Source organism: Oryzias latipes, chromosome 5 (assembly GCF_053564925.1).
Source record: "Oryzias latipes strain Hd-rR chromosome 5, Olatipes_Hd-rR_3.1".
Lineage (NCBI taxonomy): Eukaryota > Metazoa > Chordata > Actinopteri > Beloniformes > Adrianichthyidae > Oryzias > Oryzias latipes.
The window spans coordinates 2,438,377-2,510,465 of NC_136241.1; the positions used below are offsets into that span (position 1 = coordinate 2,438,377).

The following is a 72,089-nucleotide window of genomic DNA, read 5'->3' on the forward strand; positions in this document are numbered from 1 at the left end:
GTTTTTAGTTTAAAACTTTTGTTCCCGTTTTAGATCTCTTTTTTATTGTGAAGCCCTTTGGTACCTTCAAGGAGTTGTAAAGTGCTGTATGTATAAAGTTTCATTCATTCATAATCCTTTTACTTAAATAAATAACTTTATTTATGAAATAAAACAATGACCAAATAACACTATGATTTCCAAAGACAAAAATTCAGAAAAAATATACAGATGCATGAAAAAAAAGCACACAAAAAAAATTAAATAGTGGATCCTCTCCCGTCATAATCCTAATAAAGAATTTGAGGGCTGCAGCTCCTCACATCTCACAGTTTGCGCAGCTGCGCTGTGTCCTGCACGTCATCCAGTAATTATGAAAAAGCACATTTGTACCTCTTCTGCTGCAGATAAGCATATATCTGAATTAACTTTTCACCAGTACAGAGTTCCTCGTTTATTGCAGGAGTTACGTTCTAAAAATAACCGTGATCGGCGAAATCCACAGAGTCTGATTACTGACGTTCATGATATTGTAGTGACCTGGGGGTTAGCCCCGCCTTCAGCCCCTAAGACTCATGGGAAGTGGGGAATCTTGGTGTGAAAACCATGAGTGAAAGGGCTGGAAACACAAGTCACCTCCATGCTGTTTGGCTGTGTCCACAAAAATGGGCTTTGATGCTGAAAAGGAGCCTTTGCTTCTCTGCTTATTCCTTCCTCTCTGAGACTGTCCGGAGTCGTTTGATGTATGAGACACAGACAGCTCTCCAACGAAGCCAGTCAATTAACACCTTGGCTCTTGCTTCCCCGCTACAGTGACGAACCAACTGGGTCGTTACATTGGTGTCAGAATAGGGATACTTATCCGATGCTGCTACGCCATGGAGAGTTACGCCATGGAGCGAGAGATGGCTGAGATGGAGCAACAAATTTCACATCTTGGCGGCAACTCAGGACAAGGGAGGAGCAAGGGCGAAATCATCTTTCTAATGGTACGAGCACCCGCTGTCATCTGCAGCCTGTCCCTGCGAGTCGGGTTTCCACGCCAGTGATGAACCGTCCAGAGCAGTCTGTGATGATGGTGCACAGCCCTGTCAAACTTTCACAGTGCAATGGCTTAACACCACTGGAACCAAACCTAGTTCAGGTTAACTTGGCGATCAGCCATGAAGGCTGGAGTCCAGAGGGAGACTTGTTACACACCCAGGCCTGGCGCTGGAGGGCGCTGTACTGCTGGACCTCTCTTCTGCGGAGCTGCGAGACCTGTCGGCACTGACAGCAGCATTAGAGCGACGCTTTGGAGAGCAGGGTTCCACAGAACGGAACAAACAGCAGCTGAAGTCTTGTCACCGTGGGGACTTTCGCCGCTGATCAGCAGCTTTTCGCTCAGAGAGTCTACTCCCCCAAGGCGACGTGCACCCTGAGGGTGGTGCTGCCACCGCTGCGGGACAGTGCTTGATTCTGCTGGATGGGCACTTACTGGCACGGAACTGTTTCAGTAACAGATGTGGGAACCCAGCTAGCTGGGAGGAAGACTGTTACACGGTGGTGGTTGGAACCCAGGATTGTGAGCATAAGTCTTCAGCCATGTGCTCATGTGCTTTCCTGTGTGTTTTTTGTTCTCACCTATGTGAGGGTTGAGGGGACACTTAATCCTCTTAGGTGGGGGCAGTGTAGCGACCTGGGGGTTAGCCCCGCCTTCAGCTCCTAAGGCTCATGGGAAGTGGGAAAACCTTGTGTGAAAACCAAGAGTGAGAGGGCTGGGAACACAAGCGACATCCATGCTGTTTGTGGTGTGTTCAAATAAATGGGCTTTGATGCTGAAAAGGATACTTTGCTTCTTTGCTTATTTCTTCCTCTCTGAGACTGTCCGGGTCATGCGGTGTATGGGACATGGACAGCTCTCCACCGTAGTCAGTTAATTAGCAGCTTGGCTCTTGCTTCCCTGCTACAGTGACATACCAACTGGGTCGTTACATTATTATGGGAGTAAAACTCCTCACTGCCCACTTCTACACTTTTCTCACACAGACATGAACATTTTCACTTTTCTCTCTTGTTTAAATTCTCAAACCTTCCTAGAAATTAGGTCCAGGATCTTCGAATGAAAACAAAGATCTGATTGATCACAGATTTTTGATCTGCAGAGATCCGCGTTTCTGTACAGGAGACAGCTCGGAGGAGATTTATTGACAGGGTCTCCAGCCAATCAGGACACAGAACAGGGTGCGCTGTTTAAAAAAGTCAGAATGATCGCTCTAAAAGAATGAGCTAAACCAGGAAAGATGAACTACGACGTAAAAAGGGAAGACTGTCTTCTGTTCTGTTTGACAGAGATTTTAGAGGGTTTCAGGTTGGAGCACAGACTGCAGAAGGGGGGAAGAAAATGTCACGTCTTGATTGTGTGGCCAGATTAACCCTTGTGCTATCCTAGGCACTTTAACATTGGGAGTTGGGTCATCTAGACCCACTAGACAGTGCTCTGAACCTTTTTTCTTCAATGATTTGTGATCTTCACTGGTGTCCATGGATTACATGAAATCTTTCCACCTTTATCCACCTTTGTCATGGTAGGGAGAACACGTCAATGGAAGGGGGGGGGGGTCATCTAAGATAACACAAGGGATAAGTGGTTTTACTCTTACCTTACAGATCGACACTTTTATGTAAGTATGGATACGTGCTCTTCAAGAATCCATGAAATAAGTTGTGGGGTTCCCCAAGGGTCGATTTTAGGTCCTACACTGTTTAACTTGTATATGTTGCCTCTTGGAGATGCCATCAGGAGACAGGGTGTTGACTTTCCCAGCAATGCTGATGATGATACACAGCTTTAGATCCCCGTGTCTCCTGATGACCTTGAACCTATTAAGTCTTTTAAACTGTATTTTTGATATAAAGTCGTGGATGGCAGAAAACTTCTTACAGCTCAACCAGGACAAAGCTGAAATTTTTATTGCTTCTGAAGATGAGAGAGAGCTAATTTTACTGCATCTTCAGAATTTTAAACCATCTCACTGTGGGTGGGGTCATGGGTCTTATGTTTTAACAGAGGGAGTGGGCAGGCAGAAGAGTTGGTTGGGTCTTTAACTGTTATATTGTGTTTTTTGTTCTTAATGTTAAAGCGCTTCAAGTGGCGCAATGTATGATAAATGCTTTCTTTTATAAAGTTTAATTTCATTTAAATGTACTGTTAGTTGGTGTCGTTTGTGACCCCCCCCCCCCTCGTGTCAAGCTCTTTACTCATGCAGTTATCAGAAAGGGAGGATCAAGGGCGGGGCTACTCAGCTCAGCATCAATGGCCACGCCCATGTAGAGGAGACTTTGGAAAGAGACTTCAGATAATTATAAAATATGGCTTTTTGAGACATTTAGGTTGTGGGATTTTGGTTAAAAACATCAGTCATAATAAAAAAAACACTGGGAACTTTTTTAAAAAGACTTTCTGAAAAATGTGATGGGAGGAATTTAAAGTTATTTGACCCCACTTTGCGTGTTGATTGGAGAAGAGCAAACAACCAAATCCTAAGTTTCTCTAAATTTCAAAGACATCAAGGACAAAAATGTATCAATCACATCTTGGACCGTGAATAAAACCTTTCAGAATGCAATCTCTTGCTTATTTAATAAAGGAAAATTTGATTATTCCTGCACTTTGTAATTTCAATAAATAAGCACATATTTTAAATATGGAGACCCTTTTTCAGTATTTAGTGAAAGCGTTTTTCTTGCTCTTGTGAATATATAATTTAAAAAATGCAACAATTGAAAGAAATTTAAGAGTCTTTTTGTTTTTATTGAACAAAAACATTTACAAAGATCGCGTAGGAAATACATTATATTACAAAAAGTCTAACAGAAAAAAATGGAAGGAAAAAATGACAGGAGTGGCTGCATAAATGAAAATAATAGAGAGAAAGGGACAAAGATGTGAAATACATGGATGTGGTCGCCAAATGCCAACTTGGTCTTTGCTTGAGAAAGGCAACAGGTTCCTCGTCAAAAATACCTCCATTTATCATAGTTTTTTGTAGTATTTCTAAAACAGATCTAATTTAGGTACATTGCTAGTTCTTTTTAGAGTTTGATGTCATTTATTAAAGATTGAGACTTTAAATAAAAGTTTAAATAAAGGCTAATACATTACAATACATACAGATTTGTTTCCAAATATTAGCTCTGAAAACTAAAATGAAAAATGTTGTGGAATGTCACTTTGTAACACAAAATACACAGTTTTTACCAAAGATGATGAACTGAAGGATCTGGGTGGTTTCTCACAGTATTAACACTTCGAAAAGCACACAAGGCGGTTTGGTGTGCTAAATGGCATCAATACCCAACAGGGAGTGGACTTCTCTGAAATGCATCAGTCTGAACAAGTGAAAGAGACAGCAGAAGACACGATCTGTGCCAGCACCAGCATGAAAATGTTAGCACCTGTAGTGCTAATACACCTCTCCCAAAAGGAAGCCATTAGCCGTTTGTAGACCCACCAAATCTCAGTGTGTCGTTTTTGCAGAATTTATCAACACTGAATTACAAAGTGCATTTCGTTCGATTTTCAAGTGGGCTGTAACAGTAAAACCACATTTGAGGAGCTTCAAAAACTACAGGTCTGTTTTTCTTTAGTGTTGGACAGTTCAGTTCAACAAAGCACAAGGTAATGCTGGGACGTGAACCATACACTAGTTCTATAGTTTCTAATGAAACGGCTCAAGAAACAGATTAGCAGCCACAGATTGAACAGAAACATCTTAAAACATCAATCCTGCCAACAGACTGTAATAACAGCTGTGCTGTGTATCTCTTTGATCAGAAAAAAACCTGATGCGAAGCAACTTCAACTTCAGAACATGAACAGAGGCCAAGTACTCGCCTAATTTTTTTTATGACAATCAGAATATTTGAAATCCTACAAAACAGATTCAATTCAGATTTTTTTCATTTAAACAAGGCTTGGATACAACTTCAGAATAGCTTTTCCAATAATTGCTGTGCCAGAAAGATATTAAATATTGCAAAAATGACAAATTTGCTATTATAAGGGTTTTATTTCCAAGTTATAATGTTGCAGGTTTTTTGCCTACAGTGAGCCCCATGTGTGTTTCTGGACTGAGCCTCCCAGGTGGTAATGACAAAAAGGAAGACCAGGAAAACAAAGTTTCCCCTTCTAAAATCACTAGGAACTGAAGTACAATTTGGTCTTTTTTCAGGTGTTAAGTGTGGTGCCGTACTACAATAGTGTCGTTATGAGACACAACAACTGTTAAAGAAAAAAACTATTCAATTTTAAAAATCTGGCTTTTATTTGTTTTCACTTATTACTCTGAGCCCATAGCCAAACCTTTCTTAAAAGGACAGAAATTCTTTCTTCCAACCAACAGAGAATGATGGGTCTGGTTCTGAAGGCTGATTCATGTTCAGCTGAAGTTTTGCACAGAATGAACTAAGGCTGACAGTTTAAATGTACCAGCATTTGTCTCAGTCAATTCCCAGCCTGCTGGGAAGACTACCACCGTACTTCAAATGCCTAACATTACCAGAAGCTTTTGCAAACATCTCCAAACATCCAGCAGCAATCACAAAAATCAATGTCATGGATCTGCTACAAACACAAGAAACCTGGCGGATGGGGCTAATGAAAGTCAAATAATAACATCTGTAGAAGGGGTTCTGGAGGTGAAAAGAATCAGGGGGGGTATAATCACTTTCTCTGGAGTCTGAAGTCTCTTAGCGCACGGTTAAGAGGTTGGATCTGTATCACAGGAGAAAGGTTGACCTGCAATATCTTCTGGGCTTTTTGACGGGCCTCAGCCACGGAGCGAGAGTCATCCACTTTTATTACTCTTCGAATAAAATGTTTTTTGTCCTTCCAGCTATTTCTCCTTCCAGCAGGATTCCCTAGATCCTTAGAGCCCTGAACATCTCTGTGAACGCCGTTTCCCCTCCAACCATTGCTGGTCAGCTCTGTGTGAGTTTGCGGGAACACCCGACCGTTGGGATTAAAAACTGGAGCAGAATCTCCAATTAGGGCACCATCCAAACGAATAGGACAGGACAGGCTTTTATGACTAAACAAGGCCACAGCTTTGGTGGAGGCCCCACCTCCGTTCTGGGAAGGCTGAGAGGGTATTCCTGAAAGAGTTGGACAGTGCTGCTGTGATGGAAAGGTAACAGTTTGCATCTCGGAGGACGGGTCTCTGATTGTGTGGATTTGAAGTCTGGCGGTGGGAAAACCAGACAAACCTTCTATGTTTGTCAGTCTGAGGCACGGCTGCAAGTCCACCAGCGACATCTCCACCATTTGACTGGCTGTCCTGCTACCGACAACTGTGTGATGGTCCACAAATACTTCTGCAGGTCGGATCCCTTGAATCCTAGGGTTGTTCCTATCAGATGAGATCCAAGATGGGTGAACCTCCCGCTTTTTGACCATGGGCTTTCTCTTCCTTTTCTTGGCTGCGGGCCTGTTGACATTCTTACTGGCTAGCTTTAGCATGTCTTCAGTCAGGGGCTGGCTTGTGTAGGAGCGGTATCCATAAACTTCCTTACTTCGCAGCACAATGGGCCTGTGGCCTTCCTCGCATAGCTCCTGTAGAAATGTCACAAGCTCCTCCGTGCTTGAGAGATCTCGGGACATTGGGCTAAGAACCTTCTGAGTGTCCAAGAGGACGCTGAGGCCTGCTGATGAAATCCGGGACCAGGAGTGAACAGCTCTGCGCTCTTCATTTGTGAAGGCCAGTGGGCGGCTGACCAGGGAACCTTGTGGCGTGTCAGACATTTCTCTAAACCTGCAGACAAAAATAAGAAAAACATCTTGAGTGAAAGAATTAGAAAAAAATTACTTTCTTTCTTTCTTTTTAGAGCAAGAAAAAAAAGAATCGCACTTATTTCTACTGTGTGATTAAATGAAGATGATCAAATATTGATATGTAAATAGAAGCATTTATTATAAATGTGAGATCTTTCATTGACAAGTGGTGCATCTACACCAGCCTACATGCAGTGCACCATCGTTTTTATAAAATACCAAGAATAAAAAAACTTTTTAAAAGACATACAGTGCTTCAAAAAAGAATTTTGTCAAAGATTCTGCAACTTGTCCAACTTAAACTATTAGAGGTTGGTACTGTTTATCATAGACACTTATACTGTAAGAGACGGAATGTAAAAAAAGAATCTAGGAAATCACGTTGTGTTTTTAAGAATTTATTTGTATAACGGTAAAGAAAATAACGGTGCCCTAACGAGTATTTGACTACTCTCACACATTTAATCTGTTCCAGAAAAAAAAAAAGTAGGAATATTTGTGACATCTGGGGCCTCATTTATAAAACTTTGCGTAGGATTTGCGTCAGAAGTGGCGTCCGGATGAAACATAGGACGTGCGTACGCACAGAAATATTCGGATTTATAAAACCGTGCGCACGCACATCCTACGCATCTTTCCCTTTATAAATCACAACCGATTCTAAATGCAGCGCAGCTTTTGCGGCTACATGACACGCCCATAGTTGCCCATAAATAGTCCGTGAAACGCCCACAAATTAATATTCATGGCTTGCTAAATCATGGCAAACACAGAGAGGAAATCAAAAAAACGTAACTTCACTCAATGTGAAGTAGAAGTTATCGTTGGCGAGGTGGAAAAGAGGAGAAAAATGTTGTTTGGAGGGCCCAGTGTGGGCATTACTAATGCCAAAAAGGTACGTGAGCGGCAAACGGTGGCAGACGCCGTAAATGCTGTAGCCTCACAACCTCGGACCGTGGCCGAAATGAAAAAGAAATAAAAGAAATGATCGGACATCAAAGTCGAGGCAAAAAAACGTCTAGTGCTGCATCGGCAGAGTGTGTCCGCCACGTGGGGGGGGGGGACCGGAGCTGACCCCTCTTGAGGAGAAACTGACCGCTATTATTGGGGAATCCCTATTAAGCCCCCCTTATCGGCGTCCTCCTCCGCCTCAGTCACCTGACTGAGACGGAGGGGATGCCGACGCGCCAGGGTCAGGGTGACACAGGTAAGAGAAATAATTCAAATGAATGCAGTCAAGTCACATGTATGCAGGCTACACAATTACAGATTATTAATATAGAACAATTTTATTTTAGTTGCTGGGTGTTCCAGCGGGGCCAGTGGTTACGATGCTGCAGCTGAGCAGCCGTCTGGACCCAGCGTCTCCACGGCACGCGGCTCTCAACCCTCCAGCAGTGGACGTTTCCTCACCGATGCAGTCCTTGAAATGCAGAGGGAAGTCAGTAGTTCAATCAGAGAGGTGGCCAAGGAGTTGGACGAAATCAAGATCGCCCTGACTGAAATAAACTGCACGATGAGGGAATTCTTAAATAAATAATATTTTCCACACCTCTTTTTCTTTACAAGCGACGCATCACTTCCAAACGCTGGCGCACAGCAGCAGCGTTTGGCTCAAATGCGTGGGGATGGGGTTCAGGGTCGGGGCCAACACAGCAATCAGCGCCAGGGGGTAGAGGCACGTTTTTAAGCTGTGCCACATTGTGTAGCACAGCACATGCCAGCACAATTTGGCACACACTGTCACTTTCACGTGTTTCTTCCATCTGCCGACGGTGTCGCCGTTTCTCATTTCACCCGTTTTTGTGCGTACGCCTGGGTCAGAGCTTGCGTGAAGGACCGCACATTTTCCCGTCAAGTTTGCTTTTTATAAATCTCAACTATTGCGTAGAGAGTGGCGTACGCCTTCTTTTGTGCGTACGCAACGTTTATAAATGAGGCCCCAGATTGCTGGTTCATGATCTTTACATATATAGTAGAGAATAGTAAAAAAAACAACACTTGAGGCAATGTAATTATTGCTCTAAAATACAGAATGATGTTGGATTTTAAGTGTATAAACTAAACAAATTGAGTGTCACCAGAATTAAAAGTAAAAGAATATTTAAATAAATAAGAACATTACAAAAATGTGATCAATTATGTGATGTCATATGACTGCCTACTAGCACGGTGGAGAAGCTGTAGGTATAATGGAACTAGGGGTCGACTGATTATTGACCACGTCAAGTATCGGTGCCTATAAGTGTTATTTTGATGTAAATCAGCTCCAGCCTTTTTCTTTAATCAGACAGGCTGATATTAAACTGCTTCTTTTGGCTCTGTTGCAGCCAGGCCACTCTTTCTCCAGCATTGTCCCACTCAGTGTGATCTGAATGGCTAGGCCAGGGGTCGGCAACCCAAAATGTTGAAAGAGCCAAATTGGACGAAAAAAACAAAAATGTCTGGAGCAGCAAAATATTAAAAGTCCTATTTAAGCCTTATAATGAAGGCAACACATTCAATATGTATCTATATTAGCTATATTAGCCTACTATCAAAATGATTAAGTTGCTACAAATACATATTGAGCATTATTAATGATTAAATGTTTATTTGCCCTGCAGTGCATTCTGCGGATAACGACGCGTCACGTGACTGCTCTGTTCAAGTTTGACTTCATTACAATATTGTAACGACCCAGCCGGGACGTCACTTTAGCGGGGAAGATAAAGCCAAACTGCTAGCATAGTGGCGTCATTGGTGAGCTGTCTGTGCCTCATACACCGCACGACACCGGATGATTTCAAGATGACATAAACAGGAAGCTCACCGACATTCCTTCTCAGGATCAAGCCCCTTTATTCTATCACATGTAAACACCCAAAACAGCATCTAAGTCACTTCAATTCACAAGACTCTCACTCAAGGTTTTACCCCAAAACTCCCCACTTCCCATGAGCCTTAGGGGCTGAAGGTGGGGCTAACCCCCAGGTTGCTACAATATCAATAAATTATGTTTCATTGCTTTGATAAAATTAAAGAAATGTAATAAAGAAATCCGATTTTTGATGTCCTTTTTATTTTGAGGATTCGAACAAAATGCTCCCCTGGCATATCTGAAGTTTAATTTGTAAATTTGTGTTTTGTATTGTACTTTTGTTTTGTACAATAAAGTTTAAAAAAAAGTAATATTGTAGTGGCGGTCATGTGCATTTTAGGTCTGTTAGCAGCAGGGGATTGTGGGATGCGGTCTCTTGATCTAATTAGGGCTCAGCATGAGCGTTTCTGTTTGCCCACGTTTCTTTTCACATGGCAGTTTTGTTGTTCCACCTTAGTTTATTCTTCCTGTTATGTTTGTTTCTTTATGTTGCACCGTGAGTGTGGGAGGGGGAGTGGTTGATGACTCCTGTGTAATGTTCAATGTGGTGCGTGTCTTAAGGAAAGGGGCTTTGTAATGCCAGAAAGGAGACTATGCTCGCAGCTAAGCTTTCTGCCTGCTCCTCTCTGAAACTGCTCTGAGACGTGCCTTGTATGAGACACTGACATTTCTCCAGCACAGCCAATTGATTGACAGCTCAACTTCCAGACAGCTTGGCTTCCGTTTTGTACTCTGCAAGTGACGTACCTGCTTGACGTTACAAAGTTTTATTCTACGCATTCTTACAGCATTGGAAACCGTTAAGAATGTTTGTGTCTTGTTTTTCCTCCTACAGAAACCATATTAAAACCAAAAATATATTTCTCTCCCCCATTTTTTTACATTTTCAAACATTTTTGAAAATGCTCCAGGGAGCCACTAGGGCAGCGCTAAAGAGCCACATGCAGCTCCTGAGCCGCGGGTTGCCGACCCCCGGGCTAGGCAAACCACACAGCCAGTCCCGCCAGTAGCAACTACAGTTGTGACGAACTATTGCAAATGTCTTCTTTTGTCTTCCCCGTACGGAAAAAAACAAATAAAACAGCACATGTACAACCACCCACCACGCTTTAAGCAACTTGCAAACATGCAAGAATGTTTCTTTGTACACTACCCCTCATCAGTCCTGAGTGATCGCATCTTTAGCGAGGTCTCTGCCATTTCCAACCCTAAGCCAATTTGTTGGAGAACACACAGGCTCCTCCGAGACATTATCTCATAAACACTTTAGAACACCTTCAACTCCTCTGTCACCCATACAGCACACACCTCACCACTGTCTTACAGCCCTCATACATGTCCTGCACTGCTCTAACATACTTCTCTGTCACTCCAGTTTTTCTCATATATACCACAGTTCCTCTCTGGGCCCCCTATCATAAGCTTTCTCCAGATCTACAATTCAAATTAATTCTATTCAATTCAATTTTATCTGTATAGCCCAAAATCACAACAACAGTAGTCTCAATGGGCTTTGTGGGGATAGATGTAGGGTAAAACATCAGATCAAAAGGATCATGAACACAATTCAATAGAAAGATTCTAAACTGAACTTACTGAACTCTGAGCAATAACTTTACAGATTTATGTTTAATGGTGCGGTGGGGAAGCTTGCATACTCCATGCTACCGTAAGCCCCTGCTCTGTGGCATTGGGGGGCCCCTGTGGCAGTTCTGTTGGCCCTGCTCCTGCGGTAGCTGACGTGGGTCGCCCGGTGGGCGCATTTCCTCCATTTGCTATCCCGTGTGGGTGTCTGGGGGACCCTGGCTACAAATGCACAGTGTAGCGGTCTCTGTACTATGTGTATGTATGCCTTCCATTGTAATAAAATGGTGACATTCATTATATTTGACGCTGCTGTCGCTAGTGAACACGTGCACAGCACCGTGTCCCAGCTGCAGACACAACACCCGCAGGCCATGATTCTGCTAACTGGGGACTTTAACCATCGATGCACCCCCCCTCTCCACCACCCTGTCCAACTTCACCCAACTGTCATACAAGGGACAGGAAAACTCTGGACCTTTTATATGCTAATGTAAAGAATGCATATACTTCTGCCCCCCTCCCCCCTTTAGAACGCTCTGATCACAACCTGGTCCATCTTTTCTGCGTACACTCCAGTGGTGAAACATCAGAAACCACAGGTTAAAACAGTGAAGATCTGGACTGAGGAGGTAACAGAGCGACTAAGGGACTGTTTTAGCACCACAGACCGGGACGTTCTCTGCAGTCCACACGGGGGGGGGGGGGGGGGGGGGGGGGGGGGGGGGGCATTGACAGTCTCACTGACTGCATCACGGACTATGTCAATTGTTGTATGGAAAACACAGTGCAAACAAAATCAATGCAGTGTTTTTCCAACAACAAGCCCTGGGTCACTCCTGAGCTGAAGACCCTCCTAAATGAAAAGAAGAGGGCTTTTCTCTCTGGGGACAAGGAGGAGCTACGCAGAGTACAGAAGGACCTGAAATACAACATCAGGAAGTGCAAAGACGCTACAGGAAGAAGCTGGAGCAGCGCCTGGAACAGAACAACATCCGTGATGTGTGGAGGGGTCTAAAACACATCTCAGGACATGCTGAGGCTGGAAATGGTCGCCAGGTCACAGGTGACCAACCCTGGGCAAATTAACTGAATCTGTTCTTTAACCGATTTGATTCTGCCCAGCCCACAGTCTCCACCCACACGGCCCCCTCTTCACACCTTTCCAGCTCAGGCGTCTCCTCCCAGCTGCAGCTGTTACCACCTCAGCACCAAGCAGTCCACTCTGCCCTTCCTCCAACTGGAACAAAGGGACCCCCTAACGACTCACAGCACCAGACCAGCCACCGCCCACCCATCCTCCAACCCCCCTCTGCCTCACCCTGAATCAGGTTAGGATGGAGTTAAGGAGAACAAAGGCCAGGAAGGCAACAGGCCCTGACAGCATCACCTCCAGGCTCCTCAGGGAGTGTGCAGACCAGCTCTGTGTGGTGATGCTGTTCATATTTAATATGAGCCTCAGACTGGAGAAGGTACCAGTCCTCTGGAGGACTTCCTGCCTGGTTCCGGTTCCAAAGGTACCTCGTCCTACGGAACCAAACCACTTCAGACCTGTCGCCTTAATCCCCCACCTGATGAAGACTATGGAGAGGATCATCCTCAGCCATCTCTGCACCCAGGTGAGCTCAGCACTGGACCTGCTGCAGTTTGCATATCGACCAGGCATCGGGGTGGATGACGCCATCATCTACCTGCAGCATCGGGCCCTGTCTCACCCGGAGGCCCCTGGAAGCACTGTGAGAGTCATGCTTTTTGATTTCTCCAGTGCTTTCAACAGCATCCAGCAATCACTGCTGAGGAGGAAGCTGGAGGTTGCAGGTGTGAACCATCAACTACCTCACAGACGGGCCACAGTTTGTGAGGCTGTGTGTCTGATGTGGTGGTCTGCAGCACGGGGGCACCTCAAGGGACTGTGCTCTCCCCCTTCTTGTTCACCCTGTACAAGACTTTATATACAACTCCCAGCACCTGCAGAACTTCTCAGATGACAGTGCCACTGTGGGCTGTGTATCAGGGGGGGACGAGCAGAAGTCCAGGGGGGTCATCTCTGACTTTGTGGGCTGGTGTGAAAATAACCACCAGCTGCTAAACACCAGCAAGACAAAAGAGCTGGTCCTGGATTTCAGGAGGTTCTAACCATCACACTCTCCGGTGAACATCCAGGCTTCAGACATTGAGATTGTGGACACATTTAAATACCTGGGTGTTCACCTGAACAACAAACTGGACTGGACCAATAACACGGATGCTCTGAACTAGGGCTGGGAATCACTGGGTACCTCACGATACGATTCGATTTGCGACACATTGCTCACGATAACGATACTATCACGATATGGCGATATTGTGGTAGTCGATAGATCTCATCTCTTACAACTCACAATATATCAAACTTTAAGAAAGAAGAACTTGAAAAACTGTTTTTGGGAAAATATTTCCCCATTTATTTTGATAATAAACAACTTGTGTCCTATTTGGTGTAGTGAATAACAGACTTTTATGTAACATTGCTTAAATCAGTAATACTCTGTCTTTGACAAACAATGACAATTTTCATTTGGAAATATCTGTAAAACTTGGTTTAAACAATAGTGAACATGAACAGCAGCCATTATTTAGTCCAAGATTGCTGTAAACAGGATAAAAATCAATGTCAAGTAGCTGCCAGGCACATTGGTATTAACTTTTGAAAAACAAAACCATAGCCATCACATTTTTTAGAAAAATGGCTGTAAATCAGATATTAATTCTGTGAACAAATGATAGTGTGCTTGTTAAAAAATAAATGACACCATTTAGTGCAAATGTGGTGTAAACAAAAATATAATTCTCCCAGAAAAAAAAAAGTAGCTAGAAACGTTATTTTAAGATTTGTAAGACATAAACTGCTTTCAAAATAAATGACCAGGGATAAAATACATGAAGAACTTAAAGTGCATGTGATGTATGTTTATATGTTCATGTTCAGGCTTTTTAGCGTCAAGCTGCTCGTCTTCCGCTGCTTAGAGGAGAAGGGGGGTCTAGAGCAGGGATGCCTCTCTATCTTCCGTTTCCATCTCAACCATAGCTCTGGTCTGGCCGTACAGTGCAGGGATCTTTTTTTCAGTATTTCTGAGAGGGAACGTCAAAGCGTGCCTCTAATGCATTCAATAAAAACCCAAACCCCTCGTTCTCCACCTCGCTGCACGGAGACCGTTCTCCGTTTGTTATTGCCGCTGCTCTGTCTTGCAGAAGACGGCGGTAGCTTCGTCTGGAAAAAGGTATCCGCGCCGGGCTGTGTCGATAATGCAACTTCAATGCTGCCAGCGCGTCTTTTAACTTGCTGCTCTCACTATTTTCCTTGTTTTTCCCCTCTGCCATTTTTGTTTGAATGTGTATTATTCTTCGTCCGCCCGCGACAGCCAATCTCGCAATGAGCGCCCCCTATCGACCCTCTGAAGAATTGTCTTCCCAAAGGATGGTTAATATAACGTTTTACAGGGTCTTTAAACGTAAATAAAGGGTCGAACTTGATGAAGACGTCTCGAGAATCAATCGCGGGACTAAATATCGGGATATATCACCATATCGATATTTTGGCACATCCTTACTCTGAACAGCAAGGGTCAGAGTTGCCTTCACCTGCTGAGGAGACTGTGTGGTGGGCGGGGGGCAGTACAGACAGAGACAGGAGGAGGCTTAACAAACTGGTTAAGAAGGCCGGCTCTGTCCTGGGCTGCATACTAGAGTCCATCGAGGAGGTGGGGGATAGGAGGATGTTGGCTAAGCTGACATCCATCATGGATAACTTCTTCCTACCCCCTGCACCAAACTATAGAGGCAACTGACCAGCTCCTTCAGCATCAGGCTGTTGCACCCACAGTGCAAGGACACAACCGCAGGTCATTCCTCCCCACAGCCATCAGACTGTACAACACCGTGTTACAGTGACACACTACGGACCCAGGGTGTTTTTTATCTTTTGTTTTGACTTTGCTGTTTTGCTTTTTCATTCACTCATTTTATTCATTTTTACAAACTGTTGTTGTTTTTCAGTTGTTGTTTTTTTCTTTAGCGGTTGCTTTTGCTGTGTATTTTACTTAGTTATTTTTGTTTAAATTGAATTTACTATTTCATAGAGTATCTATAATGTAGTTTTATAATGTTATTTATATATAATACTGTTCGGATCACTTTATCCTCTGGGTCTGCCCATTCTTTTTGCTGTTTGTATTTCTGAATGTCTTTTTTTGCCGCTGAAGATAAGAGAATTTCCCCATTGTGGGATGAATAAAGTTTATTTAATCTAATCTAATCACCACAATGTTAAGTACTGCAACTGTATCGCCTGTACAAGTTGCTTTTATCTAAGCAAATTCATAGTGCTTTTATTTTGGTAACTTAAAATACATTTGTTCTGAAAGCGAGGGAACAGACAGCATTGTCTGATTTTTACAATAAACATTTTTCAGTACAAGAAAAAAAAATGGAATGAATGTGCCTTAACCGATGAGGTTCTAAAAGTATGATTGAGGAAATAAAGTTGTTTGTTTCCAACATTGCTAAATGTAGCTTCTGCATTACATTTCAAACTGTTCAGGAGCCTGAACAGTGTTTTAAAAATGAAGGGGGGGGGGGGGGGGGGGTGATTCTTTCCAGAAACAAAGTGTGATGAGGCAGCAAGACGGGGAGAAGGAGAGCGCTTTAATGTGGCTAAAATGCTTATTTAAGTGACAGTCTGCAATGCAGCGTTGCAGCTCTGTTCCATTTTCTCACACACGGAAGTAATCACGTATTTCACCGCTCACTGCCACGACATTGGCAATGGCCGGTGGCGTTGTACACATCACTCTGATCCATCAGGTTGCTGAACTAGAATTTATTGCTGTGAGGTTCCGCAGGACTTTTGCCCGCTTTGCAGACAGCATTTTTGTTAGTGATCTTTGCATGAGCTGCTGTGCAGCTGCAGTGACTCAATTGCAGTCAGGGGTTTAAGTGAAAAACAAGAGTCAGATGCTGAAGGACGCTAATAAATGGTTAAATAAATATCCTGAACGCATTCCACATGCACAACCTCAGACAACTTCTTGGCATCATCTGGCAGGATCGCATCTCAATTGCTGACGTTTTGGCCCAGGCAGGCATGTCAAGCATTTTTTCTATCCTCTCCTAGAGGCACCTGCGCTGGACCAGCCAGGACCAGGCTCAACCCATGACCATCCCACCCCTACTAGGTGATGTGACTAAACAGCTGGGACCAGGGAGAGTCTGAAGCAGACAGATTATGTGTAGAGGAGACAGACATAATCTTTAAACTAATATGGTCAGACAGACATGAGATTTCTGTATTGATTAATTCTAAGATCATTTCTGGATTTCCAGTTTAGGTGGATAGTGCTCTTTGCGATCCATAAAGCGGTGACATGCCTTATTTTGAGGAAGCAGAGGATGAGGACTTAGGGGTGAGGCTGTCCATCACCCAGGCTAAAGTCACTGAGGTGGTTGATGAGCTCCTCGGTGGCAAGGCCACCCCGAGTACCTCAAGTCTCTGGATGCTGTAGGAGGGTCTTGGCTGATACATCTTTACAGCATCGCTGGCAATCATGAACTGTACCACTGGACTGGGTTGGTTCCCCTTTTTAAGAAGGGGAGGGTGTGTTCACACTTCCAGGGAATTACACTCCTCAGCCTCCTTAGAAAAGTCTATGCCAGGGTACTGGAGAGGAGCGTCCGTCCGATAGTTGAACCTCAGATCCAGGAACAACAGTGCGGTTTCCGTCCTGGTCATGGAACAGTGGACCAGCTCTACACCCTCTTTAGGGTGCTGGAGGGTTCGTGGGAGTACACTTATCCAGTCCATATGCATTTCGTGGATTTGGAGAAGGCGTGCGACCACGTTCCCTGTGGCATCCTGTTGAGCAGTGGTTCTCAAACTGTGGGGGGGGGCGCCTCCCTGGGGGGTGCAGGGGCATCTCAGGGGGGCCGCCAGCCACCCAGTGGGACAAGGTTTGGACGCTGGAATTTTTTTCACGGCCTATAATAAACAAAGGGCGCTTCAGGACCACAGGTCTTACGTGACTTACATTAACCTAATCCTAACCGTGATATTTGAAGATGTAATTATTGTTGCTAACAGTGGCTAATGCCGACAGGATGATGACCCATTTCGCACATGCTACCGGTACGGATTGGATACTTAAGGCCCGTACACACCGGGACGAATATTCGCCAGGCGTTACTCGCCAGCGTTTTTCGCCACGTTTTTTGTGTTCACACCCAGGCGATTTTCGCTGACGGTGAGCCGAGCGAACATGCAATTTCATTCCCTGACATTAGATGGCGCTTAATGTAAACAGAAATACTCCTGTACACAAGGTGGCGCTGCGCAACTTTACGATTCTTAAAGTCGCTTTTCACTCAGAAGAAGAGAGCAAGTATTTACGCGCTTGTCAGAATAATATAAAGAAAACATGAATATTTCAAGCATCAGTAGCTCCAACTGGTACTTGGTAAGGGGATATTTTAGAATGTCCGTCATTATTTCTTTACGGCAGTGTTGACGCTACTTGGCGTCTATCTTCTTCGCTGGTATGTGTGCTCAGCAAGGCAGTTTTGTGTTTGAGCGCCCCCAAGTTGTGTTTTACTGTAACTTCAGAAGCTCCAGACACGTGTGCAAAAGCGCCATTCTCATTGGTCGAATAGATTTCGACGCGACGCGTCGAAAAAAAAAACGAACCCGAGGCGTTTTTTTTTTTTACGCTTTGGCGCGTGGCGTTTTTTCGCGTCGGTGTGCACACTCTCATTGGTGCCCTTTGTTTAGTCACGAGGCGTTAAACGTCGGCGAAAATCGCCGGCGAAATTCGTCCCGGTGTGAACAGGCCCTTACACCTGCCTTTCTTTGCAACTGTGATCAGAATTGTTGAAGAATGGAGAAATGCATGTCTAATTAATGTAATGCCTCTCCGCCTTTTCATTAGGGGCGGTTCCAAATGGCTCTTTGAGTAAAAAAGGTTGCCGACCCCTGAACTAAACATTCTTTTCCCGCCTCGAGACTCCACTGTATCAACGCAACTACAGCATCTTCACCACGCATCCCACTATCTCCTCACAACTCTCAGCAAGGCAGTTTTGTGTTTGAGCGCCCCCAAGTTGTGTTTTACTGTAACTTCAGAAGCTCCAGACACGTGTGCAAAAGCGCCATTCTCATTGGTCGAATAGATTTCGACGCGACGCGTCGAAAAAAAAAACGAACCCGAGGCGTTTTTTTTTTTACGCTTTGGCGCGTGGCGTTTTTTCGCGTCGGTGTGCACACTCTCATTGGTGCCCTTTGTTTAGTCACGAGGCGTTAAACGTCGGCGAAAATCGCCGGCGAAATTCGTCCCGGTGTGAACAGGCTTTTAAGGCCCGTACACACCGGGACGAATATTCGCCAGGCGTTATTCGCCAGCGTTTTTCGCCACGTTTTTTGTGTTCACACCCAGGCGATTTCCGCTGACGGTGAGCCGAGCGAACATGCAATTTCATTCCCTGACATTAGATGGCGCTTAATGTAAACAGAAATACTCCTTTACACAAGGTGGCGCTGCGCAACTTTACGATTCTTAAAGTCGCTTTTCACTCAGAAGAAGAGAGCAAGTATTTACGCGCTTGTCAGAATAATATAAAGAAAACATGAATATTTCAAGCATCAGTAGCTCCAACTGGTACTTGGTAAGGGGATATTTTAGAATGTCCGTCATTATTTCTTTACGGCAGTGTTGACGCTACTTGGCGTCTATCTTCTTCGCTGGTATGTGTGCTCAGCAAGGCAGTTTTGTGTTTGAGCGCCCCCAAGTTGTGTTTTACTGTAACTTCAGAAGCTCCAGACACGTGTGCAAAAGCGCCATTCTCATTGGTCGAATAGATTTCGACGCGACGCGTCGAAAAAAAAAATGAACCCGAGGCGTTTTTTTTTTTTTACGCTTTGGCGCGTGGCGTTTTTTCGCGTCGGTGTGCACACTCTCATTGGTGCCCTTTGTTTAGTCACGAGGCGTTAAACGTCGGCGAAAATCGCCGGCGAAATTCGTCCCGGTGTGAACAGGCCCTTACACCTGCCTTTCTTTGCAACTGTGATCAGAATTGTTGAAGAATGGAGAAATGCATGTCTAATTAATGTAATGCCTCTCCGCCTTTTCATTAGGGGCGGTTCCAAATGGCTCTTTGAGTAAAAAAGGTTGCCGACCCCTGAACTAAACATTCTTTTCCCGCCTCGAGACTCCACTGTATCAACGCAACTACAGCATCTTCACCACGCATCCCACTATCTCCTCACAACTCTCAGCAAGGCAGTTTTGTGTTTGAGCGCCCCCAAGTTGTGTTTTACTGTAACTTCAGAAGCTCCAGACACGTGTGCAAAAGCGCCATTCTCATTGGTCGAATAGATTTCGACGCGACGCGTCGAAAAAAAAAACGAACCCGAGGCGTTTTTTTTTTTACGCTTTGGCGCGTGGCGTTTTTTCGCGTCGGTGTGCACACTCTCATTGGTGCCCTTTGTTTAGTCACGAGGCGTTAAACGTCGGCGAAAATCGCCGGCGAAATTCGTCCCGGTGTGAACAGGCCCTTACACCTGCCTTTCTTTGCAACTGTGATCAGAATTGTTGAAGAATGGAGAAATGCATGTCTAATTAATGTAATGCCTCTCCGCTTTTTCATTAGGGGCGGTTCCAAATGGCTCTTTGAGTAAAAAAGGTTGCCGACCCCTGAACTAAACATTCTTTTCCCGCCTCGAGACTCCACTGTATCAACGCAACTACAGCATCTTCACCACGCATCCCACTATCTCCTCACAACTCTCAACCACTGACCTTTCAAATAATTAATAAAATTAATTAATGAAGCTCAGAGACATGAGTCTGTCCAGCATAAGCACCACTGCCATCACTACAACTCCCATGATGCATTGGGTTAATGTGATGTCATCCCTTGCTGTGCTCCTGTTAACTATCATGAACCACAACAAATGCAAACATCTGATCTAACAGTTTCCAAACCTTTTTGATGAAATCAGGATAACAGTTTATGTCTCCTTCTAGGTTTTTGTTGGAGAATAAAGGAATTAAAGTCAGAGATTCCAGAGTTTGGTCCAAGTCATGTATATAAAAGAAACAACAATAATGTCTGGATTAAAGTAAAAGGCTATGTTCACACTGCAGGCTGAAACAACCCCATTTTTTTTGCCCCTTGTATCTGATCTTTTCATCACAGTCTGAACGACACAATTCCGATCTTTTGAAATGCGACCCAGGCCACTTGGGTATGTAGTCCTGAATCCGATACGTATCCGATCTTTTGAAATGCGACCTCCGTCTGAATGGCCAGACCACATGAATCCGACCCGTACGTCATCGATACGCTACAAACGTGATACTTCTGCATTGAAGTAGGCGGGAACGAGATCATAAACATCAACCATGGCGGACGATGCTGCTGAGACCACTCAGTGGAAGGGAAGCGAGGTCACCGATTGGATTAATATTTGGGGTGACCGCTCTATCCAGGCCAAACTCGAGGGCTTTTATTGCAATCGGGCGGTTTTTGAAAAGATTTCCAGCTAAATGGCTGAGCGTGGTGTTGAAACTTTCCCGCGATTACTTTCTTTGCTTTCCGACCGTGGTCAGAAGAAGCGCGGGGGACAGAAGGCAGATCCTACTTCGGGGTTCGCTTCCTCATTCTGACCCTCAGATTTTCCAGAGCGGGTTAATAAAGAGTCAATAGCATTTACTCTGGGGGAAACCTTCTTTTATTATCGTTCTCCTTCCTCCATAACACACAACATGAATGCGCGTCGCCCTAATTCCCTACCTCGCTGCACGCGCTCTCTCCTCTCTCTTACACACACACACGCACGTGGCCCTACCACATACACATTCCCATTCCAGAACAGTGGTTACAGACGATCCTGGCTCCAATGCCTTCTTAAAATGAGAAGATTGTAATTGTGCTGGCTCCTTCGTGAAAATGGATGTATGAATGCAAAAAGAGCTCCGCTGTTGACACACCTAGCAAAGTAATCGTAAAGAACGCCTGATCGGAAAAAAAATGCGTCATGTAAACACGCCGTTCGGAATAGTCTGCCCCGATCATACTCGTTCAGATCAAAATTTCTTTCCGATCGAGACAGGTGGGTAATGCCGATTGTTGATCCCATTGTTGTTCATGTAAACGGTTTATTCCAATCGTGTGTCACTACTGCTCTGGTTTACGTCATTCATAGACGGTGTTTCGCTGAGAGAAAGCTTTGGAGCGCATACGGGAACGACCGGCTGCTCTGCGGAGGCCACGTGAAAAGCGCCGCTCCGCTTTCGCCCCGCTGGCTTTTCGCCTCTTGGCTATCTTACAGCCTCTCGAGGGGGATGCCGGAGGAGGAGCGCTTCGTGCCCACCGACGTCCGGAACCTGCACCCTAGCTCTGTGTTCGAGCTCGGGAGCCAGTGGACCGAGTGGACCGTGTCTCTCTCTGAGGAGAGCAGCCGGATTTATTAATGTGTGTTTGAGGGGAGGGAGGAAGATGCTTTGTTACGTGTGCGTTTTGTTGTTTATGTGTGGGAGACTTGGATGGACTGCGATCCGTCCCGCCGCTCTGGGTTAGCGGCTGCCGACTACAGGAGAGCCGTGTGTGTCCGAGCAGAGCACGGACCGCCAGCTCACACAGCGGCTTTGGGGCGGTGTGCCAGCTTTTCAAAGCAGAAATGCCTCTTAGTGCTAAAAAAACGTTCAAACAATCACATGGATTTGTGTTTCCAGTTGTGTCCCGAGAAAATAAAGGCAGATGTTATTCCCACATATTTACGTCCAGCCAAGATGCAGATTACAGCTTTTCCCGCATGGTACTGGATTTTGTGTCCATGATCAAACAAGGCTAATGTTAGCCCGTGTTTATAGCCTCTCCTAACTGGCTTCTTCCAGCTCCGTTCTTCCACAAAAAAAGTACTGACCAAGGGGATTAAAAATAAAACGATGAGCACAGGCGCTTCATTATATTCATTACATTAATAAAAGCACGTTTGGGAGATCGTCTCGTACATAACAGAGCTGCTGCATAAATTAATGCGTGTTTACAACGGGACTCATGTCCTCTTCCGGGATTTTTTAACACTACTGCGCATGCCCAAATGATTTATTCCGACCGAGAGTGTGGCCCATGTGAACGTTTGTTCGAATCGGAAAAAGGTTTTCTGTGCCCATGTGCACGGTTGAATTTTAACCCGACCATTGATCCGATCAAGATATTTTGCCCATGTAACCGCGGCTACTGTTGTTGACATACATTAACGTTAGCTACTTCAGCAAACAACAGTGATGTCGTTCACCGTTGAGTACTATTCTGTGCATGCGGGTCACTTCTGGGTCCTTTCACGGTCACATAGGAGATCACAAAAGTTCGCATTTAATTGGAAACGTAAATGGCCTTGCAAAAAAATTTTGATTTTTTCAAAAAAATCGGAATTGATCATTAAGCCCTGCAGTGTGAACGTAGCCAAAAATTGAATTTCAGACTCTATTCTCTTTTGAAAAAGTTAGGTTTAAATCTAAGTAATAACAAAATCAAAGAAACAGTATTAAGTTGAAATGTCCAACAGACACAAACTAAAATGAAACCATTTCATTAGCTAAAATGAAGTCAAACATTTTTGTTAACGCTACATTTTTGATTTAGACAAAAGAAAAACAAATAAAACTTCAGCGTGTTCACATTTTCCAGATGTACAATAAGGATATTGAATGCAAAACGTTATCTGAAGATACTGGAGTGCAGGTGGAAAACTTGCACTCTTTAACTTACATGGGACACGCTTGGACTTTTCATCGTGACAATAATTCAAAACACAACGCCAAAAAAGATGGGCTGCATGGTCCAGTTGGCAGAAGAAAGCCTGTTTGCGTAAATGCCTCAAAATAGCTTGCTTACAAAATGCCAAACAGCACAGAGAACTTCTGGACCGAAGTCATTTGGAGTGATGAGACCAAGATTTAACTTTTTAGCCACAACCATAAACACTAATTTGAAGAAGAGTGAACAAGGCCTATGAAGAAAAGAACAATTCCTACAGTGAAATATGGAGGTGGATGGCTGATGGTGAGCTAAAAAGACACAGGAAACTTGGTCAGAATAGATGGACATATGAATGCAGCACATTATCAGAAGATAATGGAGGAGAACTTGCACTCTTCAGCTCGGAGGCTGCGCATTGGACACACATGGACATTTCAACATGACAACGTTCCAAAACACAAGGCCAAGTCCACCAACCATTGGTTCCAAGGTAAAGATTCTGGAATGACCAACTCAGTCTCCTGACCTCTATATTATTGATCTGGGGAGATCTAAACCAGACAGTTCAAGCAAGACAGCCCAAGAATTTAAAAATGGCTGCTTTACCATAAGAGAAAAGAAAGAACCTCATCCACAACAACCACAAGAGACTTGAAGCTGTTACTGATGCAAAAGTAGGCAATGCAAAGTATTAAAAACTGGGGTATGTAAACTTTTTGAACAGTGTCAGTATGGAAGTTTATGTTGTCATTATGATTTTAAAAGGGTAAACACAATTTTTTTGACAATAAATGGCTTCACCCAACCACTAACTATTAGCGGTGTAAGGCAGAATTGAATCAACAAATAACATTAAAAATAGTTTAAAAACCAGATAAATCAATAATCAAAGCGATCTTGGAAGATACCATTTGGCTTGAGACATGGTAGGCTTATTTTACTACAAGATAAAAACAACCAATTGTACCACAATGGACAACACACATGTGATGGCAGAAAGAAACACTTTGAATTTAGCAAAGACATGTGACCATACAGTGTGCTATAATGTTCTAATAATTTTCCCTTTGAATTATTTGGAGGAAGAAAAACAACAGTGGGCTGTATGGAAGCGCTTCTGTAGCATAATTAAAAATAAAAGTCAAAACCAGAAATGCTTTTTCATTTTCAAAATGAAGCTGCATTTTTTTGACTCAAAATTAAAATGAAAAAGCAATCCACCAAAATGCTTTTTCATTTTCTACTTCAACACTGCTTATTCTGTCACTTAATTAAAATGATAAAGAAAATGGTATTTGACATTTCATTTTCAAAAAGTTCTCTGGTAAATGTGTGGCAAACTTCATTTAGAAATGTCCAATTTGACAATTAAATGGATTACCAGAAATGCTTTTTCATTTTCAAAATGTAGCTGCATCAAATGACTCAAAATTAAAATTAAAAATCCATACTTCTAAGATGCTTTTTCTTTTTCAACTTAAAAAACGCTTATTCTGTGTCATAATTAAAACGAAAATGCAAAGAGGGGATTGCATTTGCGAATAGTGTTGCATAATTCAATTCCACTTAGCATTTCCAGAGTGGAGGCGGGGCGATGACATCAGTGCTACCTCTGTGTGTCCGGCTGCTAAGAGGCACAGACACTAGGAGCAGTGTAGCTTTGTGTTAGCGGCAGAGGAGAGGGCTTTGTGACGTTTGTGCTCCCCTGGTGATTGTACACAGCTTCTCGGGACTACGTAGCAGCATTTCTGCCTTATGCGGTCCGGAGATTGGGACCACAGCCTCCTTCGGAAGCCCCGCTGCCGAACGGTTTGAAGCTTCTCCCTCAGACTTGCTCTTTGAGCTAAACCCGGCCCGGTAGCCCGGAGAAAAAGCTTGTCCAGGGAAGCTTTGAAGCGCAGGAGGACGAAATGCTGCTCAAAGACCTGAGAAACTCCAAACCATCATATGAATTTGAGTTTCCAGTGGTGTCCAGAAAATCCAAGATGCTCATTGCTGGATTGGCCGCCAGGAGTTCTGTTTCTCCTTGGCTAATGTTTTTAGCACGCATTAGCCTAATGCAAACGCTTCTTTCGGGTCTTTGACGCCAAGAAAAAAGCACTGACCGTACGGATTTAAAACATTATGAGCAAGCAAACCCTTAAGAATAATCATAATAGCAATAACAGCACATTTAGAAGATAGTCTCCTGCAGCGTGGCGCTGATTTGGCTGTTCGATGACAGCTGGAGCCCCATCAACAGCTCCAGCAGATTTCGCCATGCTAAACGTATGCTGGTTGGACCAACACGTATCTTTTGGAGCAACACAGCCACGGATCTGTCCTATTATTACTGTATTACTATCTTGGATGTAAATATGTGGGAATTGCATCAGCCTTTATTTTGTCGGGACACCACTGAAAACACAAATTCATAAGATGGTTTAGTTTCTCAGGTCTGCGTAGCAGCATTCCGCCTTCGTCGATCTTGCTGCCGGTCCGAAGATAAAGCTAGTCGTCCGGGGGAAAGTTTCAACGAACCGCGGTGCGTCCAAAGGAGGACCACAGAAGGCGGAAATGCTGCTACGTAGTTCTGAGAAACTGTGTACAATCATCAGGAGAGCACAACTCTCACAAAGCCCTCTCCGCTGTCGGTAACACAAGCCTGGCCGCACTGCTCTTAGTGTCTGTGTCTTTTAGCAGCCGGACACACGGAGATAGCAATGACGTCATCGCCCCGCCTCCCCTCTGGAAATTGAATAATGCGACACTATTTGCAGGGTGGATGTGAAAATGAAAATGTAATCCCTTCTTTGCATTTTCGTTTTAATTATGACACAGAATACACGGCTTTAAAGTAGAAAAAGGAAAAAGCATTTTGAAGTATTGATTTTTTTTTTTATTTTAAGTAAAAAAATGCAGCTTCATTTTGAAAATGAAAAAGCATTTCTGGTTTTGACTTTTATTTTTAATTATGCTACCCAAATGCTTCCATTGGGCTGAACTTTAGGAAACTAAAATGTAAATGGATGTGCCATTAATTCTTGTTTAAATGTGTACAAACAAACTAGTAATTCCCACTGAAATCCAAGGTATCTGGAAAAATGTTGACAGTTGGAGACACTGTGGTTGCGCAGCAAGCAGACTTTAAGCCGGTGCTTCTCAACTATTTCTTGCCAGCCCCCCCCCCTAGGAAAAAGAAAATGTTTCGCGCCCCTAACCCCCTCCCCCCACACACACAAACTCGCACGGTGACAATATATTAGCTAAGCATCTATAGAAATTGTGTAAGTAAACCTAAAATTGTATCTTTTAACATTAACAAAGGAAAAAAGCAATATAAATCCACTTTCAACCAATATTATGTTGCCAGCCCCCCCCCTTGGACAACACAGTTATAGTCTAAAAAGAAAAGAAGCTTAAAGTGCCTGAAATAAAAAAAATCTGTCATTCCTTATTTAAACTAGAAAAATTTTGACCAACTGAACCATTTGATGCTGAGAAAAATAATTAATTCAATAAATAATATAAAATCTAAATTGATCTGAAATAGTAACCACCACTGTGTTTAACGTTTCTAGTCTGAAGAAATAGATAAAAAAACATTGTTCTGATTTTTTTTCTCAATGATGGATTGTTTATTAATGACCTCATAAAGTTCAGCTGTTTTCCTGCATTACCTGCTGTCTTTATGTCTGTCTGACACCAACCAAACCACAGGCAGACAAAGAATACATTGATGGAAGTAAAGACACGTCATCAAAATGTCTACAATAATTCATAAAGAATGACATTAATAACATGAGCTGAGGAAACTAAAGGCAAGTGGTGATCCTAGTGTTGGGCAACAGGCAGCGCTTGCAGTCCGCGTGCCCCCTTCCACCTGGCAGACAGAGCCTATTCCACCCCTCCCCTTTCGTTCTCACCCACGCACCCTTGTGTGACACGAGACAGGACCCGCTGCAGGGACGGGAATTCACAGTTTCAGGCTGTTACAAACTGTGATAGAACAGACAATAGGAACCCAATAGTGGACCAGATTTTTTTCCAAGCACTGAGCCGCTGTCACCACCGCCCCCACGTTAAATTTGCGCACCGGACAATTGCCCGTATTACCTGTGCATAAACCGCCACCACTGTGCGCCCCCCCTGGCATCGCTCCGCGCAGCCCCACTATTTGAGAAGCACTGCTTTAAGCTAAGAGTTGTAAGTGTCTCTCCATTTGGATGTCTGATTACAGTAACTCTTTTTTCACAGAAGTGGACTGTTGGAATTATTTGAACTTCCCCCTTCCAAGATGTAACACCAAACTGGCAACAAGGATATGGCTTTTCTCTGGAAGGTCGACAAGTTCAAACCCAAAAGTGAGTCATGGGCAGCTTATGTGGAACGACTAACTTTTCTTCAAGCTAATGATAATGGTGATAACAAGCAGATGCCTGTGCTACTCAGCGCTGTGGGAGTGGTGACTTACGGTTTTCTGTGGAACCTCGTACAGCCACAATTCTAAAAAAAAAAGTCTTTTAAAGAAATTGTGGACATTTTGAGAGTCAACGTCAACAAGGGTCATTTGTAGTATAATTTTTAAGCTGTTGTAAAGGAATGGGAATAATATTTTTGGTTGTTTTGCTAATTGTTTATATACCGCAAATTATATCGTTATCGCAATATTAATCACTGATATCGCATATCGCGAGTTTTCTTCATATCGTGCAGCCCTAAATCACACTCACTCCGTCAAAGCTCGCTACGCCGGGGCGGGAGAGTTTGCTCGCTACACCGGCCGCCAGGCGGTGGAATACAGAAAACCACCACTACTGGATTATTGGCATCGCTCCAATTTGATAAATCCACCCACGTATAACACTGATGTTTCTTTTTTACTTTGACCGGCGGTTCCAGCAGGAAAGGCACTCTGTTTAGCACAGGCCTGCTCCCCCTCCCACCCCTGTGTGCGTCTTCCCCCCATGGGGGGAGGGGTCCAAGCACACTCTGGCTAGGGATGGGTACCGTGCCCCGGTATTGAACCAGCCCCGGGGCCGCATTCTTCAAGACCGCAGTATCGTTAAGATCTGACCTGAACGGTTCTGCTATCGGTACTGGAGAAGTTACTTTTTCTTTTTCTTTTTTGTGTGTCCCACAAAATATAAGCGTTATCTGCCATATTTAACTCACCAAGTCAGTCAATTTTCCGTTAATTAATGATGATATTAATTTCGGTATTCTCGTTGAAGCGGAGAGCTCTGTCTGTCTATTTGTGTGCACGGGGGGCGGGGCTGTTGTTCAGACAGCACGCGCCGCGCGCGCACACAGTCAGTGGCGATCTTGTAGGGGACACGAGAGCGCCCTAGACTAAGAACACCCGTTTCTGCGTAAAAATTATTAAGTTTGCCTACCATGCTGTCACCTTGCTACTACGATGACCGTATGTTGTGCTGTTTGTGCAGAACTAATGATAGTTGTCATCCGTAAAATTAATATCATTTATTGGGTTTACTGGATTTAAAGAAAAATAAATGGAGTTGGCAAAATAGAAAGGAGTCTGCATGAAAGTGAATTTGTTTCCATCATTTAACTTAACTTAACTCTGGTGTTTGACAGACAGAAAAGTCTATTCAAGGTTGTGGAAAATGGACAAAAGATCAAATGAAACATCACACTCATAAATAATAAAAACAATTAGATTAAATAATTAAATAAATATCCTGTCTGGAACATTCTCATGTATAAAGTAAAATGTTTTGTTAAAAAAAACAATGTTGCATAGTGAGGAAATAAAACACTTTATGTTCTTAATTTGTTATTTATTTATTTTTTTTCGTCCTCAAAAAGTACCGATAAGAGTACCGATAAGAGTACCGGATCGATAAGCAGTATCGATAAGAGTAGTAGTATCGTTAAAACCTTAACGATACCCATCCCTAACTCTGGCTCTTCAAGATGTCCGTCGTCTGGAGTTTTTCACAAAGTTTCTGCACAGGATCATAAAATTGCTGTATGTAAGGCTTTAAGATGGAGTTGTCACAAGGGGGGGTTTGTTGCAAAGTCTTTCCATGTGTCAAAATTAATGTCACATTTAAAAAGCAAACACCTCGATGTTTGCAAAGAATACAATTCAAAAGCTAGTATTAGCAAGCAACAGGTACAAAACAAGGACAAAGGTAAGTAAATCAACACATCTCCAGCTAGCATTTGACAAAGCTAAAAAATACTCTAAAGCAGGGGTGTCAAACTCAAATCACAGTGTCCAAAATTAAGCAGTGAAGTAACGTCACGGGCCAAAGTCAATACTTATTAACTGCAACTGATATGTAACGTTTAACCTTTTCATATGCAAACAAACTTTAGTTTTGCTTAAACACAGAATCTGGAACAACCAAAGCTTGATATTACAAACACATGAGAAATTAAATTTGAAATAAAAGACCTGGTATTCAATGGTATTCTTTTCTTATTTAAATAAATAAATAGATAAATAAATAAAGTATGTCTCTCCCCAAATTTCAAGTTCATCTTCAAAGTAAATCATTTTCAAAGCCAACAACAAAAGAACCAAAAATAATGTCATTCAATAAAAATCCAACATTTAAACTAGGCCTGCACAATATACCGCAAATTTATCGTTATCGCAATATCCAGCTCTGCAATAGGCATATCGCAAAAGACGGCGAATATCGCAATAAATCGTAAACCCAAAATGTGTTAAAACAATCTTATGGCAGCTTGACGCTTTTAACGAATCAAATAAATCCCCTTATGCTTTGACCAATCAGATGGACGCCTTCCCATTGTTTACCAATCAGATGGAGGCCTATTATGTTAGATGTTTGTCACCTATGTCGATGAGGGTCATTTGGAGTGTAATTTTAAACTGTTTCTAATGAAATGGGAATGATGTTTTTGGCATTTTTGAAGCCGCTGCTTTTCTGCACTCTGAAAATGGATCTGATCAGCTGGTCTCTAAATTCGATCGACAAAGTATTTTCCACACTAAGGAACGGGAAAGCGGACCCTTCCTGCCCGGACGGCACCCACGCGGCTGGATACACCATCGATCCATGGGGCAAGTGGAGGCTGGTGTACCTGGCCCAGCTGTCTGTGGAGGATGTCGAGGACGTGTACCTATTTGGATTTCTGATAATTGGATTCCTTGTAATTGGGATCGGAGGATTTCTAATTTATCAGGCGGTCTGGGAGCAGAAGATGGAGAGAGGCAATCAATCGAAGCTCCTGGGAAAGATTTTTCGGGGAGGAGAGACTCAGAGAAACTTTCACAAGCGGATCAAAAGCTCTGTGCTTGTCTTGCCCACTTAAGCAGATTGCTTGAGACCCCTGAACTTGTGCGGAAGATGGATGCCACCTTGGAGCAAGTTTCTGCCCGGATTTGAGGGAAGACTGGGCTAAATTCACCCACTTCTCATTCGGATCAATCTCTGCCTCACACAAAGCGAAGAGCCAGTCAAGGACTTTGCCGGCAGTACAAACAACCTGCTGGCGCCCAAAAGTATTTTATCTAATCAGACTCCCCGAAGGAGCTATGGACAACTGTCCTTGGCTCCACCAAAACAAAGCCGCTTCTACAGAGTGGACTACAGCAGCTGTTCTTGAGGGTTGATAACTGCAACACACCCCCTCCCTGCTTGTCCTCGGCTTCCCAACCCCCTCCCTATCTCCTCTGTGAGCTGCCCGGAAGATGTGCCTGGCTCACGGAGCTGCACCTGATGGACAGACTCATGGGGGGCCCCCCACTCCCGTCAACCACCGTTTCCCCCCTGAGCCTCATGTACTGTGTCTTTGTCTGAATATGTGCTATTTGTGTTTAAACGGTGTAGTTTTTTTCTTGTATCAACACATTGTACGCAGTGTAGGGATACGACTTTTTTTTGTCACCAAACCCAACCCCCGGCCCTCTTCGTGGTCCATCTGCATGCTATACAAAGGCGCGCCGGCGCAGGTCATCTAAGGCGCTCGGCTGCATTGACCTCAGTAACCTCTCGAGATGTGTGTGTGTGTATCCTGTGTTGCTGTTTGTCTGACCTTCTTCATCGAGATGTACTGGAACTGAGTTTCTCCTTGTTGGGATTAATAAAGTTTTCATTCATTTTTCTATTTTTTTATATACCGCAAATTATATCGTTATCGCAATATTAATCTCTAATATCGAATATCGCAAGTTTTCCTCATATCGTGCAGCCCTAATTTAAACTTTGCCATGGAGTACAAAAAGTGCATAAGAAACAGATATTTTCAAGTTCAGTTTGCTACACTCTGATTTACTCTGCACATTGGTCTAAGCCAGATACCTGGCATCTTGAAGTTCATCAATGCCTGGAGTCAGGCTCTGACTGCGAAAAACCTAGTATTTTAGCAGGCATTTCTCAAAAGCTCCTGTTGTACATCTTTCACTTGGCCATTTCTGTGGAGGGTGGAAATTAATTTGTCCGATGTGCCTAGAGCAAGGTTTTCAATGACTGTCAACAGAATAAAGGAGCGGTTGCCGGTTTTGACTGTGCTGCAACAAACTAGCAAAGCATTGTGGGATTTGTAGTATTAGTGGTACAGTTTACAAAGCAGGCCAGCTCTAATGCTCATTTGGTATGATCTTGGGGGCCAAATATAATTACACTGCGGGCCAAATATGGCCCCCGGGCCTGAGTTTGACAGATGTGCTCTTGAGACTAAAGCCAAGTCAATTACCAGGAATTCGTGAATTTTGGATGACATCACAGCTGACACGGCTTTAAGATGGACATGTGGACCTCCACTGCAAGTCAGATGAGCATGTTGAATCTTACTGCTCAGTGGATTGATGAGAATTTCATTCTCCAAAAAGCTGTGTTGCATGCAAAGACATTTTATGGCTAGCATACTGGTTCTGCCATCGCTGAGAGCATTGACAGCATGTAAGCTAGGTGGAACATGTCTAAGGAGAGTGTGCATGTAGTGTTTAGTGATAACGCAGCCAACATGCAAAAGGCAATTGTCGAGGGTGGAGTCAGAAGTTTTGGCTGCGTGGCGCACAAACTGCAGTAAGTCGTACATGATGGACTTTTATCCCAATGCGAGAAAACTAATGGGACATTTTAAGCACTCTCAGCTAGACTGTGAGACATTCAAAATGAGTTGGGCTTGCCTAACAAGACAAGACAACTTGCTGGAAAAGTACATTTTACATTATGCAGCGTTTACTGGAACAGCGGTGTGTGCTGCTGATGTCATCCCTTCTGTGGTGGCACTAAAATGTCTGCTGACCAAGACAGTTTCCACTGATTTTGGAGCCTACACAGCCAAAACCACTCTAGCAGAAACAGTGGAAAAGTACTTCACCTCCACTTTCTCTGAACAGTTATACTATTTAGTGAGGTGCGCCAAAATATCGATATGGTGATGTATCGTGATATTTAGTCCCGTGATTGATTCTCAATGCATCTTCATCAAGTATTGACCTTTTATTTACGTTTGAAGACCCCGTAAAACGTTATCTTAATCATTCTTTGGTAAGACGATTCTTCGGAGGGTAGATAGGGGGCGCTCGTTGTGAGATTGGCTTAGGGTTGTGCAGTTGATCATTGATCCGATCAAGATATTTTGCACATGTAACCGCGGCTTATGGTGTCAATTCGCAGTGTGGTGGGGGCGTGGCATCACAATGGTGTCTCTCCATCGTGATGTCAGTCAGCCATCCGTCAGGCACAACCCTCCTACAAAAGAAAGTTCACAGAATGGTGACAGTGAGCAGTAGAGGTGTAACGATACACATAGTTGAACGGAACCGTTTCGTTAGTTTCAGTTTCGGTTCGGGTCACTCCTGTACCGTTTCGGTAAGTTTTTCCTTTCACCCCCCCACATTTCCATTGTAACGACCCAGCTGCTTTGTCACTCGTAGCGGGGATTGAGAGCCGAGCTGCTAATTAGCTAGCTACGTTGACTGTCCTTGCCCCCCCCCATACTCCACTCTCCCTCAAAAAATCTCAGAGAGAGAGTAGACAGAGAAATAGATGAATAAAATAGATAATAGAAATAGATAATAAATCCATGTCCTTTCCGACATCAAAATCCACTTATTATGAACACACACCAACAGTGTAACAACATGAACCTCACTTCTCTTCATAGCTCTCTCAGTGATGGTGAAGGATTCAACACAAAAGACTTCCCATGAGTCATAGTGGCTATAGGTGGGGCTAACCCCCAGGTCGCCACTGCTCTGCGCCGAGGTGGAACTAATGTTAGCCCTGAGTTTCCTCCAAGACTAGGGATGAGTATCGTTAAGGTTTTAACTGTACTACTACTCTTATTGATACTGCTTATCGATCCGGTATTTTAACAACACTCTTATCGATACTTTTTGAGAACAAAAATGAACAAATAAATAAAAAATTAAGAACATAAAGTTAGAGCTGTGGCGGTGTCGGATTTTTGATAACCACGGTGATGAACCACCAGGGGGCGCATGTTGCGGTTAACCGCAGCCCCCCCCCCCCAAAAAAACACAAAATCCCCCGGCGGCCGCATCAGAAATAAATACAACGTAGTATTCTTTATTAACAAATAACAGTAACAACTAACTACTACCTATCTAGCTAATGAACTAACTATATAGCCTATATAGGTGTTGTGGATTAACTGTGACTATGTGTGTCAGCGCTGTGTGTAGGAGGATGCGCGTGTTGATTCCTCTGCAGCGGACCGCTCTCTAGCGGCACCTTCACCTGTGCTCTCTGGTACAGACATCTTTTTAGAATATTATATATTGCCCAGTAATAAACAGACTGCAGACACTTTGTCACCTTTCCGCTGGCCATGAAGCCTGACACCCATGAGGAACGCGGGGCAGGAGGCCTTTATTCATCGAAATCTAACAGTGCGCGTTCATGTTTATTCATCATTTAATGAAAAATAAACAGCAACGTTTTGACATATTGCTGTCATGATGTAAATATAAAACAAATGAAATAAATGTTTGAGGTCATAAGATCATCCCAGAGAAAGTCTCTGCTTCAACTCCCGCGGTGAAAACTGTGTCTAAATCTGACGCCCGTGTTTCTATCCGACAGAGTATGAAGCCCCCGCCTCTCTACCTGTTCACCTGTTCATATCCTCTGCAGCAGCGAGTCGTTTTTTCCCGCACTCCTCCCAGTGTATTCTATACGGAAAACGCAAAATACGGTCATCATAGAAGCAGGTTGACACGATAGTCGGGGCGCTGTAGCACAGATTTAATTAATTTTACGCACGCCGCGTGTTGTCTGAACAACAGCCACACCCCCCGTGCACACAAATAGCCAGACAGACCTCTGCTCTTTAGAGAGAATAGTGAAATTAATGTCATCATTAATTAACGGAAAATTGACTGACTTGGTGAGTTAAAAATATGGCAGATAACGTTTATATCTTGTGAGCTTTGTTGTCAGCATCCATGAAGGAAAAAGATAATTGGATAAGTCAAATGCTGTGTGTTGACATTGTTACACCAAGATAGTGTGTGCCACAGTAACACATCTAATCTGTTAACCAACTTAAAACGGCATAACCGACTGTAACAATCGGGTCTACAAGAAAAATAATGTCCACGTTTAAATGTTTTTTTTCAGGCCAGTGTTAAGTATCCAAAGTTTTTGGTTCCTGGCAGCTAATAATTTTTCTTATTTTATAAAGCAGATCACCTACAAAGGTCACTTTTATTTATTGTTATATAAAACCAATAAATACATTTTACAAAATTTGATAGATCGATAGATCGCTAAAAACTTTATTACCAAGGGAGAAATGCAGGTGTCCAGCAGCAAAACACACACAATAAATAACAATAAAATAATAGTTCATAAAATAGCAGTTCATATCAGGCACATTTGTTAAACAGCAGTACCGAACCAAAATGTACCGAGCCGAGCCCCTATGAAATTCTGAAGCGAACCGAATTGAGATTTTAGCATATCGTTACACCACTAGTGAGCAGGGAGGACAAACTGCAAAGCACTAAATTCATCAAGCGCACCCACAGAAGAGGAGGAGCCCCAGGACAAAAGACAGAGACTGTTATGGAAATGAGACGTCACTGAGGGACATGTTCAATGAAATCCTGAAGGAGAGGAAGATCATGGAGCAACAGACACTGGAGAGTGCCCCATCAATTCTCCAGGTAAGTTACACTAGAAATAATTGAATATTTCAAACATTTATATCCACTTGGTTAACTCTGTCTTATATATAGCTTCTGACCAATATGCTCCATCTTTGTAGTACATTTTATGAATTTAAAGAATCTTAATACAGCTGTTTCTGTAGCAACCTCTTGTGGTTCAATACTAGCATTTTTACCCACAATTAATATAACATAGATTAAATAATACATACAATGGTTCCTGGTATTTGAAGTTTAAATATTTAACAATCACACTAATCATAAGATCCCCTGCTTTTCTGGAAAAAGCACTCTGGCATTCCCTGCTCAGGCTCAAGCTGCACAAAAAAAATAACTTTCAGCTCCATGCACAAGCATTGACAGTGAGCATCTCTTCTCAACTGCATCAAATGTAGTTGATGAAAAAACAGGATTATGTGTGAGAAGGCAGAAATGCTACTTTTTGTCCAAAAAAAAATAAAACAGGAACTGATTACTACAAAACTTTATGTCTACACTATAAAATACGTTTTTTTCTAAGCGATGTCCATTTTTATTGTTTAAAAAGACTTAATTTTGAAATTCTATTTTCAAATAATCTTGAAGGCCTATTGCTTGTGCAAATAATGATAATTGAATATTGAAGTTAAGTTTATACTTTCATTTTGATGGTTTCTATTTTGGATGCGTGTTTGTTCTTGGAAATGTGAAGGGTGTTGCATTTCTAATAAAGAAAAAAAGGAAACCTCTAAGCTTTATGATATTCTAGACACTCTAGGGCAGTGGTCCCCAATCACCGGGCCGCGGGACACTTGGCACCGGGCCGCGGGAAATTTTGGCACCGGGACGCACAGAAAGAAAAAATAATTTCCATTTTCCATTTTATTGTTTTTTTTTCCGAAAACACGTTTTATTTTGAAAATTGATCGGATTCTCTCTGTTACATCCGCCACACTTGACGCACGTCAAAGTCGCGACACCAAACATCACGTGATACACCCCGCTAAAATTAAACCCAAACAACCAAAATGAGAAAAAAACAAACTTCTTTAGAAAGTTGCTTTCACAAGGGGAAACGGTCCAATGAAGGGACAGAAGAGGAACCTGCACCCGCTAAAAAAGAGAAATCTGCCTTTAACAGGCAGCGGTAAACGTGCCTTGCGTTGGAGGGTGGAGGGTATGTTCTCCGATATTAAGGCTACGTTCACACTGCAGGCTGAAACAACCCAATTCTGATTTTTTTTGCCCCTATGCGACCTGTATCTAATCTTTTCTTCACAGTCTGAACAACAGAGATCCGATCTTTTCAAATGCGATCGCCGTCTGAACGACCAGGCCACATGTATCCGAACAGGATATTGACGCTACAAAAGTCATCATTCTGCGTTGAAATAGGCGGGAACGAGAGCATAAGCATAAAACCATGGTGGACGATGCTGCTGAGACCAGTCAGTGAAAGGGAAGCGAGGTCACCGATTGGATTCATATTTGGGGTGACAGCTCTATTCAGGCCAAACTCAAGGGCTCTCATCACAACCGGGCGGTTTAGGAAAAAACATTCCAGCGAAATGGCCGAGCGTGGTGTTGAACCTTTCCAGCGATTACTTTCTTTCCTTTCCGACCGTGGTGAGAGGCGCGGGGAAGACCTTCTCCAGGGCCAAAAGAGGATACTCCTCCGGGGTTCGCTTCCTCATTCGGACCCTCAGATTCTCCGGAGCAGGTTAATAAAGAGTCACTAGCATTTATTCTGGGGGAAAACCTTCTTTTGTTCTCCTTCCTTCGTAACACACAACATGAATACGTGCCCCAACACACGTCTGCTGCCCCCCCCCCCCCCCCCCCCCCCCACTCCCTCCAGCGCTACACACGCACTTTCCCTTCTCTTACACGCGTGCGGCCCCACCACATTCACATCCCCATTCCACAACAGTGGGTACAGACGAACCTGGCTCCAATGCCTTCTTAAAATGAGAAGATTGTAATTGTGCTGGCTCCTTTGTGAAAATAAATTTAATAATGCAAAAAGAGCTCCGCTTTTGACAACGCTGTAGACAACACTGCTGTTGACATCCATTGCTAACGTTAGGTACTTCAGCAAACAACGCGTGACGTCATTCACAGATGAGTAGTCTTCTGCGCATGCGGTTCACTTCTGGGTAATTTCACGGTCACATAGGATATCACAACAGTTCGGATTCAATTGGAAATGTGAATGGCCTTGCAAAAAAAAAAAAAAGAATTTAAAAAAATAATCTGATTTTTCAAAAACATCGGAATTGAGCATTAAGCCCTGCAGTGTGGACATAGCCTTAATATCGGAGAAGATACCTGAAGATATGCTTAGACACTGTGCTGACTCAATCATTGATATCTTCAACATTTCAATGAACTAAGTGGCCATAAGGGCATGTCTTTAAACCACCGGTATTGTAACAGTACTCAACGAATCTCCAGCCACAAGACTAAGCAACTATAGACCAATACCACTCTCCCTAAATACTAACAGCACTCTCTCCTGTATCCAGTCTCCCCATCTTACGTGAACCAAATCAGTTTGCATACCTCCCCAAACATTCCACTGATCCTCTAAATCTTTGCCTTACCCATCTGGGTAAAAATAAAATAATGTATGGATGCTCCTTATAGATTTCAGCTCCACCTTCAATAGTAATCTTCAACCACATGATAAAACAAACTCTGTGCAGAAGGTATTGGTAGATGGTCCAAAAACATCTAGCACAGGGGTGTCAAACTCATTTTGGTTCGGGGGTTGCATTCAAGGCGTCTAATACCAAGTGGGCCGGACCAGTAACATAAAAGCAAAAAACAGTTGTTTTTTTGGTTTTTTTTTTACTCAGTTAGAAAAAATGCCTCAGCCAAAACTGAATATTTTACATCTGATACTGAATCAATCCTAAACTCAATAATAAACTCAAGAGGGGCTACGGGAAAAAAAACACCTGCCTAAAATGTAAATGTGCAAATCAATAAACAATTAAACTAAATTAAACTTGCAAACATTTGTGAACATAACAAGAATTTGGAGTTAACCTCCTTTTTCTCTCCTCAAACTTCAGCCAGCCATCAATATCAGGATTCAGATCCTGTGCAGAAACATATTTACTGTCATTCAAGTGTGCAAAACACAATGACATGTCCAAGAATCTTTTCCTGGTTTCTGCCTGAATTTTGTGGCAACCCCTGACTTCTTCCTGACCTTTGATGGGGTGCTATCAGTAACCAGACTGACATCACATGACCAGTTCATTCCAACATAGTCTGGTACAGTAACTAGAGAGCTGACTATGTCATCAGCTGTTGTTGTGTCCATCAACTCAAGAAACTCCGCTGTGACGGTCTCTTCAGCACCTCTAAGAAATAGTCACAGTTGTGCAATATCTGTATCTGTGCTTACATTAATAGAGACCAAAAATGCTTTTAATGACTGGATTCCTTAATATGGCGCCCAAGTCTCCTCAGAGATGTTGGATCTGTAATTGTAATCCTTGACAGACTCATGTTGGCAAAGGTCGACTACTTTTTGGGAATAAGACTTCTGCAGCCTTCAGCATTTTTCAATAAGTTCAGCATCTGAAAATGGTTTGGATGTTTGCTCCAACTTGTCTGCAATCAGGTGTCCATCACTGCTCCATCAAAGACGTCACGCTGCAGTAAATGCAGACGGTTGTTTTTTCAGTCCAGCTTTTAGTTGGTAAATCTTCTCTTTTCTTAACTGCAAATGGTGAAACTTTTCTCATTGTCTCATAGTGGTGCTGAATGTTATATTCTCTGAGCAATGCCACCTGTTGATGACATAACAAGCACGCAGGTTTTCTATTCAACTCCGTAAAGAAATAAAACTTTGTCCATATTTCTTGGAAAGCTCAGCACTTCACTTCAACCCTTTTTTCTTTTTGACAACATCTTGGTCATTAGGGTATCACTACTGATCATTCTTATAACAATGTAAAAGCAGTGGGGCTCACAGGGAACCAAACTACATCTTATTCAGACACAGAGCCGTTAGATTTCACTTTTGACAGGTGCGGGGTTAGGGTTATGTGCTGTTTCACCTGTTTTGCTTTTCCTTTGCTTCCCCTAGTGGCGGAATTGCGCATTTTGGTTATTTCTGTAAAAAAATCATAACTCACCATAGGAATGGACTAGAAACGTGCTTGTTTTTTTAAACATCCTTATAATTATTACTCTTCATGACTGGGCCGGATTGAACCATCTGGCCGACCGCATACGGCCACGGCCCGCGGGCCGTATGTTTGACACCCCTGGTCTAGCAGGAGCATCAAGTTTGTTAATCAACCTGATGATCCTGAAGTGTAAGGGAAGTAGCAACTGCCAACATTTTTTATAGCCTTACTGCTACGTTGTGGAAAACATGGATTATTTTGAAGTATTACATTAGGTTTATTTATTTTGAGGAGCTTTATAGAGGTATTGACCAGTATGTTGCCATGTCTGGATTCACAAGATTCTTTAGAGACGCTCTCAGCAGCCTTTCAGCAGTACCAGGGCTCCAGACTGCGATCATTTGGTCGCATTTTGTGACAAAAATTTGAGAGTGTGCGACTGAATTTTACATCTAGTCGCACATGTGCTACCAGTAAATTTGCCTCCCCCACCCTCCGTATTTTTTATACATTAAACGTGGGAGGGGCACGTCAATGATCAATGAAATAATCAATGAAATAATCAATGAGACGCGAGCGCACACGCAAGCAGACAGACACACACACACTCGCACGAATACTCATGAGACTGGAGCACACGCGAGCGCACACTTGCGTGTCATTGAGTGATGCCCGAGGCGGCCAATGCGTGTGAGAAGAATAGGGAAAGTCACTGTAAGTGGCTAAAATATGTGGAAGGGAGGGGCCCCGAGATAATCGAGTGCGCGTAAACATATGTGGGAAGGAAACGGAGACAAATATCATCACAACCTGATATGTGCGTCTGAGCTATGAGGAAGCAAACTATTGATTCGTTCTTCCGACCTGCGGCTAGTGTACCAGTGCCAGAGTCTACAGCAGAGGTCTCAAACTCACGAAGCAAACCACGGTTCTCATCATGCACGGCTGTTACTATGGCAGCACACCGCTCCCGCGGGAGTTGGGTCAGCTGAGGAGCATAAATGTCCCACACCTACATGCGTGACAGCTAACGGGGCTGTAACATTAAACACGTGTGAGCGACAACACGATTTAGTCTTTGACACATTTAAAACACGTGTGGAAAATGCAACGATAGACATGTTTACGATGAACCAGCGCCCTGGGGGGGGGGGGGGGGGGGGGGGGGGGCATGAAGGCGAAGCTGCAGCGAGACTGAAGGAGAACAGGAATTAGGAGTTGTCCTTAACATTCAATTTAGTTTTAATTTGCCTCTCCCCCTAATCCGATATTACATCTTTTATAATTATTTTATTTTTTATTTTATTTATTTATTTTTTTTTAACTTGTCCTGTCCAACAGCTGGGCAGACAGATGAGAGCTGAGGGCCTCTTGTGTTGGACATATTTTGCTTTAACAAGAGGGGTTATTAATCTTCAGACAAACCAAAGGTATGTCTGAATAAACCCCTTTTGTAATTGAGGCCAAACTTTATTAATTTCAATCATGTCGGAAAATCTTTGGTGTTGGACCGGACGGAAAAGGAAAGAGGGGAAGAAGAGAGAGGGACGCTAGAGAGAGGGGGGGTAGGGGGGTGATAATAGGAGGGGAAGGGGGATAAGACCATGAAGCAGCATACAGCAACAAGTTTACTGGTTGTTAATCATTATGGTAAGGTTCAAATGTAGTACAAAAAGGGCGGGGCCCGTCCACACACACACTCAAATGTTATAAACACACCTGCTAGCTGCAAAAATGTCCACCTGTCGACATGTACACAAAACAGATAGTGTTCACACACATACTTATGCCTTAAAACCAACTAGTGTGAAATATTGCAGTCATTCAGTCATGCAAACTGTTAGTGCAAAGGTGAGCTAACACCAGTGCTCAGGTGAGTGTTTATGTTCTTCTAAAATGGATGGTGGAATGTGAAAAGAAGGAGGGAGAGTGCCCAGCCATCCCCACCCCAAGACCCCCACCGCAGCAGCAGCGGCAGCCGGAATCCCCCCAACGCCACACGGGAACCGGCAGGGAACAACCGCCGCCCGGGCGACCAAGCCCGCCACCCAGGCCAGGGCCAGCAGGGCCGCCGCAAGGCCCCCAGAGCCAGAGGCCAGGGAGGCACGGAGGGAAAGAGAGCGCCGCCCCAGCCCAACCAGGAGAGCAGCCACCCCGCCGCGCCGGGAGAACCCAACGCAGGGCCCCACCGGAGAAGGACGCCCACAGCCCCAAACGAGCACCCCACCACCACCCAGGAGTTCCGGGCATCCCCCCGCCCCAACCCCAGGTACGAGCCAGGACCCCCCAAGGGAGACCCGCTCCGCACTCCAGGCAGCCATCCGCCCGGCCCACGGTTGGTCCAGGGAGGAGCGAGGCAGGGGGCCCGCCGCCCCCGCCCAGGAGGGGGGAACCCCGGGGAAAAAAAGAGGGCCCACAAGGGGTGTTGTAAATATGGCCCGACCAGGCTCGGCCACAGTTGGAAATTTGGCGGGGCCCAGCACTCAGGAGCAAGGACGAGAACCCACCCCCCAGGGACCAGACACCCCCGGCTCAGATGTAATGTGAACCGCGCGGAGAGAGCACCGCCGGGCCCAGGAAGCCGGCACCCCGGGGACACGGCCGCCGTTGCAAAGGGGCCCGTACCCCCCACCAGGGAAGAGGCAGGGGACAGATGGACCCAGGTCCCACCTTCCTTGCAAAATGTGTGTGCGTGTATGTGTGTTTGAGAGGGTGTGTGTGTGCATGTGTGTGTGTTTATGTTGGGATGTATATATTGAGGGGGGAGGGGTGTGTGTACTAAGGGGGGTGCAGTTAAAATTGGCGGGTAGGGCACTAAGGGGACATCTCCTGATTACTCACAGTGACGTCCCCTCACCATCCCCACCAAGGGGCCCTAAATGTCTAAGGTGCGGTTAAAATTGGCGGGTAGGCAGGGGTTGACATAGCCCAGAAATTTGCACTGGCCCACAGGGCCAGTAGTTTTTGAAACTTACTGGCCCTGCCTGAAAGTTACTGGCCCGACACCGCGCATAGCGGGACCCGCCGCTCCGCAGGTGCTTGCAACTTTAGGGGGGTCCGGGGGCATGCCCCCCCGGAAACTTTTAATATGGTGCAATTTGGTGCATTCTGGTGACATCACTTATTTCTACACTTTTCAATGACTGAAAATAGACCATATCAAACTTAAATCTGCTCTAGTCTGTTTCAGATGTTTTGAAGAGAGCACTGCAGTGTAGTAAGTAACACTAGTTCAGAAGTTTTCATGGTGCTTCTAACGGCAAATAGCGCAATAAATCATAAACCTTAAATGTGTTAAAACAATCTAATGGCAGCTTGAACCATTTAACGAATCAAATAAATCCCTCAATGCATTTGACCAATCGGATGGACGCCTTCACATTGTTGACCAATCAGATGAAGCCCTGTTATGTTAGATGTTTGTAACCTATGTCAACGAGGGTCATTTGGAGTATAATTTTTAAACTGGGAATGGTTATTTGGTTATTTTGCTGTTTGTTTATATACCGCAAATTATATCGTTATCGCAATTTTAATCTCTGATATCGCATATCGCGAGTTTTCCTCATATTGTGCAGGTCTAACTGAGATCATTCAGCTAACTAGAAATACTTACTGCTTACAGTGTTGTAAAGAAAAACTAAATTAAGTAGTTTAACATTCTACTGCATTTGAGTCTGAGATTCAGGTATTTGGAGTTGCCTTTGATTCTTTGACATTCAGCTTAAAGCTTAGTGGATACAGTTTCATCTTCAATGCATTCATTAAATATCTTGCTGTCCATACTACTAATTATACCCACTACTCCATCCAACATATTCCTATCTATTCCTGCCATGTCTTCCACATCTCTGACATGCTTCAGTCTCTCTTCAGTGACGGTGTCGGATTTATAATCAAATGTAATAATAACCCACTGGCTTGTGCCTTCGTTGTTGCTGTTTAACATTGTTTTGTATTGAATTGTTACATTCAATAAAGTTTGAAAAAAAAAAAGTAGTGAGCGCTTGCCGCGTGGTGCTCGGCAGTGAAAGCCGCGCAGGCGGGAGAGAAGGAGAAGTGATCAAAGGTTTCCCATGGAAACCCTTGAAGTCTGAACACAGGACTAGCAGAAAAACTAAATTATGAAGACGAGGTAAATGTACACGTTTTCGCAAAATTTACTTTATTGAAAAAGGTGAAGAACATATAAACCGTTAGATATTTTAGTGGCCCGAGCGGGCAAGTGAAAAGTAAAGTCTTGTGGTCCGCACTGCTCGAAAAACAGGACCGGGCCAGCGGACAAGTGGCTATGTCGAGCCCTGGTAGGGTGCTAGGAGGACATCCGCTGCTTGCTGGCAGTGATGTCCAAGCACCCCCCCTACCAAGGGCCCTACATGTCTAAGGTGCAAATAAAACCGAAAGAGGGGGGGCCCACTCCATACAGCAACCATAGGAGGGGGGCCACTGCCTAGTAACCCCCCCCCCCAAGGCTCATCGCAGGCTAAGCCCCCCACCCCCTCACCCTATTATGAGGTTATATGAGGAAGGGGGTAAGTTGGGGACAGCTGATAGACTGTCCCCTGGTGGTCAAACAGCTGTCCCCCCCCCCCCCCCCCCCCCAGCAAGGGGGCCAGGCCCACCCAGCCCAGGGGCCCCACCCCCGGAGGCGCCGACACCCCAGGCCCAGCACCCCCCCCCCCCCCCCACACAGAGAGAGAGGAGCCAGAAAGCGCTGCCCCCCCACCCACCCCCCCGGAGCAAGCCCAGGACCCCACCCCCAAACGCCGGCCCTAGAAGAGCTCTGGTCAGGCCTTTTTATAATTATTTTAATGTTTTGGAATGTATGTAGCTTTTTTAATCAGTTGGTATTTTAAATTATTTTAATTGATCAGTGAACTACAAAAACCCATCAGGACACATGTCCCATAATGCATTGTTTTGTAGTCTGTAGGGCAGCTTTCAGTCAGTTCAGTACTAAATTTCCAGCTGCGTTTGCTCAGGTTGGGGTCTTGCTTCCGCCCCTTTCTGGTGATATTTTTGTTTTGATTGACAGGTGATGTTAAAGCAAAAACAAAAATATGTCTCACACCAGGTGATCTGTGCAGCGTTGCGTCCATCTGCGTGATCTCAAATTATTGTGCATCTTGGCTGCACCTATTTGGTGTCGCCAACATGAATTTACATCCCCTAATGTTTACATACATTTAAGTATTGTTTGAAACTGTGAAATGACACTACGGTATTCACTTGTTACTAAAAACTTTTTTTAATGTATGGTATTTTGTTTACTATTTGTACTGTCATGACAGCGATGGTGCTGTCAGTTTACCTTGTTGCATCTTCAAAAGTACAGAATAAAATGTGGCACTGAATTTGAAACAGCACATTGTAATTTCGGCATCTGAGAAAACATTCACAGTCCTTAAATCTAAACTGACAACAGTGTTTCCAACAGACAGGTTTTAAAAAACACTTTTTTCATTTTTAGTGGGCTTTTTTTCCCCCTTTCGGCTTATCCCGTCAGGGGTCGCCACAGCGAAGTAGCTTTCACCGATTCGCACAGGTGGTTTGGCAGAGTTTTTACGACAGATGCCCTTCCTGACACAACCCCGTATATTCAAGGCACAGGGAGACCCAGATAGGCAGCAGTACGAAGGGTCTTGCCTAGGAGCCCACACAGGACTTTTTACCTCATTGTGCCCCTGGGAATCAAACCCCGGTTTCCTGCGCACCATACCTACCAAGCCTACTGAGGCACTTGTGGAAATACCAAAGAACTCCAGAACTTTAGATAAAAACTTTACAGACGCGTTCAGGAACGACTTTTTTACCATGCTAGCAAACAGTCATTTGACATCATATGGGTTTCATGATCATGGGTTTTTTGTCATGTAGAGTTTTTTTAAACATTGCTTAAATCTTTTTTATTCAAATTTACAACTATATTTAAAACAGAATCAGTTTTACATCATTTATTTCAGTAAACTGAACTTCAGGCATTGCCCGAAGCGTACTTTTTATTCTACTAAAATTAAAATAATTGTGAATCACAGATCTTGGATGTCAAAAATTTTTGTACTTGTTTTTTTAACAGTTCGCAAATATCCAGGTATTCGAATACTTCTCGCAGCCCCAATCACTGCTAACATGCTTAAGGCAAAATTTGTTTCTCCAGCGTGAAGTATGAAAAAGTTCGAACACAGTTTTTGAAAGAGTTGAACACTCCCATTCTTTTATATGGAACACAACATTTAAAATTGTACTTTTTAAACACATAAATAAAGCACAGATGGTATTTATAACTTAAGAGCATAAACCCATGTCATTCAACCCAAAAACACCAAAAGCTGCATTTCCACTGACTATGAAATTGCGCAAACTGGATTTGCGATCATAAATATGCCAAATAGAAACACGACAATTTCAGGAAAGAAAAAGGTAATTTATTAAAAAACAATTTTCCTGCAAAAAGGAGGTGGTTTTTGAGGCGAATCGAAATGGATATAATTCACTAAACTGAATTGGAAACACTTTTTCGTATTAACTAGGTCATGTGACCAACAATCAAGTGGCTGCCTCAGGCACTGCACAGTGGGCGACACAAGAGGTCCCACAGCATCACACCGATCATCAAAAGTTGACCGTGTCACGTGGAATTGTTGGTTCCACAGTTACTGTTAAATCACCAACCACCATTTACCAAAATGGCTTCATCTGTAGCCGCTCCCACGTGAAAAGAGCTTGCCGCTCCATGGCTTTAATAAGACGCCGACGTCTCCTTTGACAGATGGTGAGGTCTTGTGCCGTGGCAGAAATTTGAATATGTCTGCGGTAAATCACAGTATTTTATCACATCCGTCGCCGTGTTTTTGAATGACTGATCGCGCAAGTTGGTTTGTGTTTATTCGCATTTATGATTTAATGGAAAAAGCGCAATCGCCAAATTGTGTTTTTTTTAAATTTTATATAATTTCTATTCAGTTTTGCTCATACGAGTAATCGAGTAATGGAAACGCAGCTTATGAAAACCTTCAGCACACAAAAAAATATTCGATTAATGGCACAATTTTGAGGTTAGTCCATAATAAGAACCAATACATTTTTAACATAATACTTAATAGTCCTATAATAACATAACAGGCAGAGAGTAGCTAGCCAAGGATTAGGTTGCGCTGCATAGGCAAAGCAGCGATGCACCAGTTGCTCTCGAGCGCCCCCCTCGTGTCTGTGAGATCGGTTTATAAAAATAACGCTGCTTTAACGCCTGGTAGGCGCCGCTAAATGGAGAAGATTTTCACGGCAGAGCCGAAGATTCCGTAAACCACTTTCAAAGACATAGATGGACATGTTGCCATTTTTACAGCGAGTTGCTAACCGCCAGCTGCAAGCTACGCTCGCCAAACATTCTCCAGTCCTTTCTTCGACCGAGCAGTTGGACAGACTGCTTCAGCTCCTCCGGCAGGGCCGCAGCCCGCCACTCATCCACTCAGCCGTTTACCGCGCAGCAAACCTCGATGTTACCCACATAAATACAATTACACGTGAAAAATAGGAGCTTACCTTTCACCAGCGCTGTCTCGACACTCCCCAATCGCAGCTGTGTAGACGGGCGACAGTAAAATGGCTACAACAACGGCGGTGTGGACGTCAGATCGCTGAGAAGAGGCGGAAGCTACGGAGGGGGTGGGGGTGGGGGCGGGTTCAGTTTACTCGCTGTGGGGTGGGGGTGGGGAGCCTCCAAAACTGCTGTAAAAGACTTCATTAAATTTAATAACTTAAGCCAAAGTTATCTCGCGAAAGTATTTTTCACCAAAATGGCAGTTTGTAAACAGACATTGATGTACAGGAAACATTTCTCACCATGAACCCTAAAAGCTGAGTGTAAAATGATGTTGGGCATGGGCGGAGCTTCTGCTTATAACTTTTATAGGTGGGATTCTATTATTGACCGTATATAAGAACTGGACCGACCAACCCCTCCCCCTTGCATTCCAAACAGGAAGTACCTGCTGGTCCCAAAAAGCCTAAATGCCATAAACTTCTATTGAGATATAAACAGCTATTACTCAGTCATTCTGTTCATCAGAATAATCATTCTTGCTCTGATACCTTATATTAACATGTTCTTGCTAATCATATTGGGTTTTTATACATGACATTTTTGCCATAGTGCACACTATTCAAGTTATAAATAGACCAATCAGGTGCCTCAATAAAAATAGGTGGCCTTGCGTCAAAGTTCGAAGATTGACAGATACTCCCAATCTATTTTTCAGTGGTAGGAGTGTGGCCTTCTAACATGCTCATTCCTGATTGGAGACAGTGGATGCCATAGAAATGTGGACTGGTTCCAACATGGTGGAAAAATGGCAACTGAAATTGGTTGAAATTGATTGAAATTGGTTGCAAATGGAAGCAGTTGTGGTTCAGGCACAAATGACGCCCTGGGCGAGCTGCACCAGTAGCGCCCCTCGGTATCCCTTAAGTACGACCCATTTTTCATATATTTTACAAATAAAAATGACAAAAATGCAACTAGAGCCTTGGACATTCTTACAGCTGAAAGGACTGTTACAAAACAAATACTAAAATGAACAATAACTCTCACAAGGATAACATCATGTTTGCTTGAGGTTTAAAAAGACTTCCATTAAAAGATTTAAAAAAACTATACACAACTAGTGCAACTTAAAGCTTGAAGCCCATTGAGACAACAATTGTTGTAATATTGGGCTATACAGTAAACCCCTCGTTTTTCGCTGGGGTTACATTCCAAAAAATAAGCGGTGATAGGCAAAATCTAGAAACATTTATTTTTTTTACAATTATTATACAATTAAATACTATATTATACAATGAAAAGAAAGAACAAACCATTTTACAGGCTCAAACATTTGTTTCACAAATAAAAGTACTTTTGAAAAGTATGTGAACAGAGGGCTTCAAATTGCGGAGATTAGCCCCACCCACCGCGACCCGAGTAATTGGATTAAACGGGAGAAAAATTAAAATGATTATGAAAAAATACAAAGTACAGTCTGACAAAAGGCCCGTTCACACCGGGACGAATTTCGCCGGCGATTTTCGCTGACGGTTAACGCTTCGTGACTAAACAAGGGGCACCAATCTGAGTGTGCACACCGACGCGAAAAAACGCCACGCGTCAAAGCGTCAAAAAAAAACGCCTCGGGTTCGTTTTTTTTCCCCGACGCGTCGCGTTGAAATCTATTCGACCAATGAGAATGCCGCTTTTGCACACGTGTCTGGAGCTTCTGAAGTTACAGTAAAACACAACTTGGGGGCGCTCAAACACAAAACTGCCTTGCTGAGCACACATACCAGCGAAGAAGATAGACGCCAAGTAGCGTCTACACTGCCGCGAAGAAATAATGACGGACATTCTAAAATATCCCCGAACCAAGCACCAGTTGGAGCTACTGGTGCTTGAAATATTCATGTTTTCTTTGTATGATTCTGACAAGCGCGTAAATACTTGCTCTCTTCTTCTGAGTGAAAAGCGACTTTAAGAAGCGTAAAGTTGCGCAGCGCCACCTTGTGTACAGGAGTATTTCTGTTTTACATTAAGCGCCATCTAATGTCAGGGAATGAAATTGCATGTTCGCTCGGCTCATCGTCAGCGAAAATCGCCTGGGTGTGAACACAAAAAACGTGGCGAAAAACGCTGGCGAATAACGCCTGGCGAATATTTATATATTATATATTATATTATATATATATTATATATTTAAAATAGTGACTCAGCTGTATTTCACTGTTCTTCAGACTGAACCGCTGCATCCTGACTCCGCTCTGCAGTGTTTTCTTCTTTTGAAGCCCGCGGTGCTTTGTTTCGGGAGAAGAACATGGTGATAGGCAGTTGTTGTCGCTCTTTTTACTTCTTTGCAAAAAGATTCTTATACACCGACATGCCACCATCGATTATGTTGGAGAACTGTAATGAACGGCTCATCAAAGGGTCCCATTCTTGAGCTACTCGCTGAAGTTCAGTGGCCATTCTCACCATTGTTGCTAAGTGACCAAGTGTTAGTCCTTCCACCTCATCTTTAGCCACACTTGTGTCCTCTTTTTCCTTCTTCTTGCTTTTGTCGGTCCACAGCGTTTTGTCGACATTATGGGTTTTAGAGAAACTCGAAACTGCCAGAGAATTTGCGTGTACATAATGTAAATTTGTCAAGCTGTTTTACGTACGTGTACATATTAAACTACAACGTTATTGACGCACAGGTAGAGAAGAAGCAGAGTGACTTTTTAGCCAATCAGAATGCCGCACACAATGCACGATGCAAATCCGTGAAGTAGCGAAACCGTGAAAAGTAAACCGCGTTATAGCGAGGGATCACTGTATACAGTAAATGCATTCATTCATTCATTCATTTTCTATACCGTTTTTCCCTTTCGGGGTCACGGGGCTGCCGGAGCCTGTCCCGGCCACTTATGGGCAAAGGCAGGAGACACCCTGGACAAGTCGCCAGTCTGTCGCAGGGTAGAATATCCACAATCACACATCCATTCACCCTCACAGTAATACCTATGGTCAATTTAGAGTTGCCAATCAACCTATGAAGCATGTTTTTGGACAGTGGGAGGAAGCCGGAGATCCCAGAGAAAACCCACGCATACACGGGGAGAACATGCAAACTCCACACAGAAAGGTCCCCACTGATGTTGTTTTTCAGGTCCCCCAGCCGGGACTTGAACCATGGGCCTTCTTGCTGTGAGGCAAGAGCGCTAACCACTGCGCCACCGTAAATACAATTGAATTGAAAATTCTCATTGTGGTGATAGTAGCTTCTTCCATCATTGTCATTCCTGGGAAAAACAAATGTGGATGGCACCTCAATCGGTTTTCTGGAAACCAGATGTGTTTGATTCCTGTCACTCATGGATAAGGGCCAGTTAGCTGGGTCAGTGGACAGTTCATCATCAACTGAAGCCGCTGTAATGGATGGAGATGTTTTTGTGTTTGTAATTCTAAAAAAGGCACATATATTGTCAATAAATACGTGTTTACGGAATTTGTTGAGGCAGTATAGATTGTCATACATTTTATGAAATGATGTGCACTGTGACTGACCATGAAAATATATATCTACTTTCAATTTTATGTATTTTATTTATACTACTCTAGTAATTTAAATGCTGTGCAAACCGGATGTTTCTTGCTGTTGTGGATCAGATGCAGATGGGCCTTTAGAATTTGTGGAAATGTTTGGCTCTGCATCCTGAACTTCCAAAACCGGTTCTGAAGTTCTCTCCATCTCCTTCTGAGTGACTGAGACTGAGGTAGATGGCTGTCTTGGACCACAGCAGGTGCTTCCAAATATTTTAGAAGTGCATTTCAGATGAATGGAAAATAGAACCTACTTACAAAATATTAAGACAAACATGTCAAGGTAGAGGGGATTAAAGCTGTTTATTTTTAATATACCGTACAGTTAATATAATGCTGAGAATAAGAGACAAATTACAATATGTAATTACAAATATCTAAATAATGGGACAGGACGTCATCATGTCGCGTTATGCTGTTTTAATAAAATCACCTGTGAAGGAGTTAATTAAAATTGGTTGGATTTGAGTGAATACAAAATTGTATTTAATTAGCTTAGTGCACAAATTGAGTTGTTAGACTATACTAAAAGTATAGGCTAGCAATAGCCTTGGCATAACTACTCTTCAAACATTATTGTGCATGTTTAATAAAGTTGTCTTCGGTTTACATAATGCCATTGACAATGTTCAACATCATACCTTTGTTCTTTTCACGTTTCTCTTGGTCTTCTATCTTCTTTTTTCTAAATTGAGCACCGGATGGTTTTCTCCTTTTTTTTTATTGCACTCACAAAAATAAGCAAGTTAGCATCTTCTGACACCAACTACCGCTTAGCATCACATCAGCTTTGAGCTAAACCAATACTTATTATAGTTTGTTTAAGAAATTGGAATTGGGTTTTAAAAATACATCCATGGTGAATGCAATCTGTGATTTGGTGTGAAAGTAATTTTAGCTAGAGATGATTGTTAGACTGAAAAATACTCCTGATTGCCTGTGTTGCCGGTGTATTGCGCCCCCCTCTTGGGTAGGGATGGGTATCATTAAGGTTTTAACAGTACTACTACTCTTATTGATACTGCTTATCGATCCGGTATTTTAATGATAATCTCATCTATACTTTTTGAGGACGAAAATAAACAAATAAATAAATAAATAACAAATAACAACGTAAGGTGTTTTATTTCCTCATTATGGAACAACATTGTTTTTTTAACAAAACATTTTACTTTATACATGATAATGTTACAGTACCAACCTGGAATGCACGTGGATGTGCTAAACCAGCGGTCAGCAACCTGAACCTCTCAAAGAGCCATTTGGATCAGTTTCCCACTGAGATGAAAGCACAGGGAGCCCCAACACTAGGGATGTTAGAAAAAATGGTTTTGCTGATATATCACAATAGTTCACTTGGCAATACTTGCATTGATTCAAAATGCTCTCAGGATATTTATTTGATTATTTAATTTAATTGTTTTTATTCTTTATGAACGTGATGTTTCCTTTGATGTTTTGTCCATTTTCCACAACCTTGAATAGACTTTTCTGTCAAACACCAGAGTTAAGATGAGTGAGATGATGGAAACAGATTCACTTTGACTCCTTTCTATTTTTTATTTTTCTTTAAATCTAGTAAACCCAAAAAATTATTTTAATTTTATTGATGACAACTATGTTTTATTAGAAAGCAGCTGTTAGTTTGTCTGGAATCATAAGTAGTTAGTCTAAGCCCCGCCCCTGCCTCTCTACCTGTTCGTTGTTTTCCCCTGCATGTACCACTCCCCCCCCAGCATGTTCTACACTGACAGCTAAACATACGGTCATCGTAGCAGCAAGGTGACAGGATAGTAAGGGCGCCCTGAGGCAAATTTAATTAATTTTGCCTCAGGGCGCCCTGACCCCCTGAAATGGGGGTTTTAGTCTAGGGGGAAAAAGGAATTTTTTTGGGGGGGGCGCTCATGTTGCCACGGTCTTCCTGGGTACAGGGTTGGCAACAACGGATCTGCAGGATTACGCCTCTCTTTACTACAGATCCGGCAGTAGAGAACTAACTCATATATCTGCTGGCTTGATCCAGGCCACCACACCAACTGCCGTGCACGCTCCCTGCATTTCACGACTCCTTGGTGACCTTCATGGACAGTTGTGAGCACCCCATTTCTCATTGAAGAAGGGATAGCAAGCCTGTCACCCTTAAGCAGCCGTCCATCATGTACCTAGAGTGATGCTCGTTCCGCCCAGTAGGGTCTGATTGCTGGCTCATGGTTGTAGTGAGTCGGCCATCCTTGCTCGCAGAGTTGCATCACGCGTGCACACACACTGTCCAGTTGCAGCACTTTTTTCAGGTTCTCCACAAAGAAAGTGTTTGCTGGTAAGTTCTCCATTATCCTGTCCACATATATATTTGTGTCCTCCAGCAACTCCTTGTCATCCGGTGTTTCATTATTTAACATTGGAGCATGTGATAGCATGTCTGTCGTCCACAAGCTCTTTCCTGGTACATGCAATATGAAGTAGGAATAACGCATGTGTCATGGTCCCTCTGTCAGCTTCCTCCCCCTCCCCTCTCTGCCTGGCTCCTGATGATTTCCAGCTGTTTCCACTTACCTCATAACCGACCAGACCTACTTAAGGACATCCAGAACCAGCATTCATCGCCAGTTCGTTGCCCCTGATGGCGCATTATCTGGTCTCTCGTCTAGTTTAGTCCAAGTGTTCATGTTCACGTCTAACTTTTGTATTGCCTCGCCTTCAGGACATTCTGACCACGAGTGGACACCTGAGTCAGAGGATTACCTGAGCCAAAGAACCTCTCGGAACACCAAGAACCTCCAGCTTTGCCTCGAGCCATCACTGACCTCCAGCCTTGCCACGAGCCAACTCCGACCACCAGCCTCGCCTCAAGCCATAACTACCTCAAGCTACTTCCAGCTACTTCACCCGCTGCTCTCCAGCCTCCAGCCACATCAAGATCTCAAGCAACTCCGAATATCATTAAAACTTGACTTACCAACTTACTCACCTTGTGTTTTCCTTCAGGGTTCCAGCGCCTGGGTCTGCCTCGCCTAGCTTGCCATGACAGTGTGAGGTGCATTTTAAACCATTGAACACGAGGAGGAAGGGCATCCAGTTGCTGGGACTCTAACAAACTCAGGAGAGGTTTGTGGTCAGTCTCCATCTGGAAGTGCTTGCCTATGAGGAAGTTTCTGAACCTTTCACAAGCCCACGTGAGTGCTAAGGCTTCTTTTTCTATTTGGGGATATCTCTGCTCTGTTTGCATGAGAGAGCGTGAGATATAGGCAACAGGTCTTCAATCGCTGCCCCATTTTTGGAGTAGGACGCTCCACCGTCCATATGATGATGCATCTGCTGAGACTTTACTGTCCCGATTTGGATCATACACGGCCAATACTGGGGGTGAAAGCAAGAGTCTTTTAGATTTTGAAATGCTTGAGCCTTGTCAATCCCCCACACCCAGTGGTTCTTTTTAGAAAGAAGGTCTCTCGGAGGGATGTCTCTATCTGCCAGCTGAGGGATGAACTTTCCCAGATGATTAACTGTTCCAAGGAAACTCCTCAGTTCAGAAACATTAGTTGGTTCTCTTATTTTTCTCACTGCTTCTGTCTTGCTTGGATCAGAACCTATGCCATTGGCTGAGATGACATGTCCTAGTAAGATCACTTCCTGCTTTGACATCTGACATTTTTCCACATTCAGTGAAATGTCTGCCTCCTGCAGCCTTTTAAGAACAACATGAAGGTGAGTGTCGTGCTCTTCCTGTGTTCTGCCCCAAACCAACACATCATCCGTGTGGCAAACCACACCTTCCACACTGTTTATGACTTCTGACATTCTGTTCTAGAAATGTTCAGGAGCAGAACCAGTTTCAAAGGGTAGCTGCCTAAAACAATAATGGCCAAAAGGTCTAATAAAGGTGGTGTATTTGGCTGACTCTTCGGTCAGGGGAATTTGCCAAATTCCCATATTAGCATCTAGTTTGCTAAAAATTCTGGCTCCAGCCAATTTGCCAAGTGTCTCTTCCACTGATGGCAGAACGTATTTTTTCCGACACACTGAAAGGTTAAGGTGTGTGACATCTTCACAAATGCGTACCCTGTCTGTTTTCTTTTTGGGGTACCACCACCATGCCAGAACATCAGTCTGTTGGCTCTTCTGTTTTGCTTATCACATCCAAGTTTTCCATGCGGGACAGTTCCTGCTTCACTTTCTCCTTGAGTGGCAATGGAAGCGTTATCCCTCTGATGGCGAAGGGGGACAAGATTTTACGTCTGTCAGAGATGCAAGCCTGTAAAATATTTAGACTTTTTTAAAAAAGAGCTCTGCCCGCTTTCTCTTGTGGTTTGTGAGACCCCACCCTAAAGTGGAAGCGTTACCCCACCAAAGACAGACAGGATTTTACTTTTGAAAAAAATGTCATAAAATTTTGACTTTTTTCAATTTAAAAGTTACACGCGCTGTCTATTGAGATCCATAACTTGCCTGTTTCATCTTGCATTCAGTACATGACATTTAAACTGCTGTTTTAACTGCTGACTTATTTTTGTTATCGTTGAGTTACTGCTCTTGTGTTTTTATGCTTTTACTTAACTTTTGTACTGTGAGGCAACCTTGAGTGTCTAGAAAGGCGCCATATAAATAACATTTTTTATTATTGTTTTAGATCAAGTGGTTTAAATTTAATATTAGAAAAACTGCGATTGTAGAAGGAAAAATTTTGGCTAGGAAAAAAAGATAATAACAGACTGAAATAATTGAAACACATTGTGTAATTTAACTCAACTGAGTGAGGAGAATGTTATTGAAATTAACAAATTGCAATCTAAATTAGATGAACTCTATACTGAAAAAGCCAATGGAGCATTTATTCGTTGGAAGGCAAAGTTGATGGAAAATGGAGAAAAAGAAATTCAACCTGCTTTTTTAACTTGGAAAAAGGTAAACAAAGAAAAAAAATCTATCACCAAGTTACAAATGGAAAACTCTCTAGTGCAGTGTTTTTCAACCTTTTTTGAGCCACGGCACACTTTAACCTTGACAAAAATCCCTCTGCAAACCAGCAAAAAAAGAAAAGAAAAAAAGAAAAGGAGAAACTCATAGTTTGTATTGATCTTCAGCCCCTCCGCAATCTCATGTGCATTTTTGTGATAATTGTGGCAGAAAAAGCTGGAAGTTGCAGCTGTTTTTTCTAAAAGATGTAATAAATTTTAAGATTTAAAAACGGTTTGATGTGTCTTCGTTGTGGTTTCACGATGTTTAACAAGGACGACTCATTGTGTGCTGAGACGCTGTCACTTTAACCCAATGCATCATGGGAGGTGTAGTGTGTAAACTACACCTCTAGCTGGACTCTCTTCTCTGACCTTCATTGTTTTGTTCACTTGTTCCACGGTCTGACGCTGGATTCTGTGGAAAGCTGCACCGCTAAAGACGAGCTTTAGCTGGTATTTTTGTTAGAACTGAGAGACTTTATGAACTAAATCGCAACAAGGAAATGAAGACTTTAACCACTTCTGATTGGTCAGACTGATGACGTGTGATTAAGCCTCCAAGAATGATTGGTGGAGACAGTTAAAGGGGCGGGACTTTTCTGAAAACAGCTGTAGCTGCGGCTAAATCGCGGTACCGTCATTCTTATCAAAAGGTCTTTAATAGAATCAAATAAACACAAAGAAAAACTTATTTTATGATCTTTCATATTCTTACTACTCAGTGTTTTATCAGGGCCTGTTTGGATGAACACAGAGCTGATATCCTGGAGATGGAAAATGTTTTTAGATCCGTTAATGAGGGCAATTTCCCACGGCACACTTGACCATCTCCCACGGCACACTAGTGTGCCGTGGCACACTGGTTGAAAAACACTGATCTAGTGGAAGACCAAAACAATATTAAGGATTATATCACTAACTTCAATAAAAACTTTTACACTACTTACTATTCAAGTCAAAACACACTCTTTAAAAGACAAGACATTCAGAGATCTCACGGAATCTGAACTTACCATAGATGGTACAGTTGTTTCCCAAATGGCCAGTGGTAAATCAGCCGGACCTGATGGAATTAAAGCTGAGTTCTATAAACACAATTACATCAGAGAAATGTTGTTTGAGGCACTCAATGAATGCATTGACAAACAAATATTATCACTTACAATGAAAAGAGGCATTTTCTCTCTTTTACCCAAACCAGGCAAAGATGTGTTATTAATTGATAACTGGAGACCAATCACACTTCTTTGTTGTGATTATAAAATATTAGCACATGTCTGTGCTAACAGACTGAAATCAGGAATAGCTCAGATCATAGATGAAACACAATCAGCCTTTATTAAGGGGCGACATATTCATCACCACACTCGCTTAATCTTAGATATATTAGATTACAACCAAATTATTCCCCAGGAAAGTCTTGTCTTCTTTTTGGATTTTTATAGGCCTTCAACTCATTAGAACATGCCTTTTTGTTTAATGCCTTTCAAAATTTTGGAACATAATAAAAATGTTCTACAAAGACATAAGTAGCAACATTACACTTAACTGAGGTTTCTCAAATGTCTTTCCTGCAAATGGAGGTGTTCGCCAAGGATGTCCAATTAGCCCGCTGTTGTTCATAATTTCGTCTGAATTACAAGCCATTTTTCTTAAATATTCTCCAGACGTTGAAGCTATTAACATTTTGGACAGGGAGTTTCAAATTAGTCAATTTGCTGATGACACAGCTTTATTTAAAAAAATAAAAATATGGCACCTGTTGTTATCTATAAAATACTTTCTTTTTCAAGAGCATCCGGCCTTACTCTAAATCTCAAAAAATTTGAAATCTTACATATTCATACCTGCAATCAAAGTAATATTAAAAAACATAGCTGTAAAAAGTGAAGTGAAATATCTTGGTCTAATTACAAAAAACAGTAAAGATAGAGGAAGTGTAAATATAACTACCACACTAAAAACAATACAGAAAACATTAAATCAATGGTTGGGTCGTGGCTTATCAATAATTGGCCGCATTCTATTATCCAAAGCGGAAGGTTTTTCGAGACTTGTGTATCCCTGCTACTCATTATATACATCCCCAAAAACCATCAAGTTGTCTAATTCTGTTCTCCATAAATTTATATGGAAAATAAGACCCACTATCTAGGAGAAGCAGGTCCGGGCTCTGCAGGAGCCGTGCTTCAACAGGATGGATGTAATCGAAAAACGAAAGGATGACCAAGAGCAGATCTCCAGATCTAACGACGTGATTATCACCGGATTGAAAATCAAACCCCGGTCACGCGGAACGGTGAGGAATCCGACAAGCAGGTGACGAGCTCTGTGGAAAAACAGGTGGAAGAGTTCCTAAAGTCCAATGGAATTTCTCTGGACATAAACAATTTGGAGATCTCACAAAAAGGAATGCCGACATCGCCAGAAGAGCATGTTACTGGAAAAAGCTGGGGAAAATTCAAGGAACCTGGGTAAAAGACTGTAAAATTTATGCCAAACTCTGTGGCTCCCCTGAGCAGTCCAAGGTTGTTCTTATCAGGAGCCTGCAAGATTTGGAAAAATACTTACCCACTACAGTCTAAACAAGAGATACGTGAAGATGCTGGTCTTACGAGGTGAGAAGATGAACTCTACTATCCATGGCTTCTAAAAAAAACAACAGTTTTTCTTCAACAGTCACCTGCAACCAAACGACTCTCAGAGATCTGAATGGTGAGCAAACCGACCTTAAAATATTCAGTAATAATGACAACAACTTTCAAGACATCGACCCTGATCAATTCTTTTCCACTGTTAATATGGACTGCAAATATTACAGCATAGATGATTTTAAAACTCTATTAACCCAGTAGGAAGACTGTCAATCATTCACTTTAACAGCAGAAGCATGTATACCACCTTTGAAAACATCGAGGACAATCTACAGAATATGGGGCATTCCTTTGATATCATAACCATATCTGAAACTTGGTTCAGCTGCGACAAGGACGCTGACTTTGAATTGGAAAACTACGAAATTAACTATGTGAACAGAGTAAACAAAAAAGGTGGAGGAGTCGCAATATATGTGAAAAAAACACAAAGTTTACAGTAATTGATAAATTGTCTGTTGCAGTTTATGGAATACTGGAATGTCTTACAATTGAAATATGTAACGATTCAGGGAAAAATGTCGTTATAAGCTGTGTTTATAGGTCACCAGTGTCAAGCCTATAAGTGTTCAGTGACTGGATGGAAAAGATGTTTACCTCTCTAAATAACAAAATATTATACATCTGTGGAGATTTCATTATCGATATGATAAACCCCAGGAAACATAGAGCAACCGACGACTTTATCAGCAGAATGTCTGGAATGAGTTTATATCCAACGATAACAAGACCCAGCAGAATCACTACTCAAAGTGCTACTCTTATTGATAGCGTATTTACAAATAATATAGAATACACTCATATGAGTGGACTAATGATATGTGACATAAGTGATCATTTACCAGTTTTTGCACTATTTGACATCAATGTGAAGATAAAGAAAATTATAAAAGAACCTGTCTACAAAAGAATAAGAAATGAAAATCCCTTAAGGTCTTATATAGAAAACCAATGTCATTCCATGTCTGTAATATCTTGAAAAAGTACAAGTTGTTAAGCTTTGAGAATTTTAAAAATTTTAAATTTGCTTGTTTGATGTACAAGGTGTTACATGGACTTGCTCCGCCTCCCATGTCTGACTTTTTTAAAAAAAAAAGGGCTCACAGCGCTCTCAGGACTAGGGCCTCGTCTCGGGGGGACTGTGAGGTTCCATACAGAAAAACAGCGTTTGGACAAAACGCTCTCTCTGTAAAGGCCAGTAAACTCTGGAACAGTCTTCCACTGTACATCAGGGAGTGTCAAACATTACAGACCTTCAAAACACAGCTCAAGCAGTGGCTGAAAGCAAACCAGTCCTGTAGCCACTGACTTTTAACTCTCATAATGTACCACCTTCTTGTGTTCTTATTGTATCTGTGATTCTGTCTTTTGTTTTGTCCTGTTTTATGTTTCCTGCCTAGGGATTATGGATGCAAATTAGCATCATTGCTATAATCCAGCATGTTTACGCCTATCATTGTTTGGTAGATGTTCATTAATGTGCACTGTCCCTATTAAATAAAGCTTAAAAAAAAAAAAAATAAAAAACTAAAAAACTAAGAATTCTCTTAATAATGACTTATTCAGACAAAACTGGAACTCTGTGTACAGAGAGAAAGATGTGGACATCACTTATGAATGTTTTTTAGATATATTTAGCTCACTTTACAAAAATAATTGCCCAATTTATAAATTTAGGAAAAAATTTGCCAAATGCCCTTGGTTAACCACCGGTCTACAAAATGCTTGTAAAATTAGTCAATTTGCAGATCTAATGTTTATACATTAGATCAGACCTGCTATCAGAAGAAAAATATTTCAAGGACATCAATGCTGATAATGAGTCTGAACATTTGATACCATCTCCAATTCTATTCTTTTCTAACCAGTGTGTCGTGGTGCCTCTGTCAGATTCCTCCCCCTCCCCCTGTCACTCCGTGCCTGACGCAACCAGCTGAAGCTACTCACCTCATCAGCCTGCAGCCTCTTAAGGAGATCTAGGACCAGTATTCGACGCCAGTTCGTTGTACTCCTATGGTGCTTAGTCTGGCCGTCTCATGTTATGTTCATGCATGTTTTCCCCACGCTAACTCCTGTTCTGTCTGCCCGCCTTCAGGAATATTCACCACGAGTACTTACCTGGTTGCAGTCATTCATCCGTGCTCCTCGCTCTCGCCTCGCATCCTGCTCGGACTCCGTCATTCGGTTGCTGCCGTCAAGACCCCCCAGCCACACCACCACGGTGCCTCAAGAATTCTGGACTTCCATCCTGCTCATAATCCAACCTTGTGCTGTAAATTAAATCCATTATACTTACCTTACGAGTTCCCTGAGTCTCCTTCCGGGTTACAGCATTTGGGTCTGCCAAGTCTCACGTGATCATGACAGAGCGAATTGGCCATACTCCTGAGCCAGCTGACCCGGAAGAGCTCTTTCACTCCATCTCTCAGCAAGGGATCTTCCTCGAACAACAAGCGGCAGCAAGAGGATGCAACCTGACCGCGGATGGTTGCCTCGGTGCTGTGCTCTCTCGCATTTATCACTTTTTTCCCTTTTAGCGTTGTCCTCCGCTCTGCCACTGCGGTTACATTCAGCAGAGAAGAGCTTTTGCACATCGGGCAGTCCAGTGCCGGACTTTGTAATCCTGTTTTCACTCACACAGATAGTTTTTTGGAGATCCTGATCGGAGGCGCAGCAGCCCTGTGAGGACTTAGGAAGCGGCATCAACGCGGTAAGCGGGCAGGCGCGCTGGTCAAACGAAGGCAGCGTGGTTTACGCACCGCTCTACCGGCCATACACATAGGAAACATACGCTCTCTGGCCAACAAAGTGGATGAACTGCTGCTTGTCCTAAACAAGAACTCGGATTTTCGCTGCTCCTCCGCCCTGTGGTTTACTGAAACCATGCTCAGTGAACACATCCCGGAGAGCGCACTTCACCTGCCGGGCTTTCAGCTGCACCGCGCGGACCGCAACACAGCGCTGTCGGGGAAATCAAAGGGGGGCGGAACGTGCTTCTATATAAACGAAGGTTGGTGCACAGATGTCACTGTGCTAAAGAAGACATGCAGCCCGCACTTGGAGTTTTTTTTCATAAACTGTAGACCATTCTATTCTCCCCGGGAGTTTTCCTCGTTCGTGCTGGTCGGTGTTTACATTCCACCACAGGTGTGCGTAACGGAGGCGTTACAGCAACTCGCTGACCAGATCACAGAGGTTGAAAGAAACCACCCTGATTCTCTGGTGATTACACTCGGGGATTTTAACAGAGCAAACCTCAAGGTTGAAATACCCAAATACAAACAGCATGTGACTTGCCCCACCAGAGGCTCGAACAATTTGGACCACTGCTACACAACAATAAAGGACGCATATCACTCTGTTTCCCGCGTTGCCCTGGGACTTTCTGACCACTGCCTAGTCTACCTTATCCCAACCTATAAGCAAAAGCTGAAATCAGCTAAGCTCATAGTGAAGACTGCGAAGAGATGGTCAGATGAGTCAAAGATGCAACTGCAAGCCTGCTTTGACTGCACTGACTGGAGCGTCTTCGAGGCTGCTGCCTCAGACCTGGAGGAACTCACTGACACTGTCACATCCTACATCAGTTTTTGTGAGGACATGTGTGTGCAGACTAAAACCTTCTTCACAAACAACAACAACAAACCATGGTTCACTGCTAAACTGAGGCAACTACGTCAGGACAAAGAAGAGGCCTACAGGAGTGGAGATCGGGACCGGTATAAGCAGGCTAGAAACAAGCTAACAAAGGAGATCAAGGCTGCAAAGAGGTCCTTCACTGCAAAGCTGACGGACCAGTTTTCTGCCAACGACTCTTCTGCAGTTTGGAAAGGCCTGCAGACCATCACCAACTACCGGAGACCATCCCCCCGCCCCTCAGACAATTACCACCTGGCTGAGGAGCTTAACGACTTCTACTCAAGGTTCGAAAGAACATCACCTTCCCCCTCAGCCACCATTTCCATCACACAGGATCTACCTGCAATCCCATCCGCCCCCACAACTGCCCCCTCATCCACACTGATGATCTGCGAACGAGATGTGCGTCAACAGTTCCAGAAGCATAAGATCAGGAAGGCTCCAGGACCCTATGGAGTCTCTCCCTCCTGCCAGAAAGTCTGTGCTGACCAGTTAGCTCCCATCTTCACCAGGATCTTCAACAGCTCCCTGAAGATGTGTGTGGTCCCTGCTTGTCTCAAACTCTCCACCATCATTCCAGTCCCCAAGAAGTCCCCAATCACAGGACTAAATGACTACAGACCAGTCGCCCTGACCTCGGTAGTCATGAAATCCTTCGAACGACTGGTGCTGAACCACCTGAAGGTCATCACACAGCCTCTGCTAGACCCCCTGCAGTTTGCCTACAGAGCAAACAGGTCAGGGGATGACGCAGTCAACATGGCTCTCCACTACATCCTGCACCTCCTCGACTCTGCAGACACGTACGCATGGGTTCTATTTGTGGACTTTAGCTCTGCATGTAATACCATCGTCCCAGAGCTCCTCCACCACAAGCTGTCCCAGCTCGCCGTGCCTCTCCCCACCTGTCAGTGGATCACAAGTTTCCTCACCGACAGGAGGCAGCAGGTGAAACTGGGTCGCTTCACATCCAGCACCCGGATCCTGAACACTGGCGCCCCCCAGGGGTGTGTTCTCTCCCCTCTGCTCTTCTCCCTCTACACAAATGACTCCAGATCAGGAGCCCCCTCTGTGAAACTCTTGAAGTTTCCAGACGACACCACATTCATTGGGCTCATCCGGGATGGTGATGAGACTGCATATAGAGGAGAAGTGGAGCGGCTAGTCCTCTGGAGCAGCCAGAACCACCTGGAGCTGAACCCACTCAAAACAGTGGAGATGACAGTGATCGGCTGAGAGGATTATTGGTTCCAGCCTTCCCCCCTGAATGGGGAAACACAGCCTGAACACAGCCTCATCGACCAAAACCTTTTAAAACAACTCCAGCTACCGGTTGAACTTCTAGACTCCCCCATCAATGCTGCTGGGTTAGGGGGACAACAACTCTCAAGAATTACACATCGCACCAAACCCATTCTTATCTTCACTTCCGGCAACCATCGCGAATATCATAGTTTCTTCATCATTCAATCACCCCAGACCCCGGTTATATTGGGGTTTTCCTGGCTCAATAACCCCCAAATTGACTGGTCGTCTCTACGCATTGCTAATTGGAGTATGTTTTGCATGGCTAACTGTTTACATTCCGCTATTCCTCCCATTGCCGTTTCTGCCGATCCCGCTAGTAAAGACATCAACCTGTCTGAAGTTCCCCCTTGCTATCATGACCTTATGTCAGTATTCTGTAAATCTAAGGCCAGTGCCTTGCCGCCCCATAGGCCTTACGATTGCTCAATCGAACTCCTTAGTGGGGTTTCTCTTCCCAAAGGGAAATTATTTAATCTGCCCTGAAAAACTTGCCATGGAGATTTATATTCAAGAAGCTCTCTCTGTCACATCCGCCCTTCATCCTCTCCAGTCGGTGCTGGTTTCTTCTTTGTGGAGAAGAAGGCTAAAACTTTAAGACCCTGTATTGATTACCGCGAGCTCAATCAGATAACTGTGAAAGACAAATATTCCCCCCTGCTTATTCACTCCATCTTCGACTCCATACAGGAAGCTCGTATTTTGACTAAGTTGGATCTCCTTAATGCCTATCACCTGGTCCGCGTCTGAGAGGGAGACGAATGGAAAAGCGCCTTCAATACACCTTTTGGGCATTATGAATATCTCGTCATGCCCTTCGGACTCACTAACGCCCCCGCAGTTTTCCAACGGCTAGTCAACGATGTTCTCCGTGACTTTCTTAACAGATTCGTCTTTGTTTACCTTGACGACATGCTAATTTACTCAAATAACCTCACCCAGCATGAACACCATGTTCGCCTCGTCCTCGAAAGACTTCTAGAAAATAAATTATTTGTCAAGTCTGAGAAATGCGAATTTCACGTCTCCTCTGTACCCTTTTTGGGCTATATCATCGAGGCGGGTAGCATCAGGCCCGACCCCTCCAAGATCCAAGCAGTGTCCGAATGGGAAGTTCCAGAAGCTCGCAAAAAACTACAACAGTTCCTAGGTTTTGCAAACTTTTACAGACATTTTATTCACAATTACAGCAGCATAGCGGCCCCCCTCACACAGCTCACCTCCGTCAATAAACCTTATGTTTGGAATCCTGCTGCTGAAACCGCCTTCAAAAAACTAAAGGAACTGTTTGTCTCTGCTCCCATCCTCATACAGCACGACGTCCAAAAACAGTTCATAATTGAAGTTGATGCCTCTGACTTGGGGGTTGGAGCTGTCCTCTCCCAACGTATACCTCATCAGGAAAACTTAAGCCATGCGCCTTCTACTCCCGAAAACTCAGTCCCGCAGTACGAAACTATGATGTTGGAAACAGGGCACTATTAGCCATCAAACTCGCGCTTTAAGAATGGTGCCACTGGCTGGAGGGGGCTGAACAACCGTTTATTGTTTGGATGGATCATGTATACCTGGCATATCTCCGCTCAGCAAAAAGATTAAACTCCCGACAAGTTCGTTGGTGTTTGTTCTTCGACAGACTCAAGTTTACCATCACTTATCGCCCAGAAAGCCGGAAGGTCAAACCAGACGCCCTTTCCAGAAAGTGCAACTCCTCTGATTCTACCTCGGCATCGACTATCATCCCTAACTCCTGTTTTGTCGGCTGTCTCACTTGGGATGTAGAGACCAAAGTTCAGCAAGCGCAAGGTAAGGTACCTGCTCATATTTCATGCCCTCCTGGAACTCTGTTTGTCCCTGATTCACCTCCCGGACAGCCATGGAGTTGTCCACCGTACCCTAAATTTACTCAAGAGACGTTTTTTATTGACCCTCCATGGACAAGGACGTCCGCGAGTACATCGTTGCCTGCACCACCTGTGCTCACTCAAAAACCTCCAATTCACCTCCTGCGGGGTACTTGCTTGCCTTTACCTACTCCCAGCCACCCATCGTCACACATTGCAGTGGACTTCGTCACCGGTCTACCACCTTCCCAGGGCAACGCGGTGATTTTCACAATCATTGACCGCTTCTATAAAGCTGCTCGATTTATTCCTCTCGCTCAGTTACCCACTGCCACAGAAACCGCCAACATCCTCATTGACCAAGTTTTCTGCCATCATGGGATCGCCACAGACATTGTGTCCGACCACGGACCCTAATTCGTCTCCGAAGTCTGGAAGGCTTTCTGCTCCGCCCTCGGATCCACCATCAGTCTCTCATCCGGCTACCATCCGCAGTCCAATGGCCAGGCTGAAAAGGCCAACCAGGAGTTGGAGGCAGCTCTTAGGTGCCTGGCGGCTCAGGATCATGCGGACTGGTCAAATTACCTTGTCTGGGTTGAGTATGCCCATAATACTTACCCTTCCACTGAAACGGGGATGTCTCCATTTGAAGCCTCCTTAGGGTACTCACCACCTCTGTTTCCAACACAGGAGCTTGAATCTGGCAGTGCCCTCGGTCCAGCTCCATCTTAAACGGAGCCAAGAGGTCTGGCACCAGGCCAGGGCTGCTCTCCTCTGCACCAAGGAGAGCAACTGCTAGATCGCTAATCTCCACAGGGTGGTGGGACCCACGTACCAACCAGGACAACAGGTGTGGCTCTCATCGAGGAACATCCCCCTCCAAGCTACCTCCCGTAAATTGGCACCTCGCTAAATTGGGCCTTACGTCATTGACCGCATCATTAACCCCTCTTGTGTCCGCCTCAAACTACCTCCTGCTTTCAAAATTCATCCCTCAATTCATGTTTCACAAATTAAAGGCCTGTTCACACCGGGACGAATTTCGCCGGCGATTTTCGCCGACGTTTAACGCCTCGTGACTAAACAAAGGGCACCAACGAGAGTGTGCACACCGACGCGAAAAAACGCCACGCGTTAAAGCGTCAAAAAAAAAAAAAAACGCCTCTGGTTAGTTTTTTTTTTTGACGCGTCGCGTCGAAATCTACTCGACCAATGAGAATGGCGCTTTTGCTCACGTGCCTGGAGCTTCTGAAGTTACAGTAAAATACAACTTGGGGGCGCTCAAACACAAAACTGCCTTGCTGAGCACACATACCAGCGAAGAAGATAGACGCCAAGTAGCGTCTACACAGCCGCGAAGCAATAATGACGGACATTCTAAAACATCCCCGAACCAAGCACCAGTTGGAGCTACTGGTGCTTAAAATATACATGTTTTCTTTGTTTGATTCTGACAAGCGTGTAAATACTTGCTCTCTTCTTCTGAGTGAAAAGCGACTTTAAGAAGCGTAAAGTTGCGCAGCGCCACCTTGTGTACAGGAGTATTTCTGTTTTACATTAAGCGCCATCTAATGTCAGGGAATGAAATTGCATGTTCACTCCACTCATCGTCAGCGAAAATCGCCTGGGTGTGAACACAAAAAACGTGGCGAAAAACGCTGGCGAAAACGCCTGGCGAATATTCGCCCCGGTGTGTACGGGCCTTAAGCCTGTCAATGAAAGTCCTCTATAACTGCCGTCCGCCTCCTCTCCACCCGCCCGTATAATCAACGGCGCTCCGGCTTATACGGTTAGTCGGGTGTTGGATGTCCGGCGACGTGGTCGCGGCTTCCAATATCTTGTGGACTGGGAGGGCTATGGCCCTGAGGAGCGATCCTGGATCTCCCGGTCCCTCATCTTGGACCATTTCCTCATCGATGACTTTTTCCGCGACCATCTGGATCGGCGCCCGGGACCGCCTGGAGGCGGTCATTGAGGGGGGGGGGTACTGTCATGGTGCCTCTGTCAGACTCCTCCCCCTCCCCCTGTCACTCCGTGCGTGACGCAACCAGCTGAAGCTACTCACCTCATCAGCCAAAATTTGCCAAATGCTCTTGATTAACCACCGGTCTACAAAATGCTTGTAAAATTAGTCAATTTGCAGATCTAATGTTTATACATTAGATCTTCTTCAAGATCCGCTCCTGCCAACCTCACATCTAGCCACGGTCCGCTCTTGTCATGCCACGGTTACCGTCATCCTTGCCTCAAACTACGCTCCGCTCCAGCCACGCCACGTCTCCCCAGACTCCTGAAGGCTGCCACCGTCATCACCGCAAGCCACGCTCCGCTCCAGCTACGCCCCGTCTCTGCCAGAACCTCAGAAGGCTCTTTGAACGGTTTGGACGTCGCTGCCACTTCAGAGCTCCAAGATATTGGATTAAACATCACAAACTAATTATTCTCCTGCCTGGAATATTAAAAGAAAACTACTTACAACATTCTTCGCCTGAGTCTATTTCCGGGTTTGTCAGCATCTGGGTCCGCTACGCCATACGCATCATGACACAGACAATCAAAAGGTTCCCATCTCTCAAAACTCTAGCGAGTTTAAAATCCCCCACTTGGATAGACGACCGAATAGTCGTCAGTTTTATTGGGCTCAAAGAACCTAACCCTTGTCCTTCGGAAAGTCTCAGAATAACTTTATAGCCTTCCCCTCCCTCTTCGTCACTGTCATTCGACATTACCCGCCTTTGTTTTCTAACATCAGCTCCATCAAAAACTATTGCCCCTCTTTTCCCTCCCTGTTTCAATCCCAAAGCTCATCTCCATGCAATCCTCACTTTCACATCCCCCGTCGTCTCTCCACTCCTTCTCAGTCACAACACAGCTGTGCCTACCCTCCGCTGCTTTTGCATCCAACCTCGATTTAGCCATACCTCCCTTCCATCAAAAACAAAGGCAGCATGTCAAGCGCCCCCAAACAACAGTTCTGTTATTTGGAAAAAGAACCACCTTCTCCCAAGTCAGAGCACTCCCTCAAAAACCCTCCCCTGCTCACTGTCACCTAATTTAATACTTCCTCCCATCTACCTACCTGGTAGGGCAGGGCTCACATTTTCTCTATACTGCCCCCTGCAGCTGTGGAGTTCATCTTACCTGGAGCAAACCTCCAACTCAATCTTCAGGAGCAAAATAAATAAAAAATAAAAAAGGAGAATAGATTAATCATAACATTGGAAGTCAGCTGCGTGAAAACGCCATAATGGGGGCAAACATCTCCCGGCTGGTTGAGATGAACGCGGCTGCAATAAAGGACTGCAAGAAAAAGATTGCAACGATGGAAAGAGAAATACCACGGATTGTGAAAGAGAACCAAGAACTGAAGGAAAAAGTTGTCGATTTGGAAAGATATGAATGAAGATGGAACTTTAAAATTCATGGTCTAAAAGAAAAAGATCATGAGAACATCAGAGAAACTGTGGTTGGAATTTTGTCCAAAATCGCACCACAGTGGGCAGACGTGATGGACATGGTGGTGGACACTGGGAAGGAGGGAGGAAAGAAGACAACGCCAGGTGATCCTGCAAATCGTCACGTCGCGGCATAGAGATGCTTTCTGGAAGATCACTAAGAACTGCCAGACATGCAAAGACATGGGGATGCACTTCAAGTAGGACTTCAGTAAAGCAGCCCGAGAAGCTCGGGCGGCCGTCTGGCTGAAGATGGAGCGGTGCCTTCCTCCTTCGTGGACTCATGTCTCTGATTTTGGCCGTTGAAACCCGCACAATGAACGAGCATTTTGGGAAAAATGTGTTCACATGCGTGCACTGCAGCAATGACTTGACCTCATCACGTGATGTCTCCTCTAGCGATAGAACTCATTGGATCGCATTGCCGCTCACCATAGAGATCCTGATGATCATGGCATTCAAGAAGGCCCACACGTCTCCTGATCAAGCGCCGTTGACCACCTAAACACTGCAGGACGCTCACCCCGCAGATGCACGCCGCGACCGCAACGGTGCTGAAAGACACGCCAGGAGTTGCTACACCGCCTGCTGAACAGCCGCAAAAGGAGGGGCAGACGCGGGGAAGACGGACGCCCCCACATCAGAAGAAGGGGGACCAACGAGTCCGAAAAGAACCGGGGGAAGATATATGACGCTGAGAAGCGAGAAGGAGAACAACGAGCATGGAGAACCGGTGACGAACGCAAAGCTTGCGGAAATGGAAGAAGACGATTGGACCTCACCTGGACTTAAGTCGGAGTCTGAACAGGTCAGTTGATTAGACTGAACAGCCCGCAGGGAGGAGTAACCAGGTAAATGCACTGCTCGAGTTTTTGCCTTGAAGTCGTAGCCCATTCTTCTATCTGTTCTTCTGTCCCTGCACTTATCCCTTATCCATTTGCAAGGAAACGTTCCACATACAACTTTACTTGTATAGCACGTTGCAGAACTACTTTTAGCGCTCAAGTGACTGAAATGAAACCAACAGATTCCTGTCGATTTTCAAAACTAACTTTTTTCCGAATAAAAGATAATTTCAATTTCATTTTTCGTCCCCTGACCAAACTTTACAGCTCAAGTTATCGAAGGTGTAGCTGAGAAAATCCATCCATCATCCATCCATCCATCCATTCATCCATCCATCAGTCATCCATCCATCCATCCATCCATCCATCCATCAGTCATCCATCCATCCATCATCCATCCATCCATTCATCAATCCATCCATCCATCCATCATCCATTCATCCATCCATCATCCATTCATCAATCCATCCATCAACCATTCATCCATCCATCATCCATTCATCAATCCATCCATCATCCATCCATCCATCATCCATTCATCCATCCATCCATCCATCATCCATTCATCAATCCATCCATCATCCATCATCCATTCATCAATCCATCCATCATCCATCCATCCATCATCCATCCATCCGTCATCCATCCATCCATCTATCTTCATCCACTCATCAGGGAGTGGGTCGCGGGGGCAGCTGTCTGCAAACCTCCCTGGATAATATGTACATCTCCAAAGCCCAAGGTGCATTTATTAGATCTAGAGCTTAAGGTTTTGTTAGTCATAAAGGAAATTTCTGTATTTAACCTCCTTGTCAGGTGTCGAGGCCGTCCCCGCACACCTGCTCGATGGTTCCCGCACCTGTGCTACATCTGATTAGTCTGCCTTTATAAGTCCTTCTCTTCCTCCGGCCATTGTCGGTTTGTCTGTTCTCCTCTATGGAAAAGACCACTGATCCCCGCTGGTTAAAGCAAAAGCAAAGCAAAGCAAGGCCAATCCAAGCAGCTCAAGATCAAACCAAGCTGAGCCAAGCAGCTCCGAACCAAGCAAGGTCCAGCCAAGCTAAGCTGCACCACACCAAGCCAAGCCAAGCCAAGCCAAGCCAAGCCAAACCAAGCCAAGCCAAGCCAAGCCAAACCAAGCAGCTTAAACCCCAGCCAAGCCTACCACTTCCAGCCTCGCCTTCTGGATCTTCTGCCAGTTTCCTCTCTTAAAGACTCAATCCTCTTCTCAATAAATCTGTTTCCAGTCTGCATTTGGGTCCAGCTCATTCAAGACCTGACACTCCTTCCAACTACCATGAAACAGGGCAGTCATCCCCCTGATTCCTACAGCGACGTCATTTCCAGGTGAGCGTTATCCAATGCCTGATTGTTCATTGTTCGCTCCTGTTTGGCATTAGCCTTCTTGCTATTTCCTAACTTAAGTTTCTTCTGGTTAATACCGTATTTTTACGACCATAAGGTGCACTTAAAAGTCTTACATTTCTCCAAACTGTAGGGGGCGCCCCATGAGGCAGTGCGCCTAATGTGTTGTTGTGGGACGTAAAAGAAGGCGGCATGAGAACAGGGGAGGGAGGTGTGGGCGTGAACAACATTGTTTAGAACTTGGCTGAAGCACAGTTTAAACTGCAGCTATCAGCTACAATGAGGAACATGGGAGCACATGCAGAGAATTCAAGATAAATGAATCCATGGTTCACAAGTGGAGGAAGCTGGAAAACGACTCCGACAAGTTAAGATTATGCAGCGAAGTATCCGCGGAAAAAGGTGACTCGAGCGATGGATAAACGATCAGCGTCAGCTTGGAGAAGCTTCTCTGCAGTCACCATTCAACTGAGGGCAGTAACGCTCACAGAGGAAGAAACGCCGTCACCTTTTCACCTTTTCAGAATTACAGTGAAAAGCTGTTCATTTTCCGCTCATACTGCAGTAAAAAGATGGCTGACAAACACATCCAGCCCAGCTGAATCACCAACATGGACAAGGCGCCGCTGACTTTTGACATCCTGTTGTGTCGATAGGATACGCACAACGGGGCACAGCTTTTATTGTTGTGGGAGGCAGCGCCGGTTGAGTTAGCTACACTTTGTGAATGGATTGTAGTAGCTTGGGCTGACGTGTCTGCTTGCACTGCTTTCGAAGTGCAGAAAAGCCTGCATTATTCATGAGGAGCCACATGGCAAAAAGACGGACTCTGACAATGACGAAAGGGATCCTGGCGTGTTTCATTGAAATTTAGCCCAGCCGTTCATTTCAGATACAGAAGATGAGGACTTTGGATTTTTGGATGCTGTTATATGACAGAAAAAATAAATCACAACCAGCTCAGTTTTGCTCCTGCTGCCTTTTTGAAAACACACACTAATATTGTGGAATGATTGTGCGTGTGTACTGAAACCAGTGTGTGTGTGCTTGCGGGTGTGCAGGAAGGAGGGGGAAAGAGAGCTCAGCGCAAGTGAGCGCGCATTCAGTTTGTGTTACTCTGTTACGGAGAAGAGTAATAAAAAAGGTTTCCTCTAAAAGAAGGGAGACTGGTTCTTCTATTAACCCACTCTGGAGGCTCAGAGGTTCCGAGCGGAGAAGTGAACCCCGAAGGAAGATCCCTAGCGCCTTCCCAGCAAATGGGAAACTTATAGAGCAAGTTTGTACCAGTGGGACGGAAGCATTGTGCTGAACGCAAAAACTTAGAGCACCCGAAGCTCCACGTTTGTAATAGGTTCTCTCCCCTCAGTGACACACCTGCTGAACCATCAACTCTGCGGCTACAGTTAGCTGTTATCAGGGGGCCAGAGTTGGTGATAACGAGGGGAACCTTAAATTGTTAGCTCAAAGTAAGTCTAAGTTCTGTTGTGATTCAGACAGGACACCTGTCGGAGACAATCTTTGCTTAGACTGCTGCCCCCGCGACCGGGTCCCGGATAAGCAAAGGAAGATGGATGGATGGATGGATGGACTTTATGTTCTTTGTGATTCATGTTTATTACACAATCACCAGCATGAAGCCCAT

At 44.0% G+C, this 72,089-nt stretch overlaps 1 protein-coding gene across 1 annotated transcript; it reads right to left on the reverse strand.

The window, feature by feature from the left end:
* Window positions 1-3,751: 3,751 nt before the first annotated feature.
* ccdc71 (coiled-coil domain containing 71) lies at window positions 3,752-47,152 on the reverse strand. The gene is made up of 2 exons (XM_023954695.2): window positions 46,815-47,152; window positions 3,752-6,770 (listed from the first exon to the last, which is right to left on the reverse strand). The coding sequence occupies exon 2, from the start codon at window positions 6,758-6,760 to the stop codon at window positions 5,684-5,686; it is 1,077 nt and encodes a 358-aa protein (XP_023810463.1). The 5' UTR covers window positions 6,761-6,770; window positions 46,815-47,152; the 3' UTR covers window positions 3,752-5,683.
* Window positions 47,153-72,089: the final 24,937 nt, after the last annotated feature.

Coding starts and splice junctions, on each gene's coding strand:
- ccdc71 (XM_023954695.2), bottom strand. CDS start 6,760: ATGTCTGACACGCCACAAGGTTCCCTGGTCAGCCGCCCACTGGCCTTC.